The 68,675-nt window shown below is 43.9% G+C and overlaps 2 protein-coding genes across 9 annotated transcripts; one reads left to right on the plus strand and one right to left on the minus strand.

Moving 5' to 3' along the window:
* Positions 1 to 249: 249 nt before the first annotated feature.
* PIAS2 (protein inhibitor of activated STAT 2) lies at positions 250 to 42,330 on the plus strand. Of its 8 annotated transcripts, none has more exons than XM_081929758.1 (15): positions 266 to 367; positions 11,771 to 11,874; positions 15,929 to 16,403; positions 17,039 to 17,123; positions 17,944 to 17,994; positions 18,089 to 18,179; positions 19,379 to 19,513; positions 20,677 to 20,782; positions 22,008 to 22,081; positions 23,484 to 23,644; positions 24,535 to 24,668; positions 26,440 to 26,608; positions 27,999 to 28,138; positions 28,403 to 28,440; positions 29,008 to 30,273. In XM_081929758.1, the coding sequence occupies exons 3-15, from the start codon at positions 15,932 to 15,934 to the stop codon at positions 29,197 to 29,199; spliced, it is 1,848 nt and encodes a 615-aa protein (XP_081785884.1). In that variant the 5' UTR covers positions 266 to 367; positions 11,771 to 11,874; positions 15,929 to 15,931; the 3' UTR covers positions 29,200 to 30,273. The 8 variants fall into 8 exon arrangements, 7 of the variants coding, with proteins under 7 accessions (XP_081785885.1, XP_081785884.1, XP_081785882.1 ...); XM_081929757.1 differs by lacking the exon at positions 266 to 367 and adding an exon at positions 5,186 to 5,318; XM_081929759.1 differs by lacking the exon at positions 11,771 to 11,874 and having other exon boundaries at positions 250 to 367.
* LOC309380005 (elongation factor 2-like) lies at positions 31,532 to 52,826 on the minus strand. The gene is given in 16 exon segments (XM_081929638.1): positions 31,532 to 31,900; positions 33,197 to 33,329; positions 34,085 to 34,267; positions 35,083 to 35,436; positions 37,074 to 37,181; positions 40,116 to 40,374; positions 40,693 to 40,888; positions 41,790 to 41,928; positions 42,214 to 42,327; positions 43,538 to 43,643; positions 44,037 to 44,218; positions 45,304 to 45,515; positions 46,731 to 46,912; positions 48,615 to 48,829; positions 52,591 to 52,676; positions 52,679 to 52,826. Coding segments are annotated over 16 exon segments (2,796 nt in total). The 5' UTR covers positions 52,812 to 52,826; the 3' UTR covers positions 31,532 to 31,706.
* Between the last annotated feature and the right edge of the window lie 15,849 nt (positions 52,827 to 68,675).

The raw sequence follows: 68,675 nt of genomic DNA on the forward strand, positions 1-68,675 counted from the left end.
AATAGTTAACACCTGCAAGTGCATATTTAGAGGTCAACAGGCTGGGAAGGTTTGCCTTCAGTTTCCAAAAAAAATCTCTGATCAGAGGTTTTTGAGAAACGAGGTATGTATTCTCTCTTTCCAATGGTAATTCATACCTGCGAGTCTCTGCTACTTGTTTAATGGCTGCTTCCCAGAGCAAATTGAGGAAGGCTGTTCGGGGTGATGCCCTTTCTCTAACTGTCTTTTCTACCAAATCCAGGTCTACTGAAACAAAAAGGACGAGAAGAAAGATAAACGAAAAAATCCCTGGAAGGTTAAGGCGGTGTTTCAGAATATTAAAAGGTAGCAGTAAAAGAAAAGGCTGCTAGAGCCACTTACATTTGAGGTGAGCGAGAACAGTAGCTACAAAGTCTTATACGGATGTAAAGAAAAGTAATGGAAAACTCGAAATAGAATTGTGTATAATTGTGGCATGTAACCTTTGGGGGGGGGTACTATAAAGCTAACTGTGGGCTGAATCCTGTGCACTCTTACCTGTGAGTAAACTCTGTTGTGCCTACTCCTGTTTGCTCTGCATCCAGTACAGTCCCAGCTTATTTGGGAAGCAGTGTATGTACCATATTAGCCAAAATTCCCTATTTCTGCTTTCCTTTCTTATGAAATAATATGCATTGATGAATCCCCCCCAAAAAAAATCAGTTTTGATCTATATTGAGATAAAGTTGCGCTTTAAGCTGGTAATTTGTGCACATGGCACAACCACAGTGGAATTTACTTTGGAGTGCTTTCCAAAGAGGGGAAGAGGTTTCTTTGAAAAGTTGGCACAGAAGTAGATAAGAGTGCGTGTGTGCTGGGGATTGTTTGTTTATTAAGATATTCTTACTTTATTGGTATTTCAAGGTTTTGCATTGCTTGAGTTTTAGTATTTGCTTGTGGGAGATTGGAAGTCATTTTGGTGTTTTAGTAGAAAACATTTTGGTGTTTAGTAGAGAAACAGAAAAACTCAGAGTAAACCCATTTAAATGAATGGATTTTACTCACATCCATCACTTTCAGTTGGTTGGTGTATGACAACCAATTAATGTAGCCCTCTGACGCTACTCAGGGAAAGGAGTTAATGGGGTCAAAGTGCCCTGAAAATTTCAGTTTGCTACTCTGTTGCAATACAAGAAAAAGGAAAATGTTTTGTTAACTAAGTCATTGTATGATGATGTCATTATGAATCAATTATGTGTCCAGATTAAGAAAATTACAGTGTCATAATAGGTCCAGGTTCTTAAAAACCTGAACTGTGGAAGAATAAATAAATAGTATAGATCAGGAATATTTATGTGACTGTATGCGATTTTCATACTGCTCTTTATGCATTGTTTAACTGGTGTATATATTCAGCCTTGCCTGAAAAACCGGTATGGTATACCGTGGTACCTTGGTTCTCAAACTTAATCCGTTCCGGAAGTCCATTGCAGAACCAAAGCATTCCAAAACCAAGGTGCATTTCCCATAGAAAGTAACATAAAATGGATTAATCCATTCTAGACTTTTAAAATCAACCCCTGAAACAGCAATTTAACATGAATTTTACTATCCAATGAGACCATTGATCCATAAAATGAAAGCAGTAAACAATGTACTGCAGTCACACAATCAGTAGCTGAACTGGGTTCCACATACAGTCATACCTCGGGTTACAGACACTTCAGGTTGCGTTTTTTCGGGTTACGGACCACTGAAACCCAGAAGTACCGGAATGGGTTACTTTCGGATTTCGGGAGTCGCACATGCGCAGAAGTGCTAAATCGCGCTTTGTGCATGTACAGAAGCACCAAATCGCAACCCATGCTTGCGTAGACGTGCCGCTGCGGGTTGTGAATGCTGCGGTTTGCGAATGTGCATCCCGCACAGATCACGTTCGTAATCCAAGCGTCCACTGTAGTCACAAAAACAAACAAAAAAGAGCCGCAAAAACGCAAAATAAATAGCAAAAACAGTCAGACCTCAGCATGGCACTCAAATCGGAAGCATGGCATTCAAATTGGAAGTGTAACACTCAAAAGTGAGCATGTTCAGCTTCCGAAAAAAGTTTGCAAACCAGAACACTTACTTCCAGATTTGCAGTGTTTGGGTTTCAAGTTGTTTGAGTACCAAGGCGTTTGAGAACCAAGGTACCACTGTACTAGATATTGTCGAATCTGGTCCATAATTCCTGTTCAGGAAAGATCACAAGGTGACCTTTAGCCACTCTCAGTAATATCTCTGGGCATCATGGGATTGTTGGCTGGGTGTGGGAGACACCCAGACTTGTTTACTGGAAAAGTGGGGTTTTAAAGAAAAAAAATATGCTTCTTTGCATCTTAATGATGATTTGGAATGAATAATTATCATGTGGCTCCTGTTTCCATGACTATATTTTTCCTATGGCTGTTTTAGAGTTGCTTCTAAGGAAGCGTGCATAGGACTGCAGTATTCTAGTCTTAATATGTAAAACTGAAAATCTGTTTCCACTTAAAAAAGAAAGACATTGTACAGTAATTAAAAAGATTTTCTATGAATTTTATAGATTTTAGTCCCTTTTGACATTGACAATTGGACTCGGAAATAAATGGATATATTGTAGCGAAAAAGAAGGTGAAGAAGACATGCCCCCCCCCTCCGTATGACTTATTCATTAGAATCCCAGTTTCTGAAAACATCCATGTGTTTCAACAATATTTGAGGGGCAGGAAATCATTGCCTTTAAAATGCAGGGGGGGGGGCCCGGCCGCACCGGGCGTTAACATCTGGGGGTTAGGGTTAGGGGGTGCAAATCCACGGGTTAGGGGGCGCAAATTACTTGCCTTGCCCCGGGTGCTGACAACCCACGCTACGCCACTGCCTAGGACTTGCCGATCAGAAGGTTGGCGGTTCGAATCCCCGCAACGGGGTGAGCTCCTGTTGCACAGTCCCTGTTCCTGCCAACCTAGCAGTTCGAAAGCACGTCAAAGTGCAAGTAGATAAATAGGTACCACTGCGGTGGGAAGGTAAACAGCGTTTCCGTGCGCTGCTCTGGTTCGCCAGAAGCGGTTTAGTCCTGCTGGCCACATGACCTGGAAGCTGTATGCCAGCTCCCTTGGCCAATAAAGCGAGATGAGCACCGCAACCCCAGAGTCGGCCACGACTGGACCTAATGGTCAGGGGTCCCTTTACCTTTACCTTTATGTACACATTAGTGGCTAGAAACACAGCAAGGCAGCATTTCAACTTCCTTTTTTTATAGAATCATAAGAGTTGGAAGGGACTCCAGGGGTCATCTAGTCCAATCGCTTGCAATGTAGGAATTGCAAATATTTAAGAGTTCCCATATTTTGGGGAGGGAAGGAGCAAGGAAGAAAGAGTTTACCAAATCAACCCAGAAGAATTGAGGGCTGTGATGGGTAGTAAAGAGCAAATTGGCTTCAAGGGGGAAGAATGTGAGACAAAACACAGATTTGTGTATCCCGCTATTTTGACCATAACTCTGTTGTTGAGGAAAAAGTAATCTTGTGGCATCTCAAAGGCAGACTTATACCTTTAAAACACAGTCAAAGCACATTACCCTCCCTCTAATGACGATGATATAATAATAACATATAGCTTAAGGTCTGTTAATGTTTTTTTAATGACTGGGGTCCCCCCAAATGTTTTCAACTGTTCATATTTTGTCTTTAAGTCGCCTTGAGTATCTGTTAGGGGAGAAATGATGGGTATAAATAAATTATTGCTAACATTAATATTCTGAACACTGTAGTTGCTGGGAAAGTAACTCTGTGAGGGGGTGAACTGCAGTGCCCAATTTTGGAAGAATGTGCTTTGAATAGGATTACTGTAACTATTTGTATAATGTGTAAATCTATCTACCGGTAGTTTTGATTCTATATTTGCTTTTTAATTGTGAGTTCTGTTTCTAGCAGTTCCTATATTTTTTGTCTGTAAACCGCCTTGAGTCCCTAGCAGGGGAAAAGGCGGGATATAAATAAATATACTGTGCAACGACCACCAACTGATGTGCGTGTGCCACATCTTGTGATTGATTATGCGGGGAGTGGCTTATCTGCCCCCCCCATTTTATTTGGGTTCACACCATTAGCTGTCAACCTTCCCTTTTTTGCGGTAAATTCCCTTATTCCAGCGCCGTTTCCCGCTGCTATCCTGAATTGTTAGATATCCCGTAGACTGTCCCCAGGACAGGTGAGGCTACTGATCCCTTATTTTCAAATCTGAAAGTTGACAGCTATGGTTCACACCCCTGATAACAACACTGTTAATAATTCTGGGCGGTGTATAGTGGTACTTTGGTTCTCAAATGCCTTGGTTCTCAAACTCTGAAGTGTTCTGGTTTTTGAACGTTTTTCAGAAGCTGAACACCCGATGCGGCTGTCGACTATTGTTTCCAGGGCACCTGCACCAATCAGAAACTGTGCCTTGGTTTTTGAACATTTTGGAAGTCAAACGGACTTCCGGAATGGCTTAAGTTTGGCGCTTTTGTTTTTACTATTTATTTGGCATTTTTGTTTTTGAGGCTTTTTCAATTAATTTGTTTTTGTGACTGTGTGGGACCCAGTTCAGCAGCTGATTGATTGATTGTGTGACTGCAGAAGTGGATGAAAGCCCCCTCCCCCATCCAAACAATAACTATCACCAGTGCAGGTAAGAAAAAAGAATAATTTTAATTTTTATCATCTACAATACTGTCTTAATTATTTTATGGCTCGATGGTCTCGTTAGATAGTAAAATTCATGTTAAATTGCTATTTTAGGGGTTGTTTTTAAAAGTCTGGAACGGTTTAATTCTTTCTATGGGAAAACCCGCCTTGGTTTTGGAACGGTTTGGTTTTGGAACGGACTTCCGGAACGGATTAAGTTTGAGAACCAAGGAACCACTGTAAGAGTTTCGCTGCTGTGAGGGAAGCCCCTCCGTGAGGGGGTGAACTACAGCGCCCAGAAACCTTTGCGAGGACGTGCTTCGAACGGGGCTTTGACTCGGCGGGTTCTCCCAACTAGCATCAGAGGGGTTGAAGGACGGGCCTTGCGCGCGCCCCCTCCCCACGCAGAGAAGTGGACTAGGCCAAGCCGGCGGGAAAATCAGCGTAATAATAACGCACCGAGATTCCCCCTCAGAACCTCGCCCCCCCTCCCCAACCATCACAGCAGGAGGGGCGTGGCCCCCGCCGAGGCCCCGCCTCCCACGTCACGCGCCGGCCGTCGTGCCGCCAGAGGAGGAGTGGGGGCCGCTCGGAGCGTGCAGGATGGTGGCGGCGGCGGCGGCCGAGGCTGAGCCAGGCGGCGGGTAGAAAATGGCGGATTTCGAGGAGCTGAGGGTGAGGAGAAGGCGGCGGCGAGGTTGAGGGCGCGCTCTCCGCGGCCTTTCTCTCGGGGCCCCTTCTCGGCCGACGCTTCCCGGTCCTCGAAGGGCTTAGGCCGCCCTCCCGGCCGGCAAGCATCCTCCCTCCGTCCCCCGGGACCGCCTCCCTCCCTCCCCTTCCCTTGGTCCGCGCCGGCCTCCCTTTCCTCGGGTCATTTCCACGCCGCCGCGCTAGCAGCGTCCCCGTTAACCGGCCCGTGAGGAGGCGCCTCCCGTCGCCTCAGCGGACAGTTAACGGCTCGCAAGTCGCGGCGTGAAAGGGCAGCTGCCGTCCGGGTCCCGCCGGGCTGAGGGAAGCGTGAGTGAAGGGGCTTGCGGGAGACTGGCGCCTTTTCCTTCCTTGGAATCCGGTGTCACTCCCGTTTCTTTCTTCCCCTCCCCCGCCCCAGTTTTTGTAGCCTCCATAGCTTTCCCTCCCCCTAAAATGAGTCCTTTTTTTACGATCTGCCTGGGTTTTTTGTTCCAAAGCGCACCCCCCTCTCTAATCCTCCCTCTCCTGCTTAAGCCTCTTTGTCTCCTCCGCGAACGACCCCGACTCAAGAGAGCATCCTGCGAGGAGCGGGGTTCGCACGCTTCGCTCGCAGGCAACCCCCGTCTCTGGGCACAACAAAGCGCGCCTTTGGGTCTCGAAGCCACTCGTGGTTTCCCCCTGATCGCTCATGTGGTTTCATGTTTCTCTCTTCCACCCTTCCCTTCGGCATCTCTTTCTCTCTCTCTCTGACACTTTCCAAGGTTTGGTTGGCGCCCGATCGCCGAAATCACGGCCCCCTTCCATCTTTGCATCTCTCCTCCTCCCCAGCTCCTTTGAATGTAGCTCCTCTCCCGCTGCATTTATTTATTTTTTCTTCATGTGACAGGGTTTGCAGTGCCTCTTTCTGCACCCTCTCAGATCTGCTTGTTCTTATCCTTGAATTTTGTCCTTGCCAAGCTGTTCCTCTTCTCCTGTGAATACTGTTTTTCTTCCTCACCTTGACATTTCATGTAGGTACAGTAGATCTTTTTTTAATCCCACATTTCAGGGTCAGACTATTATATGAACATCCCTCTTTAATTCTCTACTGTATTGCCTTTTTCTTTCTTTCTTAAATGTCCACTCGCCCCTTCAATTCCTTCTAGGTTTGGCAACCACTTGAGCCAAGCTCAAGATCTGTTGCAAGCACTCTAAACCACTGCACTTTCTGTTTTTTCTTTTTCTGTGCCATCCTCCCATTCATCCATTTCCCACCCTTTCCAAATCTTTCTTGCCTGCTTTTGTTTTCCATAGCAAAATTGGCTCTCCATACAGCACCAGATCCCATGTATATATAGCACTGGGCTGTTGTGTTTGTTTATATTTTGGGGACCCATGACCACAAGATATTTTTCTTAACCAGTAAGAAAGCCTTCAGTAATTTGCTGTTATTTATATTATTCATTTATTTTATTTAAAAAATATGAATAGGTTCCCATAAAACATCCAGAAGCAATTTAACAATAAAAATATACATATATATTCAATCCAATGCAGATACAACTGGGAGGGGGAAAAATCTTCATTCAAGAGATTTATTGGAAGTGTAAATTACTCAATAGGCAATGAAAAGACAGCAAAGAAGGTAGATAATGGGAGGGAGTTCTAAATGGTATGTGCCACCACACTGAATATTCTATTCTGACACTGTACAAAATGGGCCTCCTGATGGGATGGTATCTTGAAGAGTCCCTCTCCTACAGAGCAAATTACTGGTTGGGTATATAAGAGGTGAGATGATCTTTGAAGTACAGTGGTACCTCGCAAGACGAAATTAATTCGTTCTGCGAGTTTTTTCGTCTTGCGAATTTTTCGTCTTGCGAAGCACGGATTTTGGAAAAGCTTCAAAAATCACCAAAGTCTTCAAAAACCTCAAAGAAGGCTACCACACCGCGTGCTATGAGTTGCTCCTCGAAGTCAAGTCGCAACCGCACCCCCTGAATGCACCCTGGGTATTAACGGTTTTACGAAAAAGGAAACAAACTTGCAAGACGTTTTCGTCTTGCGAACCAAGCCCATAGGGAAATTCGTCTTGCGAAGCAACTCAAAAAACGAAAAACTCTTTTGTCTTGTGAGTTTTTCGTCTTACGAGGCATTCGTCTTGCGAGGTACCACTGTATGTTGATCACAAACTGTATAGGACTTGTACACCAGCCTGGTATCTAACTGTCAGCTAGTGCTTTAAGCAATGACATAAAATGATGGTAATATTCTGCCCCAGGGAACAGTTGAGCAACCTTGGGGCCAGTCCACATAGGGTACACTGCAGCAGTCCAGTCTCGAGCTTACCAGCACATGGATGGCAACGATCAGGCTGTCCTGGTCCAGAAGCAGCCATAGCTGTCTTCGTCACCTGAAGCTGGTAGAAGGCAGTTGTAGCAACTCAGGTTACCTGGTCTGCTAGTGACAAGAGATGGATCCAGGAGTACCCTCCAGACTTTGACCCGGCTCCTTGAGAAGTATTATGACGTCGTCCAAAACAGGCAATTGGTTACCTATAATTTAGGAGTTTGAGGGACAAAATAACACACATGGATTGTGGCAAGATCCTAAGTTAAACCTCATTAAAATGTATTTTGGATCTTATACCACATATGACTGAATACATTTTATCTGGATTTGATTCTTGAGCTGGAGTAGACTGAATTGGAGAAACTGTTATTATAAATACTTATTTTGGTATACTTTTTTTTAGTGTTGAATAAAAAATAGTTTGCACTAAATTTGTATATATATTTGTATATAGTGGGGCATGGGGGGAGAAAGAAGCATAAAGATGATTTGAAAGACTTGTTTTCTTGCATCAGATAGTTTCCCTGCCCTTGATAATTCCGTCTGTCTTTAAAGTTTGCTAAGATATACCTGATGAAACGTTAGTATTTGAGGTATAGTTTTTGGAAAGTTTAAGATTAGGCTAATCTAAGAAACTTCAGAAAAGGCTACAGATACCATTCTGCCTATATGTGCCATTGGTTTTATTTGTTGTCTGAAAATTCTATCAAGCGATTTCTTACCCTTCTGAAATATGTATCTCACAGAGCTTTTCAATATTCAAAACATTTCATTGATTCAGATTTATTCTGTTGATTGCGTCAACTATGTCAGCACCAGTTTATTTTGACAGCAGAAGTTCTTAGAAGCATGGAAGGAAGTGATATATTCTGCACTTCATTGCTTGTGTTTGCCTCTTCATAGTTCATTAGCACTCCACTTCATAGTATTTTGTTGAAGTACCATCCTTCCTGTGATATTCTGTATATTTTAATATATATATTATATAAAACATGTTTAATTGTTATAAATTATTCATTTTTTGTGTTTAGCTTGTTTCTATTTTAGCTGTAAGCTGCTTTGAGTTCCTATCAGGGACGAAGGTGGGATATACTAACAACAACAATTCCTTACATTTGGGGAAATACCTTGCCGCCTCCTCTGTAAATTAAGCTGATTTTTTACCTATTCAGCAGTAACTGACCATATAAATACCTCACTTATTTTTGGATGGTGGAGGTTAGAAGAAGGCTGGGCTGCAGAGTGATGTTCTCAGATTGCAGACGTTTTCAGATTCACCCTCTTGTATATTGAAGCAAATATACGCACTTTGTACATGTTTTAAAACAAAAGATAACATCTCTTGCAGAATAGTCAGAATATTTGTACTGATGTACCTGCAGGTTACAGCTGCTAATAACAGTGTTGCTGGGAACCACTGTGTAGCAATAAGGGGAGAATAAAAACTCCTGGAGATAAGTGGTTAGTTTGCTATCCCCAACTGTGCATCTGTGCAAACATGTCCCTGAAAACAGTCTTGTGCTTATCTGAGCATTCCTTGTATCCCACAGGAACTTGCTTTATTGACATTGTACTGTGTGCGTAATGCTGAATTATCTTCACTTCAAGGACTTGATTCTGAGCTCTGTATTTCTTTTTAATGTTAAGGGATTTAATCTTTGTACAGTAGTGCCTTAGTTTACAAACAGTCTGGTGTGCTTACGTTTTGGATTACAAACACGTCGAACCTGGAAGTGCGTGTCCCGGTTTGCAAACTTTTTTTGGATTACAACCCCCCCCCTTTTTTGATTACGAATAAAGTTGACAGTGAAGAGGAAGGTTGCTAGTGACCCACATGTTTCCTCTTGCACCACAGTTCTGTATAGTATTGATCAGTGTTAGAAATGAGCTAGAAGTCCAGCGTGTTTTGCAACTGGTGCAGATCCAATTGCGACCATGTGGAGATTTCTAGATGATAGGTTGGCAACTGACATCTCCATCTGGCTGGTCTCTCTAGCTTTGTAAAGCAGGTAAGCAGAAAAGCTTATTTATTGCGTTTCTCTCCCAGGTTTTTCTCCAAGGAATATATAGTTCACTCCCCTCCTCCGATAATCCCTACAACAACCCTGTGAGGTAGGTTAAGAGGTTGTGGCTGGGCCAAGGTCACCCATTGAGCTTCAGAACTTAGTGGGGATTTGAACCCTGCTCTCCCACGTCCTAGTCTGACACTCAACTACTACACTACCCAGGCTACCCAGAGTGCTTTTGCTGTGGAGCAGCTCTATATAAATTGAGTAAATAAATATGGGGAAAGCAAAATGTCACTTAGAGAAGGATCTGAAATATTTTCCTTGAAGCAGTTTAATGTGTTGTAAACTGCTTTGAGATTTTTTCTGTAAATTATATAGTGGTATACAAAACACACAGGGAGGGATGGCGTCTAGAAATTCTGTTGTGTTGACTTCAGCCTAGGTTTAAGGTGCCATTTGGCAATTATATGTATCTGAATTTCTAACACTAGTTTTGATGATGTGGGCATACTCACAGCCTTCCATACGCGTAACTTTTGTTTGGATTTAATATTTACCTCTTGCATGCTAGTGTCTTTCTGTAATGCCTACTTCAGGTTTATTTTTGGTAATGCTTCATTTTATTTTTCTACTAAGTGTTCTGCAACTCAATCAATCAATCAATCAATCAAACCTTTATTGTATTAGCATACAGCCATAGCAAGATAAGACAAAAATGCTAGAGACAAGCAACCAAACAACTGTAAGAACTATAATATGACATGTATATAACATGCATACGATAAGTGTAGCATAGCATGTAAAATTTCCAAATCTTCCTTAAAAGGCATTTCTTTCTTACTCTTCAACTAAAATTGTTCCCTGGGCATCTTATGCAAGAGTTTTACTGTATTAAACAAGGCAGTCCCTGCTTGCAGGTTTACAACCTTAAAGGCACAGCAGAAAAGGGGATTGGATTGGAAGCAAAAAGCAAAGCTACTGACTGCGGGCACCAACTCTTAAAGGGTCAAAGATTTTTTGAATGACCATCTTGAAACTGTTCAGGAACAGGAAGAGCCAAAAAGCCACCCATTTGCTTGAGCCCTACATGTTACACAGGCCTCTGTTATCTTGTCACCCTCCAAAATCAACAGGTGATACACAAGTATAGTCCCTGGTTTGCACACAGCTGGAAGCTGTGGTTAACTTCATCTTCCTAGTCTGAAATGATGCAGGAGCAAGGGGATTGCATAGAACTTTTGTGCATCCTTGTTTATTAAGCCACAGTTGGATTGTGAGGAGTTCTGGGTTGACCATTTGTTGTCAGGATTCCATGTAGCAGAGAATGACTCTATAGCCAGCGAAAGAATACAGTTTTCCCTACTTGTCTTATGCTCTGTTTGCAGGAATTGAACACAAGTCTTTTCAGGGATAGCAAGTGACAACTGCACCAAACGTATTTAGATAGTCTGCTGTGTACATCTCCTGCAATAAGTTGGAATGTGTTTAGAAGAAGAAAATATTCTTCTTTGAATTTAAATACAGAGATACTAAAGTATAGAGGGACAGTTCAGTATCATGTTTAGGTTATAGGGCAAAAATGATAGAGAACAGCCTAGCCTTTGGTATTCTCCTTTCTATACTTAAAACACTGAAATTATAGTGCAGTACATTCACAACTTAGACACTTTTAACATGCACATTCAGCTTTATGCACTTGGCAAGAAAAAATTTTAAAAATCAAAAATGGGAGAAAACTTGCAGTCCCACCCACCATTGCACCCAATGTGTTTTGACTACACAGTTTTGGCTTTAGATGCTTTCCCCAGAACATAATCGCTGCATAAATTGCAGGCTTTCTGTAATTCAAAATGTCACTTGTTTTTCAATTATTGAGCACTATTTATGATATCAGACAGATCAATCTCATTCTTTTTTTGACTGATCACATAACCAGCCCCTGCTCATCTTGAGTTTGCCTTCCTAGTCTGACCCGGTCCTCTTCAGTTTTGTTTTACCAAAATGTTTGGTAAACATTAGAATAAAAGCCTCAAATAGCAAACCTCCGTAGCCATTCTCCATGCTACTATGTCTTCCTACTATTTTTTTGTTTTACAGACACAAACATGGTGACCCCTTTAAGAAAACATCGCCCTTTAAGATGAACAAGATATATAGCTAAGAAACAACAGAAATCTATCTCGGCAGCTTCTAACTTACAAGTAAGAATACCCCAAATTATGAAAAGCACACAACGTTCTTCTAAAAATAAAACCGCACACACAGAGCTAGAACCTTAATAGTATTAATTATTTCAGTAATAAAACTAGCTTAATGTGAACTGAATACAAATTTCAGAAAGGATTCTAAAATATGTATAGAAGAGGATAGTTTCAAACACCATTTACATTTTTAAACTATCCCATGAAGTCTGTCCTCATTTTAAATGTCCCTTGGTTACATCATTTGTATGAAGTGACTACTTGAAACTAAAAGGCTAAAATAACTGAGCAGGCCAGAAAGAAACAAGTAGAGTATAAAATATTAAAAGGAAGGGAAATTCTTGGATAATTGAGATGGGTTAATTGAGGTTACTGAACATGGCATTCCTACAGTGTGAAGTTGACAGGTGCACCCTGTGAATTACACTAAAGTAAACAGATCCCTTTTGTTTACAACCACCTTAACCAAGTATTTAATTAATATTAAAAACAAAATGCAACATTTAATGGATCATGGCTTGTTTCTAAAACAAAAACAATGCAAATGTGCATAATATACTATGGAATGAGTGCATAATAGTTGTATAAACTTTTTAAAAAGTGCCTATTATTGGGTAATAATAGAATATAATGTGATGGGTAGTCAGAATATAATCTCACTTTGAGTCTTCTGATGCAAATGGGATGAATTTGAAAGGATAAGAGTCCTGTGTTCTCTTACTACTCTTCCTCTACAAGCAGGACACTTGAGAGTGCGATGTGATTCCAAAGTTGCATTCTCCTTAAGAGTACCAAGTACTTTTGCAGGCTTGCTTGGAGTAGATCGAGAATCCCCAAACATGGGGTTTGTTTATTTATTTTGAAGCATTTTTACCTTGCTTACCAACTAAAATACTTGAGGTGGCTTAATATATTTGAAATACAATAAAATAGAGAAGAGTTATTAGAGTGGGCCAAAGTTTTAAGTTCTCAGATCTTCCAGTTGCCACTCTGCAGTTGAATGTATTGGTCTTGAAATAAGTTCCTCAGAGGTTAGTGCCTATTGGTGGGCTATTTCAGATGTCTCAGTTTCTGACTCTGGTAGTAAATGCAGGGAGCTATTGGAGAGAGTAAAGGTGTCTGTCTATATTTTTTTTAAAATAGTGCCCACCTGTTATCACATGCAATCCTTGAGTGGGGTAGAATAACGAGAGCAGCTGAAACAACCTGTTCAAACTGTAGGGCCATTATTTCTTACTACCTGGGGTCAACAGCTAACATCCTACAAATGCCTGAGCAAAGAAGCTTGTTTTCAGTTTGAGAAAAAGAGAAGTTGCTAACCATGCCTCAAAGGAAAGGATTAAGAGCCATCCCTCAGTCCTCAAGTGTGTCTTGGCTTTCCATGCCTGGTAGATGTTGCTACAAATGGAAATTAGGAGTATCTCTTTTTCAAGCAAACTGGTCATGCCAGCTCATTAATTAACATGACACCTACATGACACCAGATTGTCATGTGGAACTGCTATGACTGCCACGTGTGATGACCAAGATGGGTCAGCATGTAACCATCGCAGAATATAGATATCCTGATGGAGTGTTTAGTCCTCAATATTATTATGATAATCAGGAACTCTTCGACAACATTTTCCATTCAGAAGCAAAGTGGCTCCAAATTATGCAAGCTACTAAATGCTTTTGTAAAAGCCCAACATACTCATTGCAAGTTGTAGTAATGTTCAGAATCTTCTGTTTTTACATTGTTGTTTGTATAAAAGACTTGTAGAAATCAATAATGCTTCCTCTTGATGCTAAGCAAGCTGCGCAGCTATTGTTAAATCTTTGTTTCATTTGATGTTGCATAGTTGCTTAACTCTACAGTATAACATCAAAACTTCTGCCAATTCTGAAAACTGCCATAGCAGCCAGTGTCTCTTGCTTTTAAAACTTTTTTTGCATTGAAGAAAATAAAGTACTGCAAGCATCTGTGGGAACGGAATGACTATAAGAACAATACAGTACACAAAAATTGAACTACCATTTTCATCTGCATGTGCTGAACTGGAGAAGTGGGAATGGGGAAATTAGTCTTAAAACTACAACTGTTTAGGAAGCATACATTCTTAATGTTTCCTGCTGTACGGAAATGAGTATGTAATTATTATTTTTTAAGTGTTTGTTGCGCTTGTGCATAGAAATGATTCACCAAGGAAAGCAAAGAATTATGCTCACTTCCTCCAACTACCCCATATACATGAGAGCTGATGTAGGGTAGCGCAGGAGCGGTCAACTATTTCAGACCCAGGACCAATCTTTAACCCAACTGTGTATTTGGGGGCCCATTTATTCCCCCCCCCCCATGTATTTGTATGGTGGTAGTGTTGCTGTCATGACTCACTTTGGATCAGGCCTTGGCCCAGTAGTGGGTCCCAATCCACCAGTTAAAGACCAGTAGCATAGTGGATAAGATACTGTACTACAAACCAGGAAGTCCTTGGTTTGAATCTCTGTTCTCCCATGATAAAACCAATAGGTGGCCTTAGGCAAGCCACTCTAAGACATATGTGTATCCATATAGTATGGAGAATAATAATAGTGAATTGCCTTGCTGGATTTTTTTTTTTTTTATGTGAAGTATTCTGAAAGCACTAGAAAAATATTCATGTTCTTACATGGACTTCTGCTACTTGTTTAATTTACATTATGGCCCAAGCTCTCTCTGGTTCACTGGGACAAGCTTTGCCCCTTCTCTAGGAGTTCACACAGACAGCTTTTTATTGGTAATACACTACAACTTAACTCATTTCCCGCTGCTTTCTTTTCTTAAATCCCCAAGTCTGTTTTCTCATCCACTCTTCAAACTTGAGAGATGGTAAGTGGGGCAATGACTTGTTGTCTTCTGCTTATGTTAAAATATTATCTACATTGGTGCTGTATAAAAAATAAAATTCCTTTGTATGTGCAGCACTGGTTCTGACTGGTGTTGCCAATATGTTTGTGTCTGTATTTATTGTGCTTTGCGACTGAGGTGAGAGTAAAAATGATCAGAAGCAAACTATTGTTTTGTGACTTTAATGATACCTGTGGTTATTGCATCAGTTATAATGTGGGCAGCTGGTAATTTTACTTGAGAGTTTTCAAATCTTGGTTGACAGATGGAAAGAAACAATTTTCAAGCATAAAATGAGAAGCTTTATCAAAACATTTGTTTCATCTTCTGCACTGTTCTCGCTTGTTTGAGGAAGGCAACATATTTTGAAAAGAGATAACCCAGATAAATAGTGTTAATATTTATTAATGTAGTCCCATCCATGTGCATGGTGCTTCTCAAATAATGGGAAGACATTTCACTGTCCCAAGGGGATTGTGATATTGAAACACACGCAGGAGACAGCAGAGGTGCATAAAGAAGAATATGATATTTTCACATAATCATGCTTAGATTTAGTATAGACACCATATCTGCTTAAGATCAGCTGTTAAAAGCAGGCTAGAACAGGAAAGTCATTGAGTGCTTCCAGAAGGCATTTAGAGGTTAGACTTTAATGGATCTTTTACAGAAGGGAAGTTCTACACCAGTGGGGCAGCCACCAAAAATGTCTCGTCATTTGCTTTTGCTATTGAACTTTGCTTACAGGTAGAAATGGTTGTGATGGACCAGCGGAAATAAGGTCTACCATCTTAACTAGTTTAGATAGAACTTGCATGTTCAGAAAGCTGATCTGACTTGCTTTCCTGCAACTTTTTGGAAGTTGACCCTGCATATGAGAGACCCTTATATTCTATCCTTGTGGTTGTAGATTTCACTCAAAGCACAGTTAACATGCAGCGGCTCTTTCTTTCTTTTTTTCTTTTTTTGGGGGGTAATGTTTCCACAATGTGGTGGCCATGTTTCCTGTAAAAGAGACTAAATCACCAAGGCTTTGCTATTGCCGTCTCCATGTACGATATATGATACAGTATCTAAAGAGCCTCTAAAGTGCAATTTGCAACCCCTTTTTCATTTTACATGTTTGTACCTGTATGTTCAGTGCTCTCAGTTCTTGTTTGATACACTGTTTGTCTGTTTCCCCCTTAGAATATGGTATCAAGTTTCCGGGTCTCTGAACTACAAGTGCTGTTGGGCTTTGCTGGACGTAATAAAAGTGGACGCAAACATGACCTCCTAATGAGGGCATTGCACTTGCTGAAGAGTGGCTGCAGCCCAGCAGTTCAGATCAAGATCCGAGAACTCTACAGGCGACGATATCCCAGAACAATAGAAGGTCTTTCTGACTTGTCCTCTTTAAAGCCTTCAGTCTTCAATTTGGACAGCAGCTCATCTCCCGTGGAACCTGATTTAGCTGTTGCTGGTCTGCACCCAATACCATCTACATCAGTCACTCCTCAATCCCCATCCTCACCTCTTAGTTCAGTGCTGCTCCAGGACACAAAGCCTCGCTTTGAGATGCAGCAGCCTTCACCTCCAATTCCACCTGTGCATCCAGATGTTCAACTGAAGAGCCTTCCCTTTTATGATGTACTAGATGTTCTAATCAAACCTACAAGCTTAGGTAAGTGGGATTTTTCAACTGAGCAGTGCAGATCACTTAACTGTGCAGCTGGGGTGCACCTACCTCAGAAAATACAGCATGCTAACTCTCAAGGCACTACAGCCAGCTTTATTGGGGATGACAATAAAGTTATTAGCTTGCCAAGCTGCCGAAATGTATGAAGTATAGTTGCTTGGGGAACTGATGGCACTAGGTGTGGTGTAGTGGTTAAGAGTGGTAGTCTCATAATCTGGGGAACCGGGTTCGCGTCTCCGCTCCTCCACATGCAGCTGCTGGGTGACCTTGGGCTAGTCACACTTCTCTGAAGTCTCTCAGCCCCACTCACCTCACAGAGTGTTTGTTGTGGGGGAGGAAGGGAAAAGGAGAATGTTAGCCGCTTTGAGACTCCTTAAAGGGAGTGAAAGGCGGGATATCAAATCCAAACTCTTCTTCTTCTTTTAAATGCATCTAAATGCAAAAGTACGATTTGTGCACTTAATATGGAAGACCTGAAAGCTACACAGTTCCATTACTGTAATTAAAAGTCATGTTTTTGTGAAATTGGGAAAGTTATGAGACTTGTTTCTGTACTGCCTTCTGTAGACTCTGGAGTTTGTCAGTGAATTAAAGCTAAACTTTTCTGTGTCCCTCTGCAGTACAGAGCAGTATTCAGAGGTTCCAGGAGAAGTTCTTTATCTTTGCTTTAACACCGCAGCAAGTCAGAGAAATCTGCATTTCCAGGTAATAGCAGAACGTCTAGCCTGAGCTTCCTCATACCAGATTTGGTTAATTTTCTTTGGCAGAATTCCAGACCACTTGATCTACCTCTGGGAATCCCATAAAAATAACTGATGGCTTCTTGGAATCCTGAAAACTACTTCCTAGCAAAATAGTATCTCAGTTAATCTTGTAGAATGAACACATTTTTCCAAGGTTACAGTGAGAGTGGGCAGATTGTTAAAAAATGAGAACCCTGTTGGAAATATGATAAACTTACGACAGCTGCTAACTTGTAAGTTCAGGTGCATGTAATTTTTATGAATATGGTGAGTGTGGGAAAATGATTGCTTGTACATAAGAGCATGAGCAAAGTTCTTATTGTTGCTACAGCATTGAGGCTTCAGCCTGTCATCCCCCACAAATACAGTAAATGGATCTAGCAAAGATGACACTTGGAAGTGCTGATGAATTCGGTGGCTGTTCCTCTGATGTCTCAGAGAATATTTGACAGCCCTCTTGTAGGTTTATCTCTGCAACTATGAAAGCTAGCCATATGTTCGCAGAGTTCCACTTGTTGTTGTCTATGGGAAATGGATACACTTGATCTTTTGCTGTCCATAGTGTTTTGTGTGTATGTGTATCTGTGTGTATCTTCATATATCTGTATCAATAGTTGACGCTCACTGTGCTTGCATATTCTTAAACTCATGAAAGCAAGGTAGAGTTACAAATCAGGATTAGGAAGGTTGCATGAGGAGTTGACTTGTTAAATGATAAAGCAACCTTAAGTGATAAAGCAACCTTGGACTTGTCTAAGTAACTTCTGCTTTTGTTGTGACAGGGACTTTTTGCCAGGAGGCAGAAGGGATTACACTGTGCAAGTTCAGCTGAGGTGACCAACTTATTTCCATAAATGTATAAATGCCTCTTTTAATTGAGTACATTTCAATGCGCTGCCATTCAACAATATTATTTTCTGCAAACAGGTTATGCCTGGCAGAAACCAGCTGCCCCCAAGAAGATAACTACCCTAGTAGCTTGTGCATAAAAGTAAATGGAAAGCTATTTCCATTGCCGGTAAGCTGTTGAAATTTTTAATAGCGCATCTGTTTTAAACTTCTTGTAATCCTGACTTGCCAGCCCAATGGGTGCGATACCATCCTGATCCACTGGCCAAAAGGAGGGCTCCTGGGAGTGGTTGGGTGCAGGGATACCAAAGGATGTTAAACACAGAGTGATCTGTTCAAGTGCTTTATTAAAGAAGGTGTAGACGTACAGCAAAGCAGCGTGGCAGTTCTCGTAGCTTTTGCAGACACATGACAGACTCCGCAGCAAGGAGATGTCTTGTCCGCACCCAGGCAAACATTTATACATTCTTTATGCAACAAGGAAGCATACATCATTTAACCTGACTAGCTGAGGGCATAGGTGGCAAGCACCCAAACCTTACTGATAGCTCCCCTTTTCTGGGCTTCGGGCCCAGCACCCCAAGCCCCACAGATAAGGGTAACATCAAAGCATGCCAATTAGCCTAGATCAAAGCAAGCGAATATATACAAGCTCATTGCTGTAACAACTACCAATTAATTGTGGGGTTATCTTGACTACCAATATGGCATTAGCAAAGCTTCCAGAACAGTTCACCTTTGGTTCAACACAAATACCCTCTGCCACATAACTCTACCCATAAATGTCTCTAGAATGAAAGTTATGGAAGTAAATAACTAATATTTGGATCTGTGAACAAATACAGTTACAAAACTTGGTTGATGCTGCATCAGTGTGCATTACTCACAGAGTAGATTTGGAAATCCTTTATTCACAGCTTGGAATTTTCCCTAATTTCCTTCTCTGACTTAAAGTTAGTGGTGTTGTGCTGTAGCCAAGTTTGCTTTCCCGAAGCAAAGCTTCGAATAAACTAACGAACTAACTTTCTTAAGGAACTTATTTCATGAAGAAGTGATGTGGTCCTTTCTTCCCTCCCTCAGACTTAAGTTACTAAGGCCACAATCCTATATGCACTTTTGGGAATAAGACCCACTGAACCCACTGAGGCTTACTTCTGAATAAATGTGTATAGGATTGTGCTGTAAGGCTCACTGGAAAGAAATGGATACTTGGCAAATGTTTTAACTTCCATTGAAATCAATGGGACATAAGTGTTTAATTTTAGCTTTTGTATGCTGTAACTTACTAGAAATTGCAACGTTTTGAGCAGTCTCCAAAGAGAATATATATCTAAATGGAAAAATGATTTTTGTGCCTATGTTTTTTAGGGATATGCTCCACCACCCAAAAATGGAATTGAGCAAAAGAGGCCTGGGCGCCCCTTGAATATTACATCTCTAGTCAGGCTATCCTCTGCAGTGCCAAATCAGATTTCTATTTCCTGGGCATCTGAAATTGGAAAGGTAAATTGAAATCTTTCCATCTTGCAAAATGACTTCATGTAAAAAAAACAAATGTAGAATTGTTTTGAAGGAAAAGTAAATCCTTGCCTTGGGTTTCTAGTGACCTACGTGCATTGAAGCAGGAGGGTTGGGGGCTAGAGCACAGGCCCAAATGTGGGTGAGGCTGCACCATTGTCCCTACCACATGGTGGTGAAGAAGAAAGCTAGCTTCTCCAACATCGCTGCATCTGCAAGTAGCTGCCCAGCAGAGCTTTGCCTAGTGGTGAATCAGCTTTCGCCATCTGGCCTAGAGTGCATTGCTCTGACACCCTCAGATGCCTGTTGGGCAGAGATGACTTGGCCGCTGTATTCCCTGCTCTGGTAACTTCCAGACTGAGTTATTGTAAAGTGCTCTAAGTACCACTGCCCTTGAAGATGACTTGGAAACTTCTGTTGTCCAGAATGCAGTGGCAAGATAAGGCTGGGGTTACCTTCTGATCTTCCATAAACTGATTTAAAACCAATGCGCTGGTTGTTTCCGGGCTCAACTCAAGGTGCTCACGTTAGTTTTTAAAGCCCCAAGTGACTTAGTACCACAATGCCTGTAAGACCGCCTCCTTGCCTACAGACCCTCTTTGGATGCTAAGCACGGCGGAGGCTGCCCTCTTGGTTGCTCCTTCACCCACAGAAGCTTTGTGGCACCTCTGTGGCAGCTCCTAAATTGAGAAATTGCCTTCCCATAGTTGTGCATCTGGCACTTTCGTTATACGTCTTTCAGTGAATGCTGAAGATGCACCTCTTTATTTTGGCATTTGAGAGGTAAATTTTTAGGACCCACCTTATTTCTGTAATTTTAGATTGTTTTAAACAGTTTTTAATATTGTTTAATAATGTTTTAATATTAATATTGTGTTTGAATTGTTAGTTGCTGTAACTTGCCCTGGGACCTTAGGGTGAAGGGGGGATAATAGCAATAAATAACTCATTCATGCAACACTCTTTCTCTTTCTTAACTTACTATGATCTGCTTCTGTGTATCTGTCTGCTGTAAATAGAGGCTTGCTGTTGTTGTTGTTGTTGTTGTTGTTGTTGTTGATGATGATGATTTGTATACCACCTTATATCTGGAGATCATTTGTCTATGAAAAAGACCTTTTCATTCTTTCACATTTCCTCTCCTGTAGAATTACTCAATGTCTGTGTATCTTGTACGCCAACTCACTTCAGCCATGCTTCTACAGAGGCTAAAAATGAAAGGTATTCGAAACCCTGATCATTCCCGGGCACTAAGTGAGTAGATAATTCTTGTGTTTCTCATCCTTTGGTTACATGTTTGTAATGGGCTGTAGGTTTCTAATAAAAGCAATTGGGTGGCTCCTCATCAGGGTGATTCTTGGCATCCCATGTGGCTAAGTGTGAGGAGTAGCAGGGTGTTATTGCCAGAGTGCAGAAGAAAATACTGTATTTTTTTTTTGAAGGGCCGCTTTGACATCTAATAGGAATCAAAAGTGTTATTTTTACTTCCTGAAGCATTTTACAATATCGGACCATGAACATGTATACTGACGGGGCAGTAGCTAGAGTGTCAGAGTAGGGTACAGGAGGCCCCATCTTCAGATACTTCTGTAGCCATAAAGCTTACTGAGTGGCTATCTCTCAGCCTTGCCTTCCTTGCTTGCAGGGCTATCAGGAGGATAAAATAAGGCGGGAGAGCCATGTATGTCAATTTGTGGTTAATGGTATATAAGTAATAACTGAAATTCAAAAGACAGTTGAAAAGTAGCATCAGCTCCCCTTAAAACGGTGGTATACCCAAGTCCTATTTTAAAAAATACTTTGCTTGTTTAGATTGGTTTTACTGCGTTACCTTTGCCATCAACCTGTTGAAATTTCATTAAGGGCAAAGTACTATTTCGTATTCTACTTTTACAAATTGCCTTACTGAAATATCGGGAATATGCTAGGTCTAGAATGAACCCTGCAACAATTTCTGAGCCTGGTGTTGAAGTGCAGATTTTTGTTTCTGCATACACAGTTGCAGAGGATTCTGGAGCTGTTCCAAATACCCAGCTGGGCTGGTAAAGAGTGTCTTACATCATGTTTCCCATGCTGCTTAAGTCTGGTGGCTGCCATTCAGAACTCTGGGGCACCTCTTCAGCTTGCAGCTTTCTCCCTTTCCCTGCAGGAAGAAAAAAGCACCACTTAGATTTGCATAGGCAGCTGGTTGTTGTGAGGGCAATGTCCCAGCAACATGCTCTAAATGCATTCATCTTACAGATTTTATATAGCAATTGTATTATGGGTGGGAAACCAGTAGGAGAAATTCTAATGTGCAGCTTTGAAATTTTGTCAGTGCCATTATCATTTTATGTTGAATTTACAAATTCTTGAAATAGCTATGCCGTATATTCTCTCAAGCTTTTGAGTAATCAAGAATTGCACATTAAAAGTTATAGTCCAGCAAGATATTAAAGCATTTATTTTAAATCTCCCCCCTTCTTTTTAAAAATAATAGTTAAAGAAAAACTCACCGCTGACCCAGATAGTGAAATTGCGACTACCAGTCTGCGAGTATCATTAATGTGTCCCGTAAGTAGAGTTGGATAATAGCTTGGAATGATGTCTTATAGGGAAATTATTTGCGTTGATTAAAACACTTTTTGTTTCAGCAAGGCTATCCAGAATCCTAACTTAGTCACATTTTTAAATATTTGCTGATTGTATCAGAGTATTATTGTCTTAAGTAAACTGTTTAGAGGTTATACATTTTTTTCTGAACAAAATAAAGAATAAGAGGTAGACTCTGCAAATAAGTATGTCACTAGTAATACAGTATATGCAAGTTGCTATGGTTTGCATATTTATGTGGAATTTGGGTTCTGGGATTTCAAAGCTCCCTAAACTATAAAGAGAAAGCTGATAAGATGTTACTGCATCTTCTAAAGATGTCTGGTAGAACTGGTTTTATTTTAATTTTAAAAGTTTTACCGTGTTGGGGTTTTTTAGCAGTAGTTGTTGTTGTTTGAACTTGCTACACACAGCTTAGAGATACTTTAACATATTAAGTGGTATATAAATTGCCTGAACACTAAATACACACATACTGTTAGTGGGAGCCCTCCTAAGCCCAAAGAAAAGCCACTTGATCCATTCGCATACAGAGCTGGAAAGATTCTGAATCAAGGTGCCGAAATGTCTACACTTCCATCACCATCTCCACTAACATAACATCTCTGATGGGATCTGTGAAGTGTGCAAGTCTCATGTCCACAACATGTAGTGCTGCCAGTGGCATTTGTATGTGGCACTTTATGCAACACGAAAACTTCCTTCCTTGCTTATGCCGTGTCATTTTATGAGGTGAAGCTTAATTTTTTCTTCAGTGAGGGGTCTTAAAAATAGGTTTTTGGGTGTGAGGAATTAAAATCTGCTATTTTTGTGATTGGACAATATTTAGCTTGGTGAGTCCACGTTTTATGAAGAATTACATAAACTGCTTTTGGAAAAACCAACAAATTTTAATTGTACCTTCTGAAAATGTCAGGTAATGCTTAATAATAATAATAATAATAATAATAATAATATAGAATATAACTGCAAGTACTTGGTAATCATTACGTTACAACTTTTTATCACCCCTCATTTTGGGAATTTGAAAGTTGAAAGATTCAGCATGCCCTACAATGAGTTTGACTGATCCGTTATGGGAGGCAATCTGATGGCTGAGAGGCTGTAACTTGGTGGCGAGCGGTGGATCAATGAGGAGTTTGCCCCTTAACTAGGGAGGCCCACCCACACTGTAGATTGCTTTCATGTGAGGATCTAGGCTCCAGACTTCCGCAAACAAGCAAGGATTGTCTGGTTTTGTCTTGTTCATAAAGGCACCCAATCCCATTCGCTAACAATGGCTCTCTCACCTCCCCATCCTTTCCTTCTATCACTGCCTCCCTGCCTTTGACGCCTTTCACTTTCTACGTGACCTGGTCTCCAGCTGGGGAAAATGCGGCTGACAATTCCCTGCCGTGCCGTTACTTGTACCCACCTGCAGTGCTTTGATGCTGCTCTCTATCTACAAATGAATGAAAAGAAACCCACCTGGATATGTCCTGTGTGCGACAAGAAAGCTGCATATGAGAGTCTCATCTTAGATGGGTAAGGCGAGGAGGTGGTATCTCGCTTTTTCAGGCGGCAGTAGCTGTGCTCTTAGAACTATAAAAGCAGTTTGCTGCATTCAGTGAATTAACAGCAGGAGCTGCCTAGCAAGGAAGCTAGCATTGTGTCTTTCCAGAGGCATGTGTTTGGTTGTGGTAAAGCCATAAAGAATTGGAACTAACCTGCATTTGAAGCTTGGAACCTGTAGCCCATGACACACTCTACTCTTTAATAACAACTTAAAACGATCACCAGCATTACCCCTTTATCTAACGTGATAAAAGGGTTATAACCTTTTAAATTGCCAACCATCTTCTAGGGCTATAGAGCTGGCTTGAGACTTAGTTTGCTCCCATCAGAGGTCTGTGAATGGCTTTATTATATGATTGAGGTGACAAGCAGTTAATTTATGAATGTGAGTCGCAGGGAATCCTGTTCCTGTCAGATGGTTCCAAAGGCTGATTAACTAGCTGTTGTCTCATGATCAGAATCTTTATCGAACCATATGGAACGCAAGGATTGATGTGGGACTTTAAGTATTAATCTGATTTATAAATTTTAACTTTGAGCCATTTTGAACAATATCAAATGTAAAAATCCTTTGATCTAATATCTCAAACCTATTTTCCACAAAAATTCACCCTGCATGGCTAGAGGCCTCATACCTTGCCAGGGTCAAAACAATTTGTGGTTCATTACCAATCACTCAGTCCCAGAATGAATACTGGTAGGACCCCAACAGCAGCTAGTTAGCTGTAGCTCACATGGGTAAAAGCCATTGGGTTGGAGTGGAACTGGGATCTCCTTTTGGAAGGGAAGCTTCTCTTTCTAAGGCAGCCATCAGAACAGTCAGCAGACACAAACTAGTAACGTTTAATGCTCTTTTCCAGACTCTTTATGGAAATTCTAAACGAATGTTCAGATGTAGATGAGATCAAATTCCAGGAGGATGGTTCCTGGTGCCCTATGAGGCCGAAGAAGGAGGCTCTGAAAGTTGTCAGCCCGCAGTGCACCAAGGTAGAAAGTAAGTAACTTGGAATTCAGGCCATCAAACCCCTGTCCCAGTTGACGTGGGAACCTATCCAGGCTGACTGTTTACTCCTATTTGCAGAAGAGGCAGCAGATACTTTGGCCTTCTTGCAGTAACTGCCTCCCAGTTCCTTCACTATCTGGCTCAGAAGCTGGGTGTGATTTTTTAATGTGTCTCTCCAGAGGTCAAATACCTACCTGGCCTATTCATCCAGATCTCCATTCATCTGTTTAGCCTGTTACTTATCTATTAAGTCTTGCTCAGTGCTATTTTTCTAGAAAAATAGGTGCAGGAACTCAGCATGAATATCTGCCTAGTTCTCTTATAGTGGCAATGGTGCCCACCTGAGAGGTGCTGGAACTGAGTTTCGGCTGGAAAAAAAGCCCTGGTCTTATTCTTGATTTCTTTTTCTGAGCTTCGTTCTCCCTACATAAGGAAACGAAAACCCCTAAACTTCTGTTTTCTCTCTTCCCTGCTTCTCATGGCACCAACAGGGAAGGGCTGTAGAACAAAGTCTTCCAAAACAACCCTGCTTCCAAAGAGTTACACTTCTGAAGCATCTGTCCTCCATGCCCTGCCAAGTCAGAAAGGGAACTCTAGAGGCCCAGCAAAGCACAGCTTAGCTGCAACTCCACTCGGCTCAACAAACAAGGGAAACTGCTGGTGGAAATCCCTGTCATTGTGTCCAGACCTTCAGATTCTCAGGTGCAGAACGGAGCAGTTCATATCTATCAGCAGTATCCCAGTTCTGGTCTGCCCTAGTGGACGACTCTGCCCGTTTGCAATCAAATGCCAAGCAAAAATGACATTCCTTTCACAGGCCACCAGGTGGCTGCAGAGAGTCATTGGTACAGTCCCAACAGTTCCTGTACAGCCGTGGGAATATATTTGTCAGATAGCAATTCCCCATCATTCCAGATGTCTGCCTCTCGTCAGGGTCCTGGATGCTACCCTTGTATATCTGGCCAGAATGATGCAATTCTGCACCTCTTTCTGCCTCTACCCTCAATGCTCAGTTCATGGAGAGAATTAAAGAGCCATAATTGTTGATAATTAGCAGCTGTATAAAATAAGGATAAGAAAGCACACCCCAAAAAGGGGAGGCACACGCCGTCCCCCTCTTCCTCCATGGAGTCTCCCTAGCCCAGTGGAAAAAAGTCAACCAGGGCCCCGGCATGAACCATGCCAAGGCTCTCTCAACCTTCTTTTCTAACTCCTCAGGTGAGTTGAGGGTAATCTCCTGATTCACACTCACTGCCATGAGACAGAATTCTATATTTAAAAATCTTAAGGATTCCACAATAGTCAGTTTACTCCACCTCTGGATGTAGTTTCTTCTTGGATTCAACAGCTCTTGTTAGGAGCAGGTCTGGAGAAAGACTGAATCAATAAGCAAAAGAACCCATAGGCTGCAAAGGACAAGAATGAAGGGTTGAAACTTTCCTGGAACTTTGTATCTGGGATTCTTCATGCCCCCACCTCCTTGGCCTCATTGCAGAAGAAATGGTGAGTCAAGCCTGCAGCAGAATAATGTAGTCATTCCTTTAATGGAGAAAAGCAGAGTAGCAACTCAGTTCAAACAGTTTGGCCACAACGTGTGTGTGTTTGTTTGCAGGAGGGCAAACACCTCCTCTGTTGCACTTTAGACAATTGCTTTGCAATTTACTTCTTTCAGCCTTATCACCAAAAGAGCAATTCACCTCCTACTCAAAGACAAGGCGATCCTATAGCCTTCATCTTGATCGGTTGCACTTTTTCTTTCCAGGTTCCAGCATGGTCAGCAAGCCCTGCTCCACGCCAATCAGTGAGGTCAGCAAAAAGAAAGTTGACGTCATTGACCTCACAGCTGAGAGCTCGTCTGATGAAGAGGAAGATGCGCCTCCCAAAAGGAAATGCATATATATGTCTGACACACAAGCAAGTCCCACCAAAGGGTTGGTTAATTTTTTATGTGAATAATACTATCTGTCCTGGTTTGTTCCCCATCCTGGCAGCTTGGGTTTGGTTTTCTCTTTTCTGCTTGTACATATCTCTCTCCACTCTACCCCTGCTTTCTTGGAATCCTCTTCTCTGATTATTTCCTGTTTGATTAAAGATGCCCAAACGCAGCTAGCTGTGTTAAGGCAAGCAAAATTCATTTTTGAAGAGTCTGTCTGCAGGCAAATCAAATCCCACCCTGGGTTTAGGAGTTAAGAAATGCTATTGCTTTAGTCTGTTTCAGAGGTAATCTTTCTCTCTACAAAGTGCTCTTCTAGCTCCAGAGTCCAAAATGGTGTGTAAGGTAGTTCATAAAGAAATTCTTGACCTTTTCTTCCTCTTCAAGCAGTGTGGATTACACTGGTTTTGGGCCACTGTAGATTGTACACCTTCGCAAAACAAGAACAGGTTTTGCCAGCTGCTGATCTGTGCACTGAGTTATCTCCCTATGGCCCAGTAGGAGGCAGGTTTTTAGAAGCACGATTTGGCCAGGGCATGGACTCGAAAGGCCCCTCCCAATTCCCATTGGGAACCTGCCTCCTAGTTTCCCAGTCTGCTTTGCTCTGAGGGGATCAATCAGGAGTGATCTTATTGGCACACAAAGTTGTCGCTGGCTGCCTTTTTGGCCAATCTGATCTTTTCCCACAGTGCAGGAGGATCTCTTTGAGTTGCTCTTCCCCACGTACTCCAGAACAGAGGTGGTTAATCATTTTTAGGCTGAGGACAGCATTGACCTATGGGGTTGCATATCAGAGTGGGCGTGGATTTTGCTGTCTACAGCAGGGGTTAGCAGACGTTTCCAGCAGGGGGCTGGTCCACTGTCCCTCAAACCTTGAGGGGGCCAGACTATATTTTTTTTGGGGGGGGGTGAACAAATTCCTATGCCCCACAAATAACCCAGAGGTGCATCTTATATAAAAACACACCTTCTACTCATGTAAAAACACGCTGATTCCCAGACTGTCCGCGGGTCGGATTTAGAAGGCAATTGGGCTGGATCCGGCCCCCGGGCCCTAGTTTGCCTACCCATGGTCTACACAGTTCAGTGTTGGGAGTTTTACTCTGAAGTAACGTCTTTTATGTGCTTGTGTGATTGGATTCTGCTTTTAATATCCTCTTTGACTGCAGCTCTAAAGAATGCATTTAGTGAATTGTCCTGATGGCCTGCCTTGGGCCTTGTGGGCAGGATGAGCATCCGGAGAGAGAAAAAGGAAAATGCTTACAATAAAGACCCTCATTGGTTGTGTGTATTCTGATGACTGAGTCTAAGGGCTCGGCTGTGCACAGCTTACCTTCCTGCTGACTGCTGGGTTGTTTCTGACATTCCACCTTCTGTTTCACTCATAGGGTGCTCATGTATCAGCCGTCTACTGTACGGGTGCCTGCAGTGAGCACAGTGGACCCTTCTGCTATTCCACCCTCATTAACGGACTACTCCGTACCATTCCACCACCCACCAATATCAAGTATTTCATCAGATTTACCTGGTAAGGCTTCTTTTTCTGAACTCAATTCTGTTATCAGTTGGGGCAGACGCGACTTAAGAATCAAATCGGAATAGGATGAGAGGATAAAGGGTAAAGAGAGAGAACCATGTCATCCCGTTTTTATGTCTTCTTGAGCAGGGAGAGGTAAAATAAAATTAATCCTAGGTCTTCCCAGTTCCCGTCACCCTTAGCCCTTGCACCACAACGTAACATTGAGATTTCTCCATGATGCCTCTTTTTTCATTGCAATGTTTTTTCTTCTAGGTTTGGATTTTCTTTCTTTAATCCCAGTTGACCCACAGGTAAATACATTCATTACTAATTATTTACTTGTGCTTTTTTTCTTGCTTAAACTGGAATAATGTAGACATGAGTGAAGTGGGGGAAAACCCTTCTGCTATCTGATTGTTAGATTTGGGGCATTTAAAAAAATTGTGACTGCTCTCCCATGGTAGCATTCGCATCTAAGATTTGAGACTGAACGTTTTAACATCCTCTGCGAGGTGTGGGTTAAAACATGAAGCAGTAGGAATAATTTCTTGAAGAAATGCTTTCATCATTTTAATTTCATTGGCTCCTCCTCTCTTTCCCCTCCCACCCCTTTTAAGCAGACCCATAAAGCAGCACGCTGATGGTTTGTGGTTAGGTTACCAATAAGGATGGCCAATAATGTACCAGGGTGACAGGTTCCTTGTAATCTTAGCATGCCTGTCCAATGGAGAGATTTCAGAGTTGCCCTTTTTGAGCCTTGCGAAAACCGTATTAATGGACCTTGTCTTAACTTTGCTTACTCTAGCTTGGATGCTTGCACTTTTTTCCCCCTGTGTGTTTTGTCTCTCTTCCTTATCTGCACCATTGTTTGTTTCAAGCAGTACTGTCCTCCTATGTTTTTGGATAGTCTCACCTCGACGTTGCCAACAAGCACCACCCCCGGCAACATCATCACCTCCACCAGCCACCACGAGAGCAGCACTCGCGTTAGCTCCTCAGGCCGGAGCGAGACGGCAGTTATCACCAGCAGCAGCGGGAGCAACATTCCTGACATCATCTCTCTGGACTAAAAGCTGGCAAAATCTGCCCATCTGCAACTGCACAGGGCTTGTCCATCCACATGCCTAAATCCCTGGACCATCTGCAACTTGGACCTTATTTGGGGTATTTATTTGAAAGGAGCCAGGGGGAGGGAAATGCTTTGGATTTTTTTTTTTTACCCTCTATGTGGATTGACAGTACCACAAAAAGAGGGTGGGAAACTGACTGGAAGGATTATATTTTTGTTGTCTTGGGGTTTTCCCCCCCTGCTCAGCTTGGGAAGAATGTGGTCAGTTTGAGGACGCCAGCCCATCAAGCTTGCTCTGAAGAAACTGACGTGGGTTTACTATGTGGATTCCAGGGCAGATTCCATATTTTGATTTTATTTTCTCGTTACATTTAGCAATAATGTGAACAGTTTTGTTAAAAATCAAAAAGCACTTAATTTCTCTGGAATAACAGATGAAAGGACAAGAGGAAGTTGGCAATTTCTTCAGTGGAGGACAAACTTTTGTGAAAATAATAGGTGTATAAACTGTTTGCCTCTTTGCTTCTCCAGTTGCTTCACCATCTCCTCCAGAAATCTGGATATATATTTTTTCCTATTTGGAAGCTCATGCTGCTTGCAGAATGTTCAGTTAACAACTGCGAAAAAGGCACAGAAATGTGGGGGGAAAGAATGCTATGCAAAGGTCAGCTTCACAAATCGAATCCATGTTCACAAAACAAAGAATTCAAAACCCAGCAATTAGCTTTCAGGATAGGATTATCGGTTCTCCGTGGATGAAGGAAAAGAATTTCTGCTTCTTCAAGTCCTACAAAATGGCCAGTGCTTCAGATTTGCGTGTGGTGCTAAGCCTCTGCTGAGTCAGCTTGTGTTACGCCATATTTTGTAGCCACAGAAAGAATCTATGCCCATCATGAGGTAGAAACTCTTTTTACAACTGTCCAATCCACATTATTTAAGTCAAGTTGCTGCTAGGAAGATTGATCCTCATTCCCTTTAGAATAGTTATGAGAACGATTTACTTGACTGCATAGATGACATAGCATTTCAGATCTCTACTTTGGAAAAAATAAATAAACCAATTTTGCCATTTGAAGAGGCTAATGAATGCTTTGGGTACCGGGGGTAGGTTTATACTTTGATGTAGCTAGTCCTGGTTCAGATGAGGACATCCTGAAATTGCAGGCGGCTACATGTAGAACATGATTTCATTGATGGAAGATTAACACTTTCAGCTGTATGGCTAAATACTACAGTGCTACTTCTGATTCTTTTACCACACTTGATATTCTGTTGCCATTTTATAGACACATTTGCTTGCAGGAATGAGGAGATACCCAGTAATGGTTACACTTCAGATGTTTCGAAAACTTAAAACCATTGGGTAGAATTTAGTTTTACAGTGGTACATCGGTTTACAAACTTAATCCATTCTGGAAGTTCGTTCTTAAACCGAAACCATTCTTAAACAGAAGCACGCTTTCCTTAATGAGGCCTCCAGCCACTGGGTTCCCTTCCACCGTTCGGCTTCCGTTCTTAGACCAAGGTAAAGTTTGCAAACCAGGACACTACTTCCGGTTTTGCAGAGTTCGTAAACTGAATAGTTCGTAAACCGGGCTGTTCTTAAACCAAGGTACCACTGTGCTCAAGAGTAGACCCACTAAATTAATGGACCTTAACTGTTGAGTTTTGCTCAGGGTAGATTCACTGAAGTGAACAAACTTCAGGTTGAATACCATCTATTGCTTTCAGTGAGCACTGGTATCATTCATTGTTTTCTTTTTCTATTGTACCTCCAAGGATCCCATCCTGCTCTGTATAGCCATCTCAAAAGTCAATTCTTAGCTCACATGATGGGTTTTGCATTGTGCCACTCTTCATGTGCCTGCTAATTTGTACTTATTAAAAGTAACCTGGTATGGGGGGGGTTGACTTTAAAGCAATACCAATAGCTAGTTTGAGACCCCCAGTCCTTGTGCAGCTTGCAGCATTGTAACCGCAGGTCCCTGGAGGTGAGGCAAATTCACTAAATCAGATACTGTCTTTTATTGGAAGTCTCTATCTTACGTTTTTCAGGGTTGAAATACAGCTCTTTGCAAAAGAAATTCTGCAAATAGATGGTTTAGAACTGTACTCAAGTCTCAAACGTGTCTCTAGGGCAGTAGTTCTCATTTGTTAAAGCTACTGTTTGTACGTAATAGGGCAACTGCAAATAAGATAAAGGCCCTCAAGTGATTTTGGAACAAGAGGTCGTAAGGTCTCTGCAAAATGAATTCTGTATCAGTATGGGGCTCTTGATACCAGTGAGGAGTGGGGAAGCCTGCTTACTGCAGAAACAAGAATTTCACCAGATAAGCGGTTCAACACATACTTTTATTTCTCATTAGGTGAACATGACATAATAATTGCTAGATGTTTGGAGTTTTTCTGTTCAGTTTCCCACTCCTTTGCTGGCTTTGTGAAGTAATCCAATTCTGTGATGAAGTTGAGTGCTAAGAATAGGCACCCCTGACCTGGATGAGGTTGCAGTTACAATTTGTCTAGGAAGTTGTCCAGAGGTGGAATACCTTCCTTCAAGCCTTTGCGTTTGCGTGTTTCAGCCACGACTTGGAAGGGTCGTGAATTAGCATCGTAGGGGTCTCCGGGCAAAATCTGCCAGTGATCAAAGACGCACTGTGGGAAAGCCTGGCCACCGGTATTAGATCTCAAATCAGCAGTGAAACCTATGGAATGAAAAAAAATGAGTAACTTGTAGGGGCTAGAACACCCCTTGCGATATCCTCTGTCAGACCTTTCATTCAAACAAAAGTTCTTACTTAGCCACCTTTAGCAAGTTTATCTGACACAGCATTAACAATGCTAAATTCATACAGTGGTGCCTCGCAACACGAAATTAATTCGTTCCGCGAGTTTTTTCTTCTTGCGAGTTTTTCGTCTTGCGAAGCACAGTTTCCCATAGGAATGCATTGAAAATCAATGCGTTCCTATGGAAACCGCTTGCCGGTGCGGAGAAGGGCTTTTCTCCCCACCGCAAGCCTTCAGGACAGGTCCGGGAACAGAGGGAAAGGCGCGCTGCGCTTCTCCTCTGTTCCCGGGGCTTGCGGTGGGAGGAGGGTTTTTCCTCCCCACGCCAACATTCAGAACAGCATTCTGAAAGTTGGCGGTGGCAAGGAAAACCCTCCTCCCACCGCAAGTCTTCAGGACAGCCTTCCGAAGCCTGGCGGGGGGAGGAGGTCTCTCCGCCCCACCGCCAGCCTTCGGAGGAGGTCCGAGGACAGTGGGAAAGACGTGCTGCGCTTCCCCACTGTCCCGGAGATTTCCCTATGGGCTTTCGTCTTGCGAAGGAAGCCCATAGGGAAATTCGTTTTGCAAAGCGCCTCCAAAACGCAAAACCCTTTCGTCTAGCGGGTTTTCCGTCTTGCGAGGCGTTCGTCTTGGGGGGCACCACTGTACCAGCAAGAAAAGCTTGTTCAATCTAGCTTAAATTTCTTTCTTCTTCTACACCTGCCTCTTCCTCGCTGCATTTCTTTACTCCTAAGAGAGGGTTGTCGCTCAGTGGTAGGAGTATCTGTTTAGTATGCAGGAGGCCCTGGGTTCAATCTCTGATACTGCCAAGTAAGGGTTCAGAATCATCACCAGCCTGAAACCCTTGGCAAGCCATTGCCAGTCAGTGAAGGAACTGCTGAACTAAATGGACCGATTGTCTAACTCAGCACAAGTCAGCTTCCTAAATCTAGTATCACTATCCAGAATACAATTTGACTGTTCCTTAACTCTAATGTCCAGTTTCTCATATCTGCTAATTCATCCTGGGTCATTTTCCCTCTTAGGTACTACTCCATTATGGGCAGCTACTTTTCCTGGCAAAGTTGAAAGCAGGAATACTTCAGCCAAGAATGCTAGTTTTTATTTCACTGTATTACAGCGTCCCCCCCAAAACTAGTGACTTAACTGGAAGAATGGTATGAACCACCCAGTGGGATCTGATAAGGTCATGAAATCAGTAGTCAATCTCTTACCAAAAGACTCGTTAACTGGCAGATATGCTTTGACCACAAACATGGGCGTCCCAGCTACTTGGGACTCTTCAAAAACATGGCCACGTTTTCGATTCAGCACACCATAAATGCCTCCAACCACTTGTTCTGGGCACTAGGGAAGAAAGGCAGCTGTTTAGATTTTTCCCCATCAGCTCAAAGGAAGTCCGCAGTATCTCCTTTCATCAACAATTAACTATAAGACACAGGACCTCTTGAATTTCATACTACTAAATTATTTTATTTACAATAAAATGCACTAGAGCAGCACTTAAGGATCTTAATACAAAGACAGCTCCATGTGACATCTTGAATAAAAGCATTTTTGCTCTGGTAGTTAATAAATATACCTTAATAAACCATTATTCAATTTTATGCTGCAAAAGTCTCACCTGACTAAGTAGCAAATTAGCTGCTTTTTTGGTGGCAGACTAGATTTCTTCACTTAAATGGGAAGACAAAACTAAATGATGAAGGCTGCAACCCATACCACGTCCAGTCTAAAGTTGGGGTTACTTCCAGGTAAGCAGGGCAAGAATTGCAGCCTTAGTGAGGAATCAGCCAATGCTGCCAAGGTCCAAGATAGTTAATATGAAACATGCTTAAAAATCATGTTCTTTCATAGTATGTCAAATGAGGCTCTTCAGCTGCGCATTTGTGCACACAGGGCTAGTAGTAAAAACGAAATCTGTTGGGGGTTGAGAGGAATTTCCTAGAAGGCAGCAATAATACTCTTGGTCTAACAGGAGTGGGATAAAACAAGAGTGGACCTGAGTCCACTGTGACAGTGAAATCTCAGAACTGAGAACAGGCGTTTTGATTCCTGCTTCAAAGTCTCAGCAGGGACAACCCACCCGTCCAGTGACATACCTGAATCTCTACAAGATAGATGGGTTCCATCAATCGGGGCTGGGCAGTCAGGGCAGAGGCATACAAAACCCTCCTTGCAGTTGGGATGATTTGCCCACCACCCCGGTGGATGGCATCAGCATGGAGAGTAACATCATGGATGTCAAAGCGAACTCCCCGCATGTTCTCCTCACACAGAACGCCCTGCAAAAGACAACAGTCAAAAGTGGAAAGGAAAAGACTTCTGACTGCAGTACTGTTGGCATCCTAATGCTTAAACTTGTTTTAATTGGCAAAAGAAAAAAGAGTTAAGTTGCTATTTGTGCAGAAATAAAGAAAAACATTACAGAGCATTAAAGTGTTGGGAGGTCTTCCTGCCACTAGAGAGGCTTGCAAATAATAATGAAAAAGCTTAGCATCAAACACCTTATGCACAGCAAAGAAAATTAAGATAGTAGGTGGCGTTTCACAGAAACATTTAATGTGTTTTAAGTCAGTTTGTATCCAAGTGAAACCATTCATAATGCAACAGGTGGGGAATTACCGTATTTTTCGCTCTATAAGACGCACCAGACCATAAGACGCACCTAGTTTTTGGAGGTGGAAAACAAGAAAAAAAATATTCTGAATCTCAGAAGCCAGAACAGCAAGAGGGATCACTGTGCAATGAAAGCAGCAATCCCTCTTGCTGTTCTGGCTTCTGGGATAGCTGCGCAGCCTGCATTCCTCCATAAGACGCACACACATTTCCCCTTACTTTCTAGGAGGGAAAAAGCGAGTCTTATAGAGCAAAAAATACGGTACTTAAAAGCATATGGAACAGCCCTAAACAGAAACATACCACTGAGGTCTGTCAAGCCCAGTACTGGCTGCCTAGGAATCTCTCTTGTCGTTCTACCTCAAATCTTTTTATTTAAAACAAGCCATGAGTTATTAGGGATTGAACCTGAAAGCTGTAAAATTTTCAGAATAATTTCAAACATCTTACGTATCAAATGCTAATTTTATGGCAGACTTGCCTCTTTCGTTGCCCACTGGAATCCGGCGACCACGCTATCCTTTATTTCATTGAGGTACTGGACCCCTTTGGTGATGTCCACCAGGATGTTGGGGCCTGTTCCGTCGGGACCAAAGCACCAGATCTTCCGTGCTTCAGACACATCCCACTCGTACTTCTCGGCCAGATACCGAGCCCGTTGCTTCAGCTCTTGGCGGGAGCTGACATCCCCTTTGTCTATATCTTCTGCCAACCCGTCAGGGAAAGGGCGGGCTTTCATGTACAACCGGTTGTGCTTGTTGGGGGATTTGGACAAGCACATCTGGATCGATTCTTCAGAGACTGTCTCCCGATAAGATACTACCGGGTCTGATTTCTGTTATGTTGCAAAAGAAGAGTGTCAAATAAATTTGAGTCCACTTTACAAATTCATTCTATGCTGAGATCAACCTTTACTACCCGGTTTCACATGTTCATTTCAAGCTAGAGTGACGGAGCATGTCCCCCACTACACATACCAAAATTGGAGCCTCATTATAACATGTGTGGCCCCTAGATGGGGATACATGGCACACCAGGCCAGATATGGCAGTCAGACATCCTCAACAGAGGCAACATCGAGTGTTTTACAGATTTCATTGCCAGATTTAGGCTCTAGCATGAATTACTAGAATTAAAGGTAAAGGTAATGGGACCCCTGACCATTAGGTCCAGTTGTGACCGACTCTGGGATTGCGGCGCTCATCTCGCTTTATTGGCCAAGGGAGCCGGCGTACAGCTTCCGGGACATGTGGCTAGCATGACTGAACCGCTTCTGGCGAACCAGAGCAGCGCACAGAAACGCCATTTACCTTCCCGCTGGAGCGGTATCTATTTATCTACTTGCACTTTGATGTGCTTTCGAACTGCTAGGTTGGCAGGAGCAGGGACCAAACAATGGGAGCTCACTCCATCACGGGGACTCGAACCACCGACCTTCTGATCGGCAAGTCCTAGGCTCTGAGCAATACAGAAGCAGCAACGTGTTTTGACGAGTCATCTAGAAAAAGCTGTGGCTTGAGTTTCCTTGAAATGCTAATGCACACTCACTGTTCCGTTATAAAGTCAAATCCAAATGAATAATCTGATTAAGAAATCTAGGTTCGCCTTGGCAGCTCTACTTTCTTGCTGTGATCATGTCTCTCACCTCTGCAAGCGAATACGGCACCCTGCACCACTGTGGGAGACGACCCTTTGCCTCCAGAGTTGAGAGGGGCAGGAGCTTGTCTCCAGTGCGCTAACCCTCAAATTCCCAGAAAGCAGCACAAGTCTCTTGGCTCTCCAGGTGTCACCTTTGACATCATGGAATACAACCACCCTTCATCTGTACTTCTGAAGTCAGCCTGGTATGGCAGAGAATCTTCATGCTTCTCCAGGCAGAGAAGGAGGGTGGTGGCCCTCCCTGATTCTGTTATTTTGCCAGAGCAAAAAGATGTGCTCAGCCATGGTGAGCTGGCAAGTACACTGGTTAGATGCTGGTTAATAAGCATTTCTACAAGCCATACTGAAATGACTGGGAGAAGAAGGACAAGGGCACAGCAGCAATCTAAAAGTCAATAGGCATTTGCATCTCGTGCTCAGGGATTTATATTCAGAACAAGCATGTTCAAAACCTAGGACCTAATGTAGAAATTAACCTCATTGAGAATCCCAGGCTTATTTCACATCTTTTCTCTCCCCCCGGACCCATCCTCTACCTTTGCCTGTCACTCTCCCACCAAAGGAGGTCCAACCTTTGGAAGCAAAATTAAGTGTACGCAGGGCATATAAAGAGACTAAATTTTCATTATTTTCGGGCTACTGAATTGTATTTTATTTATTAACTTTGTATACTGCCCTATACCCACAGGTCTCATTTTTTTGGCGCAAAACCAGATCCAAATACCTAATTCCCATTTTAAAAAACTCATATTCTCAGTCCATCTGGCATTTTGTTGTTCTAACCCTGCCCACACAGCATGCGAGTTTGCATACCTTGATGGGAATACAGGCATGGTCCTCTTCCAGATCTTTCAGGCAAATTTCCAGATGCAGCTCACCAGCTCCAGCAACGATGTGCTCTCCGGATTCCTCAATAATGCACTGGTGAACAGGAAAAGTTGGTTATTAGGTTGTTTCAGGAGGAAAACGTTATGAAAATCTAGCAGCATTTCCTTATCTGGTAGTTCATGCTGCAGAACGTGCTACAATTCTGCCAAACCGTTTTCAAAAGATCAAAGCATTGGGACTTTCCACAACTGTTATGCAGAAATCATCATGGGAAAAGTTGGGTTGTGATGTGCTTTCCACCCGACCTCCAAGCATTGCACCTACCTGTGAAATGCAAGGTACTGCCAGGTAAAATGCAGCATTTCTAACACTTATGCCATGCTCTGTAGCTTGTGCAGCAGTAGGTTCAAACAGAGCCACCCCACCACACACAAGAAGGGGAGACAAATGCTTCCTAATTTTGAAAACACAAGAAAGAGTACTACCCAAGACCAAGGGCTATCTAGAAATATGCTTGTATTTATTTATCAGAATTATCACATCCCTTCCTGAGAGCTTGGAAGGGGGAACATTGTTTCTGATAAAAATGTGTTTGGACAACAAAACATCCTGCAATTTCAAAGATTCCTACAGAGCTCAGGGATCGTACAGACGTCTTTAAAAGCACAAATCAACAGTGCACTAGCAGTATGGATGTTTGTTGCATTTGAGTTCTTGTCTTCCACACAATGGTTATAACCTCTCACCACAGTGACCACATTCAGAAGTCATAACTACAGTGGTACCTCGGTTTAAGAACAGCCCGGTTTAAGAACGATTCTGTTTACAAACTCCGCAAATAGTGTCCCGGTTTGATAACTTTACTTCGGTCTAAGAACGGAATCCGAACGGTGGAAGGGCACAGGCAGTGGGAGGCCTCATTAGGGAAAGCGTGCCTCAGTTTAAGAACGGTTTCGGTTTAAGAACAAGCTTCCAGAACGGATTAAGTTCGTAAACCAAGGTACCAATGCACAGCTTGTTGCAACAAACATGAACTGTGGTAAGCCTCAAGCTTGTCTGCTTCTCTCCCCATTTCCTTGCGTGTGAGAGATTTCAGTGACATACACCTTAGATTTGATGTCCTGGCTTGTGAACTGTGATTTGTAAAAACCAATTTCTTCATACATGGATGAATCAGGAAGGTGCAATTGGTTATGCCCGGAAGCTTCACATTTTCTTGGGTGAGGGAGAAGATTACAAACCCGAGGTTCGCTAAGTTACTGTAATGCGAAGGGGTAGGAAACCTTTCTTTTCAGGCCAAGGGCCACATCTGATCAACCTTTTCTGGTGCCAAAGGCAAAAGTGGGCAAAGCAACCAATGGTTAATGCTACCTTTGTACAGTAAGCTAGTTTCTACAAACACACACACCCCATCCAGGCAGCCAAGAGACATTTGCAGAGCTCAAAAACACATTCCAGCCAGGCAAAGATATTGAAGGAGGGTATGGAATATGGCTGTTAAGGGGTATGGACCTGGAAAAAGTCCCAAGGGCCAGATAAAAAGGCTACATTTGGCCTCTGGACTCAAAATCCCCGCCTTGCACCATGGCTTTGCATCACCACTGAATACAGGCATTCACTGCCCTCCCCATCCAGTCAGGACCTTTCTTCCTTAGTCACTGCCTGTCCTGTTTATATTCTTCCAGATGCATCTGTAGTAAAAGGGAGCAGCAATTTCTACCATCCTGTCCTTATCACGTGTTAATGAGAAAGGTAAGAACCAATGACGACAGGAAAGGTTTAGTACCAAGTTGTCCCCAAATTTCCCTAACCATTTCAAAACACAGTTTTCTTCTTTAGCTGAAACTCTGCAACAGTTAAAAATTACAGAAACAATACTCTGATTGAATTCAATCTTCTTCAGCTAAGAGAAGGCAGCTTCCTAAAAGTCAGTAAATCTGAAGAGAATTTTGTTACTCTACAACTGAATCATCACTTACTCTGGAGCAAGTGAGAGAAGCTTATTTGGGAAAACGTGTTTTATTTCTTTCGTTTACATCCTATTTTGGAGCACCTTGGTTCCCAGGCAATCTCCCATCCAGACACTGACCAGACCCGCTTAGCCTAAGCAGGGAAGCTGCAAAACGTCCTTTCAGACCACACCCTGCAAAATTAACCTGGTAATAAATCCCTCCTGTATTCATTAGTTTTTGACTTTTATGGCGTGGTGAGGCTTTCTTCCTGGTTGCAACACTACTACAAGTTCCCAACGGATATCATTTCACCCTTTCATTCTGACAATATCCCCATTCTTGGAAGGTACAGTATTTGTGGATGTGCTAGATCTTACACACTTCCCACCCTTCTATTCACAAAGTGGCAGTTATTCAGTCTTCCGGTGGAAGAAACAGAGGCCAAATGAATATTAAGACATAGGCTTGACTACAAATGTTAAGGGCTGGATTGCTTTATCTTGAATAAAGTATGTTTCCGAGTATGTTTCCGAGCACAATTCAAAGTGTTGCTGTTGACCTTTAAAGCCCTAAACGGCCTCGGTCCAGTATACCTGAAGGAGCGTCTCCACCCCCATCATTCTGCCCGGACGCTGAGGTCCAGCGCCGAGGGCCTGCTGGCGGTTCCCTCACTGCGAGAGGACAAGTTACAGGGAACCAGGCAGAGGGCCTTCTTGGTAGTGGCGCCCGCCCTGTGGAATGCCCTTCCAGCAGATGTCAAAGCGATAAACAACTACCTGACATTCAGAAGACATCTTAAGGCAGCCCTGTTCAGGGAAGTTTTTAACGTGTGATATTTTACTGTATTTTTGGTTTTTATGGAAGCCGCCCAGAGTGGCTGGGGAGGCCCAGCCAGATGGGCGGGGTATAAATAATAAATTATTATTATTATTATTGAAATTTCTGTCCGAGTTCTGAGCAAGTCTATAGCTGCTTCCCTTGAGGGGCATGCTTGCAAATGCTATTAACGAAAAACTCTCTTCCAGCAAAGCTCCACTGCAAACCAATAATTCACAAAGTCACAGCTAACACTCACCTGGACCATAGGGTCAGACTTGGCGAGACGCTTTAGACCTTCCACTAGTTTTGGTAGGTCGGCAGGGTTTTTTGCTTCAACTGCAACCCGCACAACTGGGCTAACACTAAATTTCATCACTCTCATGTTGTGGGCATGTTCAAAGGTGGTAATGGTGCCCGTCTTCACCAAAAACTGGTCAACACCAACTAGGCCAACAATGTTGCCACAAGGTACATCCTCAATGGGCTCAACATAACGACCCATCATCAAAATGGTTCTACAAAGACAGAGGATGGGTAACAATCTATTTTATCATCGGAAGTATTTTTTTTTTTAATTTTAGAAAAAAAACCAACCTTTTTACATAAAAGGTATTCTCTCTAATTGCCCTTTTAACTGTCTATCATATCTCTCAGTAATTAAAGTTATATTGGGCATGCCGTAAAGAAAATATTCTCAGAAAAAATAAAAATGCTGCTGCCTCTTATCAGGTTCCCCGCCCCCATAAAACAAAAATATACATATATTATAACATTGTGATTTTTTTTTTTTGCATGCTTCAACTTCCAAAAGAAATGACGCCATCATCATCTACCTTTGAATGGGCTTCAGGTAGAGATCTTCCTTCTTTCCTGGGGTATAGTTTGGCCCCATGATTCGTACTTTCTGGCCTGTGGAAACAATGCCAGAGAAGACCCGCCCAAAGGCATAGAAACGACCTTTGTCAGACGTGGGGACCATTTTGGAGATGTACATCATCAAAGGGCCCTTTGGATCACAGTTCTTAACACCTGCAGCAAAACAATGCACAGATAGTGGCTCACAGGCAGTTCTGAACTCAGCTGAGATATCACGATGGGGGATTTGCCTTCCTTTTAAAAAATGAAACTTACAAATCAGTTATATGTTGCCGATCAATTGGGCACAGGAAACTAACTGGACAAAAGCAAAGTTTATCCAAATACAGTGGTACCTTGGGTTAAGTACTTAATTCGTTCCGGTGGTCCGTTCTTAACCCGAAACCATTCTTAACCTGAGGCGCACTTTTGCTAATGGGGCCTTGTGCTGCCGCCGCACGATTTCCGTTCTCATCCTGGGGCAAAGTTCTCAACCCGAGGTACTACTTCCGGGTTAGCGGAGTTTGTAACCCGAAGTGTTTGTAACCCGAGGTACCACTGTAGGTGAATGAAATGGGAAGTGTGTTTGGTAGAGGGTTGCTTATATAATAGTTCCAAGATAGTTCAGCTGAGGACCTTTAGGAGTGTCAAGTCCTGCTACACCATCAGGTCTCGCTCCCTATTCTTAAAAGATTTGTACAGTGGTACCTTGGGTTAAGAACTTAAATCGTTCCGGAGGTCCGTTCTTAACCTGAAGCACCACTTTAGCTAATGGAGCTTCCAGCTGCCGCTGCACCGCCAGAGCACGATTTCTGTTCTCATCCTGAAGCAAAGTTCTTAACCCAAGGTACTATTTCTGGGTTAGCAGAGTCTGTAACTTGAAGCCTATGTAACCTGACGCGTATGTAACCCGAGGTACCACTGTACAGTCTCGTAAAGGAGAAGGCCAACACCTGCCAATGAACACAGAGCCTAGTATGAATAATGATGGGGAATTAAAAAAAAGATATAGTCAGAAATTTCAAGGGTTTGCAAAGTAGTCATTTTCTGCCTTGGATTGCTAATGTCATCTTACCCATAGCTGCTTCATCATCAGGCGGTCCCTCATACAGAAGTTCACAGCGATATTTCTGCGCCGTAACAGGGGAAGGCAAGTGGATGGTAATCATCTGAAGTAAGGCATCTCCGGCAGGCAGCCAGCGACGCATTACAGCCTGGGAAACAGACATTGAACACAGCTCAAGCTACTGTTTCAGCCTTTAGTTTCTCTGTTTGGTTAATTTGGAAGAGCGATGTTCCTCTTCAGAAATGTGATGTCACTCTTCCAGCGCCCATCTCATAAGAATATATAAAGTTGGCCATGCCTCAGTGCCCCAGGTCATTTCCTGTCGTGCTACCCCAGACTGAACTTGCAACTTTCTGTCTGCAAAGCAGGTGCTGTTGAGCACAGCGGTGCCAAAAGGGACACAGAGACACAGACACACACGGTTTCAAAGTACCTTGAGCAGTGGCTTCCCCTCCTTTTCTCGGTCTTCAGCATCCAGCTTGATGTCCAGTTTCTCTATCAGTTTGGATGCTTCTTCCTTCTTAAAGTTCATAATGGCATCGAAGACCTACACAGCGAAATTATGTTACAGAGATTTTGTTTGCCCAATCGATCTAGCATGCCATCAATCAGCTGCCGATAACAGAGTGTTGAATGAAAGTCAAGCCAAATGAGGATTTCCTCTACGTCACTTTAGAAGAGTTTGGATTTGATATCCCGCTTTATCAGTACCCAAAGGAGTCTCAAAGCGGCTAACATTCTCCTTTCCCTTCCTCCCCCACAACAAACACTCTGTGAGGTGAGTGGGGCTGAGAGACGTCAGAGAAGTGTGACTAGCCCAAGGTCACCCAGCAGCTGCAAGTGGAGGAGCGGGGAAGCGAACCCGGTTCCCCAGATTACGAGTCCACCGCTTTTAACCACTACACCACACTGGCTCTCATATTTAAGAGACAGGTGTTGTCACATAGTTTAATTAATTCAGGTGCTCTTAATCTGTGACCTGTAATCATTTGGGGGGGGGGGGAGGAATGAGTGGATTTGATCCACCCCCTTGTTGTCATTCTCTTTGCCCACCAAAAGTTGGAAGGTAACTGCATCAAGCAAGGAGTCTCCTGTACCTTGGAAAATCAGGGTTCAGGAGCCACTATGGCTACAGAACGTCTCTTGCTTCTAACAGTTGCCCTCCAACTCGTACAGGGGGAAGAATGCTGATGAGGTGGAGCCTGCACAACTATCCTCACAGCATTACTACAACTTGAAGAGGGCTTATGTGACTGGTATACTGGATGCACAGTGCTTCCATGGGCTAAACATGATTTCCACCCAAGGCTGCAGAACAGCAGCTTCCATATCTTATAGCTTGCTACCGATACTCAAGGGCACATTGCATTCTGCAGATCCTGCTAGGTTCATGATTCTGGAAACTTAACACTTTGTCAGTGCACCAGTCAATAAGGTGGTTCCGATAGTATGCTTTAAGGCACATTCATGTCATCGGTTAAACACTCTATAACTTAACTGATGTGTGTTGCACAGGTGTGGGGGAATCAACCTGCTCAGTTAGCTGCTACAAATACATTTACTCCAGGGATGTTTTATCAAGACTAGGGAAGATTGTCTGCTGGCAATAAGTGGCCTGAGGTTTCACATGGATCCTTCACTCTATTCTTCAGCACCCTAAAGAATAGCTCATTCTTGGGAGTTCTCCTATCAGATTGAGGGAGGGAATAATTCTCAAGTTTAGGTGATAATACTATTTTTGTCGAACAGAGTTTCACCTTAAAAATAGGATCCAGGATGAGTTGGCAGAAAGTCCGCGGCAATTTCTTGCCGTCAGGGTTGGTTGCCGATTTACTGAATTTTCCATTTGCCGGGTCAAAATACCTAAATTAAAAAGCAAGGCTTATTTTTTTTACATACAGTGAAAAGGTTGAGGAACTGAAAAGGAAATAGAAGCTATCTTCTTTGGACTTTTCAATTCATCAAACAAAGCACCAGTGATCCCGCCATCTCCTACTGCCTGTGTTTCTTAATTTACAAAGCAGAAAAATATCAAATATACACTTACAGTTGTCACAGCCACATTGACAACATTATTTCTAGTTTTTTCAGTACCTAACCACTTTTTAAATATCGTAGGTATTTAGTATCTTGATTTCGTAAGAGGAACAACCAAAACCCATATATGCAAGTACACACCACGGAATGATTGTTTCCTAAACTGACTTATCTGGGTGACACCAACTGCCATGCATAAATATATATTCCCTTACTCACTTGTCTCCCCATAGCTTTTTCATCATGTCTTCTACCTTCTTGGCTCTTTCTGCTGCTGGCAGCTGTGCTTTTTCCCCTTTGGCAGCAAATTTGGCTACATACATCTCGGCAAACTGTTTCAGAGTAAAAGCCCAACCATGCAGGCCAGAGCCAAATCCAACAGTACCAATGACCGGATCAATCTACAAACAGAAGGAGGGAGGGTCTGTTTTTATCACAGGAACACATTAAGAATGCAACCCTAATCATACCTACATTCCACTGAAATCTAGGCGGCTTGTATCAAAATGAGCATCATCTGAGGGCTAACCATTTTGGCTAGTATGTACTTCTTCAGTAGCCACCAAAAAGTGCTTAAAGTGCATTCAATAAATTAAAGACACCGTATTCTGTACCCCACTTATATATTGCCCTTCTCAACATGAGAGGTCTGGAGGGTGGCAACCCAAGAATGGGCCTGCAGTTTTGCCTCGACTACTGATCTGTAGAGCACAAGAGGCAGGTTGGATTGTAGCCTGATCTTGTCCAGAAAAGCAATCTGTGGCAGCCATATCACAGCTTAATCATCACCTATGCTTTAAAACAGGTGCCCTCCAGACACTGTCGGACTTCAATACCCATTAGCCCCAGCCAGATGGCCGATGGTCAGGAATGATGTGATCTGGAGTCCAATGACATCTGTAGGGCCAAAAGTTAGTCACCTCTGCTTAAAAGGGACTCAAGTCAGTTGCAGGGTGTTCATGTGGCTTCTCCAATGAGACAAAAAAAATGCCAATAGTGTTATTTTTCATGGCCTCGCCTGCACAAATAACTGCTCAAACAGGAGCTCTGTAGTAGAAGAGACATTCAAAGTTGCTTTACTCTGAGTCAAAGTACTGGGCTATCTAGCTCAGTAGTGCCTTCTCTGACTAGCCGTAGCTCTCCAAGGTCTCAGCAGAGGAATGTCTTTCTGAGCCCTGATACCAGAGATCCGTTTTTCCCCTCCCAAATTGGAGATGCCAAGGCCTGATTCTGGGGCCTCTGGTGAACGAAGTGAGTGTGCTCTGACAGTGAGCTATGGTTTCTCCCCAAGGAATAGTATAGCCTTGCAAGAGCTGCTCAGAGAAACTGCAGCAGCAAATTCCATAAGCAGGATGCTCTCACGTGAACAGTTTTTGCACAGGTAGGCAAGAAAAATAACTTCTGCGCTAGCTTGGTGTGGCAGGATTTGACCCTTCCAAAAATAGTTTTCAGATCCACTCCAATGTCAACGTTAAGTCCTCTTTACCATAATATTACCCATGGGTCCAGTTTCACCCTCTCCATAAGTGGATATTATAACATTGACGTTTTCTACGATACGCTGGAAGGTCTGGTAAAGTTCTTCCGGCTCCAACTGCAGCTCCAGCAAAGCACGATCCATCTTGTTCATCATCAGCACTGGCTTGATACGCTCAGCAATCGCTTGGCGGAGCACAGTCTCTGTCTGCACACAAACCCCTAGGCAAGAAAGTGGACAGGCAGTGTTTGCTTAGCCTGCTTCCAGAGAAAACCTGTTGCAGCAGAACTGACTGAAGAAAGGTCAGCCCAGGTCTGCCCTGAAAATTTCAACTCAGTGAAGAGAAGGATCAACAAGATGGCTTGCTGCCTAACAACCTGAGGCTATGGGTAACCAATGATTTTACCTGTTTTCATTTAAAAGGTTTAACTACCACCTTAAGTGAACTGACAAGACTGTTAAATACTGCTAAAGCATCACCCTTGCATCCCATAGCATTCAGGCTCTTGCAGACTGCTGAAATTCCATACTCTCGTGTACATTTTGTAAGTCACACAGCTTATTCTGAAACCTTGACGACAGAAATTTTGTTGAGCTTCCTGAGTTGCAGGGAAGCCACCAAACACATTTTGAAGGTCATTTTCACAATGGTAAGGGCTAAACATTTCCTTATTTAAAAGGGTGTGTGTCAAATTCTCAAGGCTAAAAGCCTCAACTATAATAAGGTCTCAGCACACTCTATATAAATTATTAGAAGAGGTTTGCTAGCATTATAGCCCACTTCTTTTCCAAGAGCTGAGGACGACATTTTAGTGCCTCACGACACCCCATGATGTACTTTGGGTTGATAGTCATTCAGTTACCCAAAGCCACCCAGTGAGTTTCACTACTAAGGAGTAGACAGATACTGGGCTTGTCACATCCCTATTGAATCTCCACGCTGTATTGTGTGCACAATGCAGGAACTATGCTTTCAGCTTCCTTTTATTGTAACCTGTGGGCTTAACAGATGGCAGAAGAAACATCAGCCACATGTCACATAAGCATATATTCCAACTTCTAGAATACTTGGGGCTGGTACATATTTAAAAGTGCTGCTCAGACATAAACAGGGATCCACAAATTTTGACCGGCCTTCTTAGCCAACCAAAGATCTCTGGTTGCTAGGTCACTCCTCCTCCCCAAGCAGCAGGATCTTGCCCATGACTTCATGCTATGCCATTGAAACCTTGTGCAATGCAAGAGACAATGTCCTGTTCCACTCACTTGGTAGAAAGGCTGGGATTGTCACCCTCGGGGTCCCTTCCAACTGTGCAATTTCATGATTCTATAAGAGCAGAACTGCAAAATACTAAAAACACAACTTGCTATCTCTTACTGGCTGCCTCACAGATTTCTCACAAGCAATTACAGTTTCCCAGTTTTAGCACACTTACCTGAAACACAGTCAACAACTACAAGAGCACCATCAGTGACACGAAGTGCTGCTGTGACTTCAGAGGAGAAATCCACATGCCCAGGGGAGTCGATTAAATTAATGAGAAAGCCAGAGCCATCTTTGGATTGTTTGATGAAGGCTAAATCATTTTCTGAGAGCTCGTAGTAGAGAGAAATGGCCCTACAAAAGAGATGGAGGGTTTCCCCAAAATCTATTTACATTTATGCATAATTTCAATAAACACCACAGCTGGGGCTTGAGGCACTTTGAACTTGAGGCACTTAGGCTTGAGGTATGTCCCAAGAAGGGGGAACCTGGAGGCAGTCGTACAGATGGTGTTGGATTCCAACTTGCATCAGCCGCAAACAAGCGTGGCTAATGGCCAAGGTTGATGGAACTGGAAGTCCAGTTTTAAGAACTATGTTGAATTCCTCATCCTGCCCTACATGCATTAAGACTAGCTAAGGAGGCACTGCGTAGGGTCCCTGCATTTGTGAAAGTGCAGGTAGCAGAGATCTGTCTCTGTGATGGTTGCATCCCCTCTTTGGATTCCTTCCTTTGGAGAGCTGCGTCCGGTCAACTCTCTTGAGAGTTTTCAGAGGGCAATGAAGAATTCCCTTTTTAGTAAAGCATTCAGTTTCCTGGCACAGCCAACGGGATATTGGTTTTATGTTTTTAACGTCTTTGTTTTCAGCTGCTTATGAATGAGATTTAAAAACTCATTTCCTTGTTAATTTTGCAAAAATATTAAGACTGCCACAAGAACAACATCCTGGAGATGTGGGATATAAATATTAATTAGAGCCAAATCAAACCAAGTACAGTGGAACCTCGTGTTGCAGACGGGATCCGTTCCGGAGGCCCGTCCGTAACACGGAATTGACGCAAGCCGAAGTGCTGCGTCTGTGCACATGCGTGAAGCACGATTCAACGCTGTTGTGCATGCGACGAAACCCAGAAGTAACCCGTTCCGTTACTTCTGGATTGGGATGCAACATGAAAAAAGGTAACCTGAAGCGGATGCAACATGAGGTATGAATGTATATTGAAATTGCTGAGTTGAAATGGGGGGGGTACATTGGATAACATATGGATTCAAGGTCAATACAATGAGCCTGAAACTGTAGCCTTCATTTTCCCTATACATTAAAGGTAAAGGGACCCCATACCATTAGGTCCAGTCGTGACCAACTCTGGAGCTGCTTTATTGGCCGAGGGAGCCGGCGTACAGCTTCCAGGTTATGTGGCCAGCATGACTAAGCCGCTTCTGGCGAACCAGAGCAGTGAAAGGAAACGCCGTTTTACCTTCCCGCCGGAGCGGTACCTATTTATCTACTTGCTTTTGAACTGCTAGGTTAGCAGGAGCAGGGACAAAGCAATGGGAGCTCACCCCGTCACGGGGATTCAAACCGCTGACCTGATCGGCAAGTCCTAGGCTCTGTGGTTTAACCCACAGCACCACTCGCGTCATTACATACATGTAATGCAGTGCCAAAATCATTATGATTTATATCAGTAACTCTGGCCCCTTATGTTTATGGTGTGTGGGTGGGGGGGGTGTACACTAAGGATCACACTCCACACATCTTCTGCCACAACAAACCTGTTAATCTCTAAGTTGCCACAAGACTCCTTATGGTACTTATTGTAACAGGCAGGCAAGGAATCCAACCCTTCTGTAGTTTCTTTGTTTTTTTGTATTTAATAAGAGCAATAACAATAAAAACCCAGCAACCAGCATTTCAATTTGCACAATTAAATCAGTTAAGAGGAAAACCACTGAACTAGACCCAGTTTAAGCCCATTGTCTTAAAACACACCATTTGCAGATGGCTTGTGCTTTACGGCCAAAGCCATTGTGCCCAATGTCAGCAATACTCACGTAGACTTGATTGTGATACATCGTTCCTGCTCATCTTTCCGTGTGTCAGTAAATCGCGTTTCACCAGCTCTGGCTGAAGCTATGATACCCGCTTTACACACCAATGAATCTGTAAGCGTGGACTTGCCATGGTCAACATGAGCAATCACAGACATGTTCCTGATGTTGGACTTTTTGTCCATGATCGCACGGATCTGGTCTATTGTGAAATTCACCTGAGGGGGGAAAGGAAAGAAAGAAAACAAAACTAAGCCTTTCCCCCTACAAAGACAGAAAACACATGCCACCGAATTAACAACAGAGGACAAAGGGGAGGTTTAAGTGCCTTGACTTGTCCTCTACACTGAGCAGAGCTACTAGGATCAGAGGGCAGCCACGGAGGACCAAAAAAGGTGCCCAAGTGACTTTGCTCTTTTCTCTATTATGAGCATGGTAGGGCAGGCAACACCTGTATGTATGGTAGTGAGCCGCAGGGGTTGGAACGGCAGCTTGGGGTTTTTCCCTCCAGACAAAGACCTACATTGAAGTCCAGCTTTGCTGCACAGGACACACTTTTTCTTTCTCATTTTTTTTCTAAATCCACCCACCCTTCTTTCTGTTCTGATGCTTCTGGGAAACGTTTGGGGCCTGTTGAGTCCTAGGGGTAGTATACCTCCTACAAAACTGGAAAACAGAATTGCAAGATGCTACAAAGGATAAAACGAGCCTGTGCCCTGACAGTGGTCTTCACCATGGTTGATTGAGCACCATACAACTAGTTGGAAGCAAGAAGGAAGGGTGAAGCAGTGCAGGGACTTCACGTTACAGCCTATGAACAGTGCCGCCCTTGCCCAGTTTACTGTCTTGGCTAGTAGCAGTCCCTTTGAGGACTGGCAAGCTTGCCCATACTAAATGGCTTGTCAGATTCAGGTGTGCCAAATCAGCATATTTGGCTTTTTAAAAAGCCAAACATATGGGAATGTCCCATAATAAAGTCCTGCTAGGAAGCTGTTTTACTAGAAATGAGGAAAATCCTTGGTTATAGCTTCCCAATAAAGATTCTGAAATGGTAGTCTTCTTATTAATGGCAGCTAGGATGAGAATTTGCCAACTGGAAAAAAACCTAAACCACCATTTAAGCTGTGGAAAATGGGCTATATGGTCAACCGATGAACTTAAGAGGAAGAGAAGGCAGACAGAAATATGGTACGTTTGTAGAAAATTGGAGTTGGTTTGTTTTTATTGGAATAACAAAACACAAAATTTGATCAATTGGGAATATATGATATATACGACAAAAAAACTTTTCATTTGGATATGTGATTAGTGTTACTGTTGTATTTAGCATACAGTTGTTTATTGTTTCTATTATTCAATGAATGCACATTCAATACGCATCCCAAAAAGAAACCAAAAATCCTGTCTGGAAGAACCCTAACAAATGATGAAGGAATAAATACAACTAAAGTTCATTTGAAGAGTAAACCTTTCCAGACAAAACACCTGGCAAGTCCTGGTGTTGTTTACTGGCTGCAATCCTAAGGACACGTAGAATCATAGAAGCATAGAGTTGGAAGAGACCACAAGGGCCATCGAGTCCAACCCCCTGCCAAGCAGGAAACACCATCAGAGCACTCCTGACATATGGTTGTCAAGCCTCTGCTTAAAGACCTCCAAAGAAGGAGACTCCACCACACTCCTTGGCAGCAAATTCCACTGTCAAACAGCTCTCACTGTCAGGAAGTTCTTCCTAATGTTTAGGTGGAATCTTCTTTCTTGTAGTTTGGATCCATTGCTCCGTGTCCGCTTCTCTGGAGCAGCAGAAAACAACCTTTCTCCCTCCTCTATGTGACATCCTTTTATATATTTGAACATGGCTATCATATCACCCCTTAACCTCCTCTTCTCCAGGCTGAACCTGCCCAGCTCCCTTAGCCGTTCCTCATAAGGCATCGTTTCCAGGCCTTTGACCATTTTGGTTGCCCTCCTCTGGACACGTTCCAGTTTGTCAGTGTCCTTCTTGAACTGTGGTGCCCAGAACTGGACACAGTACTTCAGGTGAGGTCTGACCAGAGCAGAATACAGTGGCACTATTACTTCCCTTGATCTAGATGCTATACTCCTATTGATGCAGCCCAGGAGGAAGTCCCATTGTACCTGGGAGGAAGTCCCATTGAACTCACTGGGATTTCCTTAAAGACACACACAGGATCAGGCTGCATAAGCATAATCCAGAAATGTCTCTAGGCCAGGTCACCTCAGCCATGACAACTATGTGCCGCAAGGAAGCAACTTTCTCTCAGACACATCTCCCTTCCCTATCAGAGATCAGGCTGCCTTACCTTAAATGATTGTTGTACGTGTGCTTTGAAGCCCTTTAATGCATTATACCAGGAATACCCAAGGTGGTGCTCTCCAGATCGAGTGGACTACAACTCCCATCACTCCCAGTCAGAATGGTCAGTAGCCCAGGTTGATGGGAGTTATAGTACAAAATGTTTTATATTCTTTTCTAGGGGGCACCACACTGGTTACTCCAGCCCTATACAACGAAGGAGTGCCAACAATATATTGGTAGCTGCAGTCCTACAGTCTCCTCACCAATGATGAAAGCAGGATCGCGGTTCTGTTTCCTTAAATATGCTTGCTACATTCTGCTGCTATTTTAAGCCACAGAGGTGGGGGGGGGAGGATGAAAGGGAAGCAAGCCAAATAAATAAAAGCACCCCTGAAAACCCATTCTTGCAGTGCCTGCTGCAGTATGTGGGTGCCCACCTGGAAGACACAGCTGATCTTCCCAGGGCACCTTACGGAATGAACACAAAACAGCAGTGATGGAAGGCATTTGTTTTTAAAAACACAGTCTTTTCCTTTCATTATCTCAGATTCTGCCACTCCTTAAAACTGCCTCGAGCGCTGTTTCACTGCATTCTGGGGCACCAGTCAGAAAAAAAACACCGCAATGAATATGCAGCAGAGTTCTCTATCACACACACAGGGAAGAAGTGTGTGTATACAAACACACACTCACACAAGAGTCCCTTGCTACCTGAACAATGGAGCCAGGGAGAAAAACATTCCCAAGGAGAAAGCACAGGGAGCCCAGATCTCCAAACAAACATACCCACTTCTCCTTTCCTGTGGCTGTCAAAAATAATAATGACCAGGACATGAAAATGTAAATAAACCTCCTTTCCTGCTGCTGTCAAAAAATGACCCAAACCAAAAAAGGTAAATAAACCACCTTTCGTTATATGGGCAGATATAAATAAGCAGGCAAGAGGCGGGAGACCCTTCAACCTCTTCCCATTATAAAAGAAAACCTTTATTATTGGTATTATTAATGTTATATACAAGAACGTGAGAGCGAAGGAAATCCTCTTTAGAGGGCATAATAGGACAGTTACACAATAGACCTCTGGCTCTCAGCAGCAGGGTGTGTGTGTGACTATTATTATTATTATTATTATTATTGCAAGTTTTGGGATTTTGCATAAATTCCACCTCTGAGCCAAGGCTCTTGCAAACATGAATAATCTCAACCAGCTTTTAGGGCATCCCCGTATTTATACATGCACCCCCCACCTCCAGAAAAAAAATAACCCCCTAAATTCGCATTATGGGCTATAGAGGAGGGTGGGAGGCGAGAAGCCACCCCAATAAAGCTTCCATTCGGCTTGCGAAATATAAGGAGGTCCTACGTGGCCCCCTTTCTGCCCCACGCCTCAGCCAGCGCCCCCTTTCTCCCCACCGGCATCAACCCAGAAGGTGCGCCCTGAGGGGGGGCTTGAGAATGGCGTCACCCCCCCTCCCCTGGCGAGCAGCTGCCCTTAAAAGAAAATGGTCGCCGCCGGTGTGGTGGGGACGGGGGGGGGCGGTGGGAAGAAGGGCCCGTGGCGGGGACGGAGGGCGCCCGCGTCGCGAAACGGAGCCTGGGGGATGTCCCCGGGCCTCCCCGCTCGGGGTATCGAGCCTTCCCCTCCCGGGAACCGCTCACCATTTCGGCGGATGGCTCCGGATAGTCCGGCTCCCTCCTCCCCCGTCCAGGAATCGCCGCCGCCTCAGCCGAAGACGGTGGTGGGCTGGGGGTGTGAGAAAAGCACAGACTCCTAGAATGGACCCTCCGAGCGGGGCGGCCTTCTTGCCTGCGAAGCGGCGTCTATGACCCGCAGCCTCTCGCGCTCGGTTCTGTGAGGGAGGGGCACCCGGCGTTGCCATGGCGCCGGAGCAGCGCAGTCCTCCAGGGCCTTGTTTTCTTCCCTCGCAAAGCCCACCACCCTTTTCTCCGTGGGCATCTTCGCTTAGACCTCAGCCCTAACTTGACAATGCACGCTCCCCCCATGTTGTGCACGTGAAAGCAGGTGCACAGCCTGGCGTGCGCTGAAGCAAGTGATCCTAGGGACATAGGAAGCTCCCTGTTAATGACTGTTCATAGCATCATAGAATTGTAAAGTTGGAAGGGACCCTGAGGGTCATCTAGTCCAACCCCCTGCCATGCTGGAATCTTTTACCCACAAGGGGTCTCAAACCCATGACCTTGAGATTAAGAGGCTTGCACTCTGCTGGCTGAGCTACTCCAGCAGAACCACAGAACATAGCTGTCAACTTTTCCCTTTTCTTGCGAGGAATCCTATTCGGAATAAGGGAATTTCCCTTTAAAAAAGATAAACGTTTACAGCTATGCCATGGAATTGTAAGAGTTTGGAAGGGACCCTTAGGATCGTCTAGATCAACCCCCTGCAATGCAGGAATCTCAACTAAATCATGCACGACAGATGGCTATCCAACCTCTGCTTAAAAACTTTCAAGGAAGGGGAGTCCACAACCTCCCAAGGGAGACTGTTCCACTGTCAAACAGCTGTCATTGTCAGAAAGCTTTCCGCTGTTTTTTTGGTCCAAATCTCCTTTCTTCTAACTTGAAGCCATTGGTTCGAATCCTACCCTCTGCCAGGAGAAACCAAGCTTGCTCCATCTTCCATGGAACACTGCTTTAGGTATTTGAAGACAGCTATTGTATCTCCTCTTTTCCAGGCTAAACATAACCCAGTGCTTTTTTCCCTGGGGGTAATCCAGTGTACGCTGTACCAGCACCGTTTTTTTCTAGAAGAAAAGCCCTGAACATACCCTCTACCAGTCCTTGTAAGGCCCAGTTTCCAGACCTTTAAACATCTTAGTCACCACCCGCTCTGCACGTGTTCCAGCTTGTCAATACCCTTCTTACATTGTGGTGCCCAGAACTGGACACAGGACTCCAGGTGGGGTCTTACCAGGGCTGAACAGAGCGGTACCATGACTTCCCTTGACTTGGACGCTATACTTCTATTGCCAGGCAAAAGCATTCCTCTTAGGCTAATTAAACAATCTATGGTCTTTAAACTTTGGGGAGAGTTGTTTTTTTGTTACGGTTGCATGCCACCCCAACCTCTTGCGTGGCACAAGATTCCAGCAATTCCAAGCAGTCATTCAGGGTTTGCGTTTCCTTTGGAATGAGGCACAGCGGAGACTTGGGTGTCTTTATGATATATAGTTTATTTACACATATCTACAACCTGAGCCTTTGATGGAGGGGTTCACAGCACTAACAGCCTAAGAGGGTCTTTCTTCACCCATAGCCACAACCTTGGCTTCAAACAGAGATCAGGTATTGCTCTCCCTCTCACAGGCTTCAGCCTGCTGCTTCTCCAATTTCTAGCTTTCACACACCCAACTCAGATCTGGCCTAATTTCCACTGGTGGGTGGGACTCAGAAGGTACTAGGTGACTGTCAGGAATCATTATCATGATTTCATCTAGGACTTGCTTCCTAAAACACACCTCCAAGTGATTTCACAATGCAGTGAAAACATACACGAAACAATTCCATACATAAAATCAAATTCGGATCCCACACAGGTAGAAGCAGGGATGAAAATACCCACTTAAAAGGCTTGTTGAAAGAGAAGAGTCTTGAACCAGTGGCAAAGACTGTAGAGACTTGCAAAACACTATGCAAAATGAGCACTTGATGGGGAGGTTTTTGACCCAAGGGCTGGATCCAGTTCCCCATCTCTGCTGTAGTTGTTGGACATCTGTGGAGAGCAAAAGGAGACTCAAGCTGCATTTACACCATAGATTTAAAGCACCCACCCACCCAATAATTCTGGAAACTGCAGTTTGTGTTCACAACTTCAGAGACATCAACTAGCCATGATCAGCAGCTGGAAGGGAAGGCATGCTTGCTGGACCTGGATGCTTGATACTTCTTTCCCAGTGACAATTGGGTGCATAATACTTCCCCCCCACCCCAGTGGCAAAAACAAAGATGTTGCAGGAATTTATGTATAGGTTGGGGGGAGGTTGCCCCTCCAGCAGGTATCATGCACGTGCAGCCCACTACCAAAACCAGCATAATCACTTTTGTGACTTTTGTGATTTGTCCCCACAAAACACTTCATCCCAGTTTCTTCCTATCTATTCAAAGGGCCTCTGCTGTACAATACCAAATGTAACAATTCACTGATAAATGTATCTATGTACTGGCTCACAGAGAAAACTTCAGAAATTCGTATAGACCTGTGAGGTCAGTTACTCAGCAGCCCCTCTGCCTGAGTGATAATTCCTGGCATCCTGATACCTGAGTGCCAGACAGGTAGCCATTCCAGAAATAACAAACCCAGATGAAGACAAAAGGGTGTGATTGACTTGACTGGGAAACAGGGAAATGTGTAAATATCTCTTTTGTTATACTTGATGGGTGTTTGGTGGAGGGCAAGGAGAACCATGGGGCAGGGTCCAGGATGCTCAGATTACTGCCACCAGACCTCTCCTTTCATGATGTAACCATGATGTATTAGTGATGTAGTTTTTTTGGGGGGGTGTAACATGGGGATTGTTGTTGTTGTTTAGTCGTTTAGTGTTCGACTCTTCGTGACCCCATGGACCAGCGCACGCCAGGCACTTCTGTCTTCCACTGCCTCCTGCAGTTTGGTCAAACTCATGCTGGTAGCTTCGAGAACACTATCCAACCATCTTGTCCTCTGTCATCCCCTTCTCCTTGTGCCCTCCATCTTTCCCAACATCAGGGTCTTTTCCAGGGAGTCTTCTCTTCTCATGAGGTGGCCAAAGTCTTGGAGCCTCAGCTCCAGGATCTGTCCTTCCAGTGAGCACTCAGGGCTGATTTCCTTCAGAATGGAGAGGTTTGATCTTCTTGCAGTCCATGGGACTCTCAAGAGTCGCCTCCAGCACCATAACTCAAAAGCATCCATTCTTTGGCGATCAGCCTTCTTTATGGTCCAGCTCTCACTTCCATACATCACTACTGGGAAAACCATAGCTTTTACTATACAGACCTTTGTTGGCAAGGTGATGTCTCTGCTTTTTAAGATGCTGTCTAGGTTTGCCATTGCTTTTCTCCCAAGAAGCAGGCGTCTTTTAATTTCGTGACTGCTGTAGACCAAGCCTACTGGCTGCTGTTTTGCTCTGGTATTCCTGGCTGGTGTCCTTGTTTTTTGTCCAAGGGAGCCCTCAGATTTCTCCGTTAACAAAGAGGATTAGCTTACCCAGGGGCTTCAGGAAAACTGCAGCAATTTTTAAAATCCCATGCATTCATTCTCCATGCGCTGCTTATGGACTGCAGAGGCAAATTCAGAGACAACCTTGCTTTGCGCTCAACTCTTGAAGCGTTTTCAAAGACGGCTGCAAAGCCAGCAGAGGGTGCACAAGGCACAGCAGTCCTTTGATCTACTTTGATCTTGGAGAGTTTGTTTGCTGTATTTACATCACTGTCAACAGACCTGATAACTAAAGATGCAGCTGCCAGTCTAGCAGTGGATAAGTTCTGCAATGCCTTTGCAAAAGCTAAGTGAGTTTTCCAGCCCCACTGTTAGAGATACAACCCCAGATACTAACTCTGGACCCATATCTACTCCTGAAGTATTATGGGGGGCACCCCCACCCTCATAAATACATTGTTTCTGTGGTTTTTATTTTACAGCAATGCTATATTTTTGGCAGACTTTGATGGCAATCATGCAAAGCTGAGAGGCTTTTCATTTTTATTCTACTGGATCTGACTTTTATTCAGACTCCGTGGAAAAGCAAATGATCTATGTGTGTTTTCTATCTGCTGGGGAGCATGGCAACATGATGCTGGACAGTGGGGAGAGAAAAAACAATAGGGGTGATGCCCACAATACTCCCCCCACATTCTAAAAGTGCCCACAAGTCCCATTAAGTTTGGCAACCCCTTTCACTAACAGAAAACTGGATTCTGTAAGTACCAGATCTTGGCAAAACTGACACTATCTATGCACAAGTGAGAGGCATGCTTAGGGGAAACCCCAAGGTTTGCTGGTGTACAATTGTGGGCTTTTGTGTTTGTTTGTTACAGAGGGCTTTCTGTGAGGCTCACTAGGCACAACATGTTGATTGTTGGGGTGTGTGGAATGGAGTATCCAGGAAGAGGGCATGGCTGGCTGGCACCCAAATCAGGAATACAGTGGTACCTTGGTTTAAGAACAGTTTAGTTTATGAACAACTTGGATTAAGAATGCTGCAAACCCGGAAGTAGGTGTTTTGGTTTGTGAACCTTGCCTTGGAATAAGAACATGTTCCGCTTCCTGTTGAGTGTGTTCCATTTGTAAATTGAGTCCCCCGCTGCTATGGGAAAGCATGCCTTGGTTTAAGAATGCTTTGGTTTAAGAACGGACTTCTGGAACGGATTAAGTTCGTAAACCAAGGTACCACTGTACTCCAAAAGGCAACATTTTGTTGCAGGTTCCAGGCATCACCATCATTTGCTACTGGGAAACACTGCTGCCTCCAACAAACTATGAATTTCTCCAATTCTCTTTTAAAGTTGGTGGCATCCTAGCTTTTCGTGCAGAAAATTGGTAGCTCGGACTTAAGCAAAACGTTATTTAACTTGGATCTGCCATAGAATCATAGAGCTGGAAAGGACCCAAGGGTCATCTAGCCCAACCCCTGGAAAAGCAAGAATCTCCACTAAAGCATCCGTGACAGCTGGCCACCCACCCTCTGCTTAATGACACAACTCAGATTTCCCCCCGTAAATAACAAAAAAGAGAGCTTCGACTGGTGCCTTTTCTCCAGCCTCTCCATGGTTCGCTTGCATACTGAATCAGCACAAGGGTTCCTTTATTCCAGATCACAGCAGCCCTGTTCTAACATATTTTGTAATTAACATTCCGTGCAGGAATGCACTTTATTTCTTGTAAACAACTATACATCAAGAAGACCCAGAGTGACTAGCACTGGCTGTAGCTTTTCAGTTGCTGCTCAGGCAGCTGGCAGCTGTTCATCTCCTCCTTCTGTTGGCCTTCATGCTTCCAGACAGAGAAACAATCCACTGGATAACATGGCTGTATTTGTTCATCAACCATCAGACGTGCCTTTGGCCCCATCTACACTATACGTTTAAAGCACTATGATCCCAATTTAAATGTTCGAAATCAATAGGCAGGGAGTTCCGGAGTGTAGATGCTGCCATGATGAAATATCCATTCGGTACAAGGGCAGAACAGATGTTATGTGGCTCTTGTAATAGTGCCAGTGCTGCAGATCTAAGCAAAACAGAATGACAGAGACCCTAAGCTGCAAACAAGTCTATCATGCTAAGCTAGGGTTGGCACATCAGGAGAATCCCAGATCCTAAGATTTCAGGGCCCAAATCAGAGACCTAGGGGTGACCCCTGGTGATATCACAGAATTGACAGATGGCCATTCAACCTCTGAGACCACATAACACTGGTCTTGAAAGACCTACACTGGCTCCCAGTATGTTTCTGAGCACAATTCAAAGTGTTGGTGCTGACCTTTAAAGGCCTAAACGGCCTCGGTCCAGTATACCTGAAGGAGCATCTCCACCCCCATCGTTCTGCCCGGACACTGAGGTCCAGCTCCAAAGGCCTTCTGGCGGTTCCCTCACTGTGAGAAGCCAAGTTACAGGGAAGCAGGCAGAGGGCCTTCTAGGTAGTGGCACCCGTCCTGTGGAACGCTCTCCCACCAGATGTCAAAGAGAAAAACAACTGCCAGACTTTTAGAAGACATCTGAAGGCAGCCCTGTTTAGGGAAGCGTTTAATGTTTAACATATTGTACAGTGGTACCTCGGGTTAAGTACTTAATTTGTTCTGGAGGTCCGTTCTTAACCTGAAACTGTTCCTAACCTGAAGACCACTTTAGCTAATGGGGCCTCCTGCTGCTGCCGCACCGCTGGAGCTTGATTTCTGTTCTTATCCTGAAGCAAAGTTCTTAACCCAAGGTACTATTTTTTGGGTTAGCAGAGTCTGTAACCTGAAGTGTATGTAAACTGCAGTGTATGTAACCCGAGGTACTACTGTATTTAAATATTCTGTTGGGAGCCGCCCAGAGTGGCTGGGGAAACCCAGCGAGATGGGAGGGGTATAAACAAACAAAGAAACAAAATATCCAAGGAAGGAGAGTCCACCACCTCCTGAGGTAGACTGTTCCACTGTTGAACAGCTCTTACTGTCAGAAAGTTCTTCCTGATGTTGAGTCGGAATCTCCTTTCTTGTAACTTGAAGCCATTGGTTCAGGTCCTACCCTCTGAAGCAGGAGAAAACAAGCTTGCTCCATTTCCCATATATTTGAAGATGGCGATCATATCTCCTCTCAGTCTCCACTTCTCCATGCTAAACACTCCCAGCTCCCTCAACTGTTCCTCATAAGGCTTGGTTTCCAGACCTCTGATCATCTTAGTCGCCCTCCTCTGCACCTGTTGCAGTTTATAAATATCCTTCTTAAACTGTGGTGCCCAGAACTGGACGCAGTATTCCAGGTGTGGTCTGATCAAGGCAGAACAGAGTGGTACCATGTCATGTCATGGGGTCAACCCTGGTGATTCTTCCTCTGCACTCCCTCTCACCACTGAGCCTTGGAGATGGAGATCAGTTGGAAGCAGGGGGGGAGAACAGACTCCCCCCAGAGAATCTATGCAATGATTTGCACCCGACTCCTGCTGGGCTGAAGTTTGCAAGATGCGCACATAGTTCTCTTTCTCCCCCCCTTTTTTAATGCACTCTCAGCCACCTGGAGATTCAAGCCCTCACTGGAGGGGACAGCACAAACCTTGAAATTTCAAGTCAGCCCTGGAGCTAAGCTTCCTTTGGTTGCAATTCCCGTTTCCACATTTCCCCTGCAATTCCGAGGGTCTCTTTCTAGATAGAATATGTAGAAAAAATATGTGCCAATACCAGGTGCACGGAAGGGAACATGCTAAAGTCTGCAAGGCTTGGTTTGATTTTTCCTCCAGGAACTCTTGTTAATTTGAAACACAAACAGTGCAATACATTTTCTTAATTAGGAACTAGCAATTAGCACTGGAGGAAATTGAGCCTTAATTGAGTTTTTGCCTGTGAAACTTTTAATAGGCTCTTAAAATGTGACACCTAGAAACTTTAATTTCCATTTTGGGCAGTAAATAGAGGTTACTCCTATTTTAGGCTCCACCAGCAACTCATTAAGAAAAGGGAGTGTGTTTCTGCGCTCCAGAAGCTGTGTCAGTGCAAAGTCATACCTTTGGCCTAGAAATGATATTCCTTTAAAGAAATGGCTTTTTTTGTTGGGGAGGGAGGTAATACAACCATACCGTGGGAATATATTGTTACAAGTTTAGGTTGGTCATTCTGGATGATGCCTCAAGTTCCTGTTCTAGTTCTGCTGCTGCAAGCAATCTTTCCTTCAGCACAGGGATCAAGCAGTCTGCATATTTTACAAAGTGCTCTCAAAGTGATCAGCAGTTTTACAGGTCACGAAATCTTGCTTCACCAGCCTATTTGGTACATTTGTTTTATGTTTACTGAACACTCAGGCTGGGGGAACGGAAGCGGGATGCCTGCCTGGCAAAATTCCACTGGAAGCTGGCACCTCCTGGTTCAATAAGTGCAAATTATCAGACCTTCTGCTTCTGTTAAACTGCACACACAAGAGGGAAGTTTTTATTCTGCAGCAAATGGCACATTGCTTATGAAGCAAGCACTTCTGAGAGCAGCTGGTGAGTCTGGCCACTGTAGAAGCCTGTACAAGTTGAAAGTCACAATTTTGGGCACCCAGATGTTGGGGGAACTTTTGGACTTGTATCGTTGTTCCCAGAGCTGTATTGACATCCTTTTTCTCAGGGGTCTGCAACCTAAGGCCTATGGGCCACAAGCAGCCCATGGGGGTCGTTTAACTGGCCAATGGACCCCCGCTGCCTGCTCGGTCGGCTCCCATGCGTGCAGCAGAGCGGGGACCGCCTTCCATGGCGCTGGCCGGCTTCCCATTGGCTGCAGGAAGTTTCTGCAGCCAATGGGAAGCTCTGCACGCCTCCTGAGAGCAAGTGTGGTGTAGTGGTTAAGAGCAGTAGACTCGTAATCTGGGGAACCGGGTTCGCTTCTCCGCTCCTCCACATGCAGCTGCTGGGTGAACTTGGGCCAGTCACACTTCTCTGAAGTCTCTCAGCCCCACTCACCTCACAGAGTGTTTGTTGTGGGGGAGGAAGGGAAAGGAGAAGGTTAGCCATTTTGAGACTCCTTCGAGTAGTGATAAAGCGGGATATCAAATCCAAACTCTTCTTCTTCTTCCTCCTCCGCGTTTGCACATATGAGTGCATGTGCACACTCCGGCCCATCGCGGCGTCTGCAGGACTGTGAACTGGCCCAAGCCACAAAAACTTTGCCGACCTCTGCTTTTACTTAACCGCAAGAGCACCAGTCCTTTCAGTCCTGCAGAATTTTCCCACCACGCAGAACGGAAAGCTGTATTTTTCTCTCTTTTACACTGGTACCTTGGGTTACATATGCTTCAGGTTACAGACTCCACTAACCACAAATAGTACCTTGGGTTAAGAACTTTGCTTCAGGATGAGAACAGAAATCGTGCTCTGGTGGCGCAACGGCAGCAGGAGGCCCCATTAGCTAAAGTGGTGCTTCAGGTTAAGAATGGTTTCAGGTTAAGAACGGACCTCCGGAACGAATTAAGTACTTAACCCGAGGTACCACTGTATAGCAAGAAAATGTTTTCAGAACAGCGGCTTGAAAGAACCCCTCCCCCAGGGCACACCTGACACGAGGGGCAACAAACATGTGAGAGGGAGGGGCAGTTCTGTTCTGACACCTCAGATGGGATGCTGTCTCCTTATATGTTGACCACACTTCACCATGAACAAGAGACAGGAGGGGCTGTGGACTATATGGAACTGGCGGAAATGACTGGCAGAATCCGAGACCAGGGAGAAGAGTCGGTGGAGAAAGCCTGGAAGAAATTTAAAGACTATTTACAGAAATATTGTAAAATTAATGATTGTTAGAAGGATGTTGGAATGAAGCTATGTGGTTTTAGCAGAAATGTTATAAAGGTTTAGCAAAAAATAGACTGTTAATTGGTGAAAGGAAGAAAAGTTAAGTTATATTATACTAAGATAAATTACAGTACAGGACAAAAATTGGAAAAGATGGAAAGGATTTGCTGAAATAGCTAACCGAATTAGAATAAAAAAAAGGGAGGTGTGAGGAGGTCAAGGAAACAAGCAAATGAAAGATTAAGTTATGGAAATGTTTGAGGTGTTTTTTACTTGTTTCTATTTTTCTGCTTTTTTGTCTGTTTCTTTTTTTCCTCTTTTTTATTGTGATTTGCAGTTTTGTTTTTGGTTAATATGGTGTTTTTATCTTTTTTTCTTATTGTAACTTTTAACACTTTAATAAAGATTACTTCAAAAAAAAACACCCCAAAACATGAGACAGGTGGGGCTGTACACATCGCTATGCACTATTCACATCTCTTGAGTGGTGAGTAGCTCTGGGGGTCCCAAGCGTTCGGTTTCCATGGAATGAAAGTTAGCAGAGACTGCGATGTCTTTAGGGCATTTGGTTCTATTTTTTATTTTTAGGGTGTTTTTTAAAATTTGCTTAGTAACATAACATTATTATATATATTCTATAAAGCAAAGAATACAAAACAAAATTCATTCATACTACAATGCATAACTACATAACATTAATATATATGGTTTCTGAAAAAAGGCTTACATAACGAAATCAATTCAAAATACCATCCGGTTTACTTCCCACTCCAACCCTCCCTCTCCCCGGTCAGGCCTTCGTTCTTCATATCTTTATCCATGTTCACAGTCTGTTCATTCGAGCTTGTATGTTAGGGTTGGCTTCCCCTCTTTCTATCCAGTTCCTGTAAAATGCCCATTTATTTGTGATTCTTTGGCATTTATTTTCCCATTTGGTTCTATTTACACATAAACGCAACCTGGGCAGAGGATGGAGGGGCTCACGGCATTAACACCCCAACCGATCTTGCTTCGGCACTGAATGGATTTTATTATTTCAGTCACAGACCAGTTCCAGCCCACATACAATATCAAGTCATAAAACACGATAGGGATACATTTGAATTTGCAATTAGGTATAACAGGGACAATACAGATATAGCAACAGTTATCAAATATATGAATTAAAACTTAGTCACCAACATATAACCTAAAATTATTATTTAAGGCCTTAATCATTATGATAGCACAGCTTGTTCCCTAAGTTTTATGGCAATCGCACATAATTTGGCTACCCTTAATGTGATCTCAGGATCCTTGTCCTCTACCAGGGATTTTAGACATTGAAGTTCGGATTCATTTGGAGATTTTTGCATAGCAGGGGTAATAAATACTGAGCGTATATGTATATCCCCATAGAAACAACAGTGTAACAAGGCATGAAGAGACAGTTTCTACCTCCACCAAGCTGCAGGGGCAGACTCATTCCGCGTATGGTTTACCCTCGAATCTGCCCTGCAATAAGGCAGATGGCAGCACGTTGAATCTATTTGTAATTTTGACAAATAATTTGCTGTGGTAAATCCTCTCCCATTATCTTTTATTGCTGGGTGTTTATTGCTTTGGCACTGGTCACAGACTGGGGTCCAGCACAGGTCAAGCAGGTCTCTTGTGTCTCCAGCTTCCAAGCTGCTTCCTGCTCAGAGTTCTCTGCCTGTTGTTCTCTCACCTCACAGCTGGGTGAGGAGGGGCAGATGAAAGGCCCATTAGCCCTGAGGACACCAACACTTAGTTGTAGCTCTTGCAACCTAGCTTATTCTTTTGAGATGCTGATGAGGGTACTTAAGTGGCCAGCTAAGGCTTTTGTCTTACAAAGAGGCTTGACTGTCTAACCCTGCAAAGGGTCACCTCCAGGATTGATTATTGTAACTCACTCTACATGGGGCTGCCCTTGAAGCTGACCCAGAAACTCCAGTGGGTGCAGAATGACTTACGGGGTTTTCGCCGTGGGATCACATTCACCCAGTGCTATACCAGCTGCACTGGCTCCTGGTGGAGTACAGGATCAGGTTCAAGGTGCTGCTTTTAACCTTTAAAGCCCTATACAGCCTAAGACCCTCGTACCTGTGGGACGGTCTCTCATGGTATGCCCCACAGAGGACCTTAGGGTCTGAAAATAATAACATCTTGGAGATCCTGGGCCACAGGGAGGTTAGGCTGGCCTCGCTCTGCCACATGAGATCAGGGCCCTGCCGGATTTGACATCTTTCCGCAAGGCCTGCAAGATGGAGTTGTTCCGCCGGGCCTTTGGTTGGGGCTCAGCCTGATCCCCCTTCTCTTTTTGTATAAGAACTAGTATGAAAGAGGCCTCCCGGGATATTCACAGGCCCATATAAGAACAGACTAAACAGTTGGGTCTGATGAGCATTTACTGTTCCCAGCCCTAATCCTGCGGAAGGCCATCTAATAAGTTTTTAATTTGATCCTGACTTGTTTTTAGGAGGTAATTTAATTATTGTTTGATTTTATACCAATGTTATATATTTGATGTTAGCCGCCCTGAGCCCGGTTTTGGCTGGGATACAAATAAAAGTTGTTGTTGTTGTTGTTGTTATTATTATTATTATTATTATTCCTTCCAGTAGCATCTTAAAGACCAAGTAAGTTAGTTCTTGGTATGAGCTTTCGTGTGCTTAAGGTGCTACTGGAAGGAATTTTTTGTTTTTGTTTTGACTATGGCAGACCAACACGGCTACCTATCTGTAACTGGAACTATTATTATTATTATTATTATTATTATTATTCCTTGGTTAGACTTTAACCTTTACTGGGTACAGGACTTCAAAAACTCAAAGGGTCGCAGGGCATCATCCAGACTGACTCCCCAGCCCATAACAATACTCTTGCTGGAAGTGCTGAGAGCAGACGGAGGCACACTTTCCGCCCTGTTCCTCGGCCCGCTATCTTCCCGCCTCTGCTATGACCAGCAATGACCCTATTTTTGCCCAGTACCAAGCAACTGAGGAGGAAACTGAAAATCTGTCTCCCACTTTCTCTTCTCAGGTTCTCTTTCCTGCTTGCTTCTGGAGCGAAATGCCCACCCACAGACCTCTTAGCAAGTACAGTACAAATTGTGAGATATACGCTCTAATGGAATTTATGGGGAGTTGATTGAAAGAAGCATTTAATCCTTCAGCATTATGCTTTCAAATAAAACAAGTTTTTTTCTTGTGTGGAAAAGCCCTCTGGGTTGCATACTATTCTGTGCTTCGTTCCCTCACAGCAGTTCCCTCAGGATCATGTGTCCTTGTCAAATATATTTCCAGATCCCTGCCTGGCGGTACAGCAGGGCATCTCATAGGCTAGAATCTGTCCCTGTGGCTTTGCATCTCAGATAGTGAGCTGCTGAGATGAGGCAATGGCTAAGAGAGCTTGGCTGGAAGCAGGAAGGGACAGATCTGTTCATTTCACTTCCTCATCCTCCCAGTCTGAAGTTCAGGTCCTCGCCTTTCTGCTTAGTGATTCTTCATTATTTAAAAAACCCATGTGCAGTGAATCCCTGCTTCTGCGTTTCTTCACTAGCAAATGCTGCACTGGTTGAATTTCTGCCTATCATGCAGCTCTCAAAGGCACAGAACTTATTTCATGACACAAGCTGGTCTTGGTATTGCTTCTTCTTATGGACCTTATGCTGTCAAAAAAATAAGGAGCAACAACTGCTTCCTCCAAAGTTGTTGGGGATGACGACAGATAATGAGTAATTTCAATGCTTTTGAATATTTGTTGATCTTTTAACAGCTTTGATTTCCAAAAAAAGCTCAAAAAGCTCAACAACTTTGGCCGGCCTGCACCCCCATGCTGTGCGGTGTACATAAAAATGGCTAAAACAGATGGGGAAAATATATCTACCACATAAAACACATGACGACAAAGGTGGTGCCATAAAATTAAACACAGACATATTTTTTCTGCGAGGTGTCTGCATTTTCTCCTTTGCAGAAATTCTAATTCTATTCCTTTGTATGCTTCGTTTTTCTTTGTGATTGTTTAAGGCGTATATACATAAATTACCAGTAAGTTTTTAATGCCAGTCTTAAAAACCCAGAAAAAAGTCTCTTAAGCCTTTATTTATTAAATACAAGTTAAACAATGATGGTTAAATAAGAAATAACCAAAATAGGCTGCAGTTCTGCACCCACTTACCTGGAAGTAAGCCCATTGAACTCAGTGGGACTTCCTTTTGAGCAGTGATGAATAGTGTGTTCTGATCATACCTTTAAAATCCGCCCTGCATTCCATGCTGGTGCAGAGCCAGGAAGGCTGCACTCCCACTTACCTGGGAGTAAGCCCTACTGAATACAATGGGACTTATTTCTCAGTAGGCATGGTTAGGATTGTGCTGTAAACTGCTTGCCTATGAGGACCTGGTGCCTTGCTTTGTCTACTGAGCATCATAGGTTCATTCCGTGGCATCTTTCCAGCTTCAAAGCATCTCATGTAGGTAAGCTGCAGAAAGAACTCTACCTGAGATCTGGTAAGGGAGGAGGAGAGAGGTTGCCAGCCAGAGTGGTCAGCACAGAGGACCAGTGCTTTGCCCACTCTAAGACAGCATGTTCATCCCTAACTCAGGAAGACTTTAGGGACGTAATGTGACGGTCACTCCTGAATAAAAGGTAAAGGGACCCCTGACTATTAGGTCCATTCATGACAGACTCTGGGGTTGCGGCGCTCATCTCGCTTTATTGGCCGAGGGAGCCGGCGCACAGCTTCCGGGTCATGTGGCCAGCATGACTACGCCGCTTCTGGCGAACCAGAGCAGCACACGGAAACGTCGTTTACCTTCCCACCGGAGAGGTACCTATTTATCTACTTGCAATTTGACATGCTTTTGAACTGCTAGGTTGGCAGGAGCTGGGACCAAGAAACGGGAGCTCACCCTGTTGCAGGGATTCGAACCGCTGACCTTCTGATCAGCAAGTCCTAGGCTCTGTGGTTTAACCCACAGCACCACCAGCATCATTCCTGAATGTTGTTGTTTAGTCGTGTCCGACTCTTCGTGACCCCATGGACCAGAGCATGCCAGGCAGTCCTGTCTTCCACTGCCTCCTGCAGTTTGGTCAAACACTCACTGCCTTGCTGTGGCAAAGGGGCTTGAATAACTCAGAGAAGCTATGAGCTATACCTTGCAGGGCCACCCAATATGGACAGGTCATAGTGGAGAATTTTGACCAAATGTGATCCACCTGCAGCAGGAACTGGCAAGCCACTCCAGTATCCCTTCCAAGAAAACTCCATGGACAAAGGGAACAGGCATTCCTGAATAGCCAGATACAAATTGATGCCAGTGATGTATGGTGGTTACAGTGTCAGGCTAGGATTTGGAAGACCAGGGGTTGATTCCCCACTCAGCCATGAAACTCATGGGGTGACCTTGGCAGTGCCACTGCCTCTTGACCTAACCTACCTTACAGGGTTGTTGTGATGGTAAAAATGAGGGAGTACCATGGACACCAACTTGAGCTCCTTCGATGGAAATGCAATATAGAAATGTAAGAGCCAATGTTGAGAGCCAGTATGGTGTAGTGGTTAGGAGCGGTAGTCTCGTAATCTGGGGAACCGGGTTCGCTTCCCCGCTCCTCCACATGCAGCTGCTGGGTGACCTTGGGCCAGTCACACTTCTTTGAAGTCTCTCAGCCCCACTCACCTCACAGAGTGTTTGTTGTGGGGGAGGAAGGGAAAGGAGAATGTTAGCCGCTTTGAGACTCCTTAAAGGGAGTGAAAGGCGGGATATCAAATCCAAATTCCTCCTCTTCTTCTTTGAGATAATACTATTTGCTTGCAAGAGCCACAAGCTTGTGGAGACTAAAGTTGCCTTCATCAGACCCAGGGCATGTTAAGAATTTTGCAGCAACGGACTGGGGGGGGCGGGGGAGTGGTGTTCCTTCATTGCAGGGGGCTGGACTAGATGATCCTCAGGATCCCTTCCAACTCTGCAATCCTATCGTTCTATGACCACCAGAGACTCGTGCAGTTTGCCTTACCCATCCTAAGGGCTATCGGGAGTCAGGAAGGCATTGCTGTATATCTCCTAAAATTACCTTAGCCCCATCACCGGCCGGTGGATCCCGATCGACCTTCTTGCCCTGACAAAACACCACGCACACGCAGCTTTTGCAACGAGCCGCCTCTCCTACCGCGACAAGTTTGCGGCATGGGGAGCGGGTTCCTTCTCGCAGCTGAGACGTGCTAACCGTTCGGGCAGGAGGGCTGCAGAGAGAGGGGTGTGTGCCCCCAATTTCTATGCATGCATCTCCCTATAGGACACCGGGAGGTCGCAGAGGCAGAAAATCAGGTCAGAGACAAAAGGCACACTTGTCTCCTCAAGGACAGTTTCTCCCAAGCACGCTTTCGGGTCTGCCTGAAGTCCCTGGCCTGCGGCGGCCGTCCACATGGCTCCACCAGCTGCAGGCGGGAAAGCGCCGAGCGCGCGCGATCTCCGTGCCCTTGAAGAGATGCGCAACGACCTTGCCTGGGCTTGGTAGGGGAGGCTGGACGGGGCGCGAGGAGAGCAACTCCAGCCGAGAGCAGGCGTTGCACATCAATGCTCCAGAACCAGCCCCCCTCCAGCCTACCGCTTGCTTTGGACACTCACAAACCCGACAGCCCTCTCCACCGCAAACGCAGCTCGGCCGCGACGCGCTAGTCCCTGCCTCCGCGCCTCGCTCCCTCCCCGGGCCGTTTGCTTGGAGAGCTGTCCAAGCGCCGTCGTGACCCTCCCGGCGCTCCAACCTAGCCCTGGCCGAACACG

Source organism: Podarcis melisellensis (genome assembly GCF_964234715.1).
Source record: "Podarcis melisellensis genome assembly, chromosome: 11".
Lineage (NCBI taxonomy): Eukaryota > Metazoa > Chordata > Lepidosauria > Squamata > Lacertidae > Podarcis > Podarcis melisellensis.

What these genes read in the sequence shown, in the direction of transcription:
- PIAS2 (XM_081929756.1), top strand. Translation starts at nt 5,295, where the DNA reads ATGGCGGATTTCGAGGAGCTGAGG. An exon ending in GGGCATCTGAAATTGGAAAG is followed by an intron (nt 19,514 to 20,676) that starts GTAAATTGAAAT and finishes CCTCTCCTGTAG; the next exon opens with AATTACTCAATGTCTGTGTA. An exon ending in TAATCCCAGTTGACCCACAG is followed by an intron (nt 28,441 to 29,007) that starts GTAAATACATTC and finishes GTTTGTTTCAAG; the next exon opens with CAGTACTGTCCTCCTATGTT.